Source organism: Rhodamnia argentea, chromosome 7 (genome assembly GCF_020921035.1).
Source record: "Rhodamnia argentea isolate NSW1041297 chromosome 7, ASM2092103v1, whole genome shotgun sequence".
In the NCBI taxonomy this organism is placed as follows: Eukaryota; Viridiplantae; Streptophyta; class Magnoliopsida; order Myrtales; family Myrtaceae; genus Rhodamnia; species Rhodamnia argentea.
Window position 1 is genome coordinate 21,779,111 of NC_063156.1, and position 56,483 is coordinate 21,835,593.

At 40.4% G+C, this 56,483-nt stretch overlaps 5 protein-coding genes across 8 annotated transcripts; all 5 read right to left on the reverse strand.

Annotated features, from left to right (window-relative positions):
* Positions 1 to 1,296: 1,296 nt before the first annotated feature.
* Positions 1,297 to 5,627, reverse strand: LOC115734678 (calmodulin-binding protein 60 A). Of its 3 annotated transcripts, XM_048282771.1 has the most exons (8): positions 5,088 to 5,625; positions 4,183 to 4,261; positions 3,634 to 3,686; positions 3,033 to 3,523; positions 2,671 to 2,831; positions 2,248 to 2,454; positions 1,490 to 2,144; positions 1,297 to 1,427 (listed from the first exon to the last, which is right to left on the reverse strand). In XM_048282771.1, the coding sequence occupies exons 1-7, from the start codon at positions 5,177 to 5,179 to the stop codon at positions 1,521 to 1,523; spliced, it is 1,707 nt and encodes a 568-aa protein (XP_048138728.1). In that variant the 5' UTR covers positions 5,180 to 5,625; the 3' UTR covers positions 1,297 to 1,427; positions 1,490 to 1,520. The 3 variants fall into 3 exon arrangements, with proteins under 3 accessions (XP_048138728.1, XP_048138729.1, XP_030521424.1); XM_048282772.1 differs by having other exon boundaries at positions 1,297 to 2,144; positions 3,033 to 3,520; positions 5,088 to 5,627; XM_030665564.2 differs by having other exon boundaries at positions 1,297 to 2,144; positions 5,088 to 5,624.
* Positions 5,628 to 9,348: 3,721 nt separating this feature from the next.
* Positions 9,349 to 13,815, reverse strand: LOC115734679 (putative DNA glycosylase At3g47830). Its single transcript, XM_030665566.2, has 5 exons — positions 13,359 to 13,815; positions 12,719 to 12,919; positions 12,297 to 12,353; positions 11,978 to 12,221; positions 9,349 to 9,766 (listed from the first exon to the last, which is right to left on the reverse strand). Exons 1-5 carry the CDS (start codon positions 13,773 to 13,775, stop codon positions 9,747 to 9,749), a joined length of 939 nt encoding a protein of 312 aa, XP_030521426.1. The 5' UTR covers positions 13,776 to 13,815; the 3' UTR covers positions 9,349 to 9,746.
* Positions 13,816 to 16,980: 3,165 nt separating this feature from the next.
* LOC115734676 (U-box domain-containing protein 38-like) lies at positions 16,981 to 19,410 on the reverse strand. Its single transcript, XM_030665562.2, has one exon. It carries the CDS (start codon positions 19,194 to 19,196, stop codon positions 17,586 to 17,588), a length of 1,611 nt encoding a protein of 536 aa, XP_030521422.1. The 5' UTR covers positions 19,197 to 19,410; the 3' UTR covers positions 16,981 to 17,585.
* A 1,936-nt stretch (positions 19,411 to 21,346) lies between these two features.
* On the reverse strand, positions 21,347 to 26,465 carry LOC115734677. 2 transcript variants are annotated; one of them, XM_030665563.2, is made up of 8 exons: positions 26,337 to 26,465; positions 26,154 to 26,296; positions 25,523 to 25,656; positions 24,539 to 24,573; positions 23,872 to 24,401; positions 23,110 to 23,190; positions 22,284 to 22,346; positions 21,347 to 21,822 (listed from the first exon to the last, which is right to left on the reverse strand). In XM_030665563.2, the coding sequence occupies exons 2-8, from the start codon at positions 26,196 to 26,198 to the stop codon at positions 21,769 to 21,771; spliced, it is 942 nt and encodes a 313-aa protein (XP_030521423.1). In that variant the 5' UTR covers positions 26,199 to 26,296; positions 26,337 to 26,465; the 3' UTR covers positions 21,347 to 21,768. The 2 variants fall into 2 exon arrangements, with proteins under 2 accessions (XP_030521423.1, XP_048137642.1); XM_048281685.1 differs by lacking the exons at positions 26,154 to 26,296; positions 26,337 to 26,465 and having other exon boundaries at positions 23,872 to 24,450; positions 25,523 to 25,629.
* A 9,854-nt stretch (positions 26,466 to 36,319) lies between these two features.
* LOC115734808 (protein JINGUBANG-like) lies at positions 36,320 to 38,412 on the reverse strand. The gene is made up of 2 exons (XM_030665745.2): positions 37,512 to 38,412; positions 36,320 to 36,834 (listed from the first exon to the last, which is right to left on the reverse strand). Exons 1-2 carry the CDS (start codon positions 38,283 to 38,285, stop codon positions 36,382 to 36,384), a joined length of 1,227 nt encoding a protein of 408 aa, XP_030521605.1. The 5' UTR covers positions 38,286 to 38,412; the 3' UTR covers positions 36,320 to 36,381.
* Positions 38,413 to 56,483: the final 18,071 nt, after the last annotated feature.

The following is a 56,483-nucleotide window of genomic DNA, read 5'->3' on the forward strand; positions in this document are numbered from 1 at the left end:
ACCTTTTTCAAGAACCGGAACCGGCCACCTCTACCCGCCTTACCCACACTCTCTTTTCTTTCTTCTCCTTCGTCTTCGTCTTCTCCTTCTTTTTCCTTCCGTTGCTCACGACCACCCCCTCCATCTTCGGATGCCGGCCATGCGTCCACCTCAACCCACCTGCAGCCGCGCCGCTCGACCGTCGGTCCGACCCTCTCACCGCCGCCACCTGCGTTCCGAGCCCCCGCACCCGACGCCGAGAGACCCACGAACCCATGAGCTCGATGAGGTCCGACCCTTATCTCCTTCTCTGCTCACCGTCGCCAACCACCCACTCAACCACCGACTCCACCTCGCGCCACAAGCCATTTGTTCGATCGCCGGCCCGCCCTCCTGTCGCCGCCAGATCCAAGCCCGAGAAGCTCGGATCTGCACCCGACCCGGTGCCTTGAGCCGTCGTGCCACCAGAGGACCGCCACTGCCTTCTACGAGACTCGACACCACCCTTAGCCTTCTTAGTCGCGACCCACCGCCGCCCCGAGGCCGTGCTCTTGCTCGAGCGACCCCTGCCTTGATCCGGGCGACGACCCGCGGCCCCCGATCCGGGCGTGGGCCGCCGATCCCACACAGATCCGGGAGAGGGCCCGACCTTCTCTCAATGACCCTCACTTTTGGCTAGTGACCCGCCGGCCTTCGTCGCTCTCGCCGAGCCCACATCAACGATGGGTAGGCGGCCACACTGGCGGGAGGGGCGGCCCTCCCGTTTGTGTGGCTTTTTTTTTTCCTTTTTTTTTTTAATTTACAAATAAAAAGAAGGAAAAAAAAGATGAAAATGAACAAAAAAAAAATAAAATGTGAAAGGACGAAAACACCCTTCAGGCCGGACTCTTTTTTGAAATGTTATGGCGACTTCTGACTCTTAATTGAAACACATTTTGTCATTTTGAATCCTTATTTGAAATAGAATTCACTTTGAGCTTTTATTTGAAAAAATAATAGGATTTCAGGCCCTTTTTTAGATTTTTTTCACTCACATTTCGTGCAAAGACAAATCAATTAATTTGCTAAATCGGTTTACAATACACGTGACCGAATTGCAGAAGCAAACCAGGTAAGTGATGCTTCTTTAGGGCATCCAAAGTTGATTTCTTTTGATTGTAAAACAGTCAGTTCCAACTGATTCTTTGCCCTAAAAGAATTGTTGCGAAAATGGAAGTCCAAAATATGAAGAAACTTGTCATTTACGGGATCAAACCACTGCAAGCAAAATTGCATAAGTCTTCTATGATAATACCTACATACTTGTACAATATAACCAGATATAAGACGCAGTCTTGATTCAAGAAAAATAGAAGCTATCCACTCGGCCATTAGCTGTACAGCTAATCAACAGACCTAACTTCCCACTACCTAAAAATGCGCACAAAAATTGATTTGAAACTCCAACATTTAGGGAAAAAAAATGCGAACAAAAATTTAGCGGGGCAACACTAGTGCCGCAACATCTTGAAACATGACCAATCCTCCCTTCACTAAGACTTTTAACATCTCTGAATTTCACGTTGACGAGTTCTTCTCATGATGACAATCTTTCTAACCCAGAACCACTTCAACACGCTAAATAATTTCTTCCATCTCTTCTGAGCATTGGCTATGGCAACAGCTGACGGCTTCAGCAGAAACCCATTCACAGCGCATTGCAGATCAGCTTGTGATTCGAAATTCGTGCTCTGAGATGGAAGGGGACAATCAGAGTCGAAGAATTGCAGATGATCCTCATCAAAGAAATCTTGGCTCATCGACCTCGCATCACAAATCATGGAGGTGGCAACTTGACTGGGGAAACTCAGGGTTTGATTGTATCTAAGACCCATGTCGTCTATACCGTGCAATGTATAGTCGTCTAAGCCACTAACATCTCCCGTGGAGTAGATGGATGACATAATATCTGGGGAAGATGCATTTGGCGGGGCATAGTCAAATCCACTTATCCTTTCACAAGACAAGAACCTGCAAGCGTTCAAACCCTCGGTCTTTGGTGAGCTCGAGTTGCATGGAGCGCTTGATACATTTGAAGAGCCAGCGATGAGACATGCTTCTTCGTCAAAAGAAACTACCTCTTCCCAGTGCTGGAAGGCAGAAATAACCAAGTTGTGGGCATCCACCTGGAAAAAAAAATACACTTCCATTAACTCAGAAAAGCAGTTGAAAAAAGGATAACAGGTATGATGAACAAACAGATCCAAGGTGAAAAGTAGGGGGGTTTACCATCTCAGTTTCAGAGAGCTTTTCAATAGGAACATACTGACAATCTGAAAGTAATCCCATCACTTGTCCCACAAGATTGAAGACGACACCAGTTTTTAGCTGTGAGGTAGGAGGGCAGTATAGATACACCCTTTTATCAATCACACAAGTATGCGCATGCTCCACGGTAACTTCCCACATCTTGGCTGACATACCAGTGCCAAGAATCTGGACATACATGATCAAAACCAATAAGAAGTTTCCAGAGAGGAAAGGTGATGCTTGCTTAACTATAATTATTGTACCCATGTATGTCAATATATGTGCACTAAAGCTTAAATCATCACATTTGCAAACTAGAGAACATCATGCATGTTTTGAAGATGAATTTTGATCGAAAGAATTCCAAGTCAAAACTTAAATCAGGAGAGATCAATTAATTACGTGTCGGAGCCTTGAAGGGTCAATGTGCAGCAGTGTCAGAAAATCCTTCACAGTGTGGATGTTTTCCCGACTGAGGCGTTTGTGGAAAGCTCCATCTTTCCCAATCTTTTCCAATCTCCATACTTCATCAAGCAAGGAGGGAGGGTGGTGCTTCTTGTACACTGCAAGCAGAACCAGACACAGAAAGATTTCCATTGATCTCTTCGCTTTGATAATTCGGTATCAAAAATTGCATGACATAAAACCAAAAGAAAACATGCATAGAAGCGATTACTTTCTAATCCACAGAAATGGTGTATTAGGATATTCTGTGATTTGGTACTCTACAAATCATACAAATATGTCATACTATATGCACTTACGTTCTCCACGGTGATCCCTGACAATGAAGGATTCTGTCTTTGCTTCCTTTATTCTAATCCCATCAAAGTTATCTATAACTCGTGCCCCTATTCGGAATCTACGGCTCCTAGTCCAGCTTGAATTATCAGTGAAAGCAATCTCAACCAAATAACAGACACCATCTTTAAGATTGAGAATTGCTTCTCCTGTAAGAAGAGGCTTCTTTCCTTCCCTTTCTCTGACAATATTGTTCTTGAATTCTTCAACAGTCCAATTATCGGTCTCATCGCTGTCAAAGTCGCCCTCCAGAACTACAATTTCAACCTTGGCTGATGACTCAGGCCCAGAATCAACGATCTGTCCACTAAGAGCATCAACTAGAGCTATTTTAACAGCAGAACATTCTTCCCCCTCAATTCTGGCTCCAGTAAAGACAGGTAGAGAGAGACCGCTCATAAACTGCAATTGTAAGCTTCTTGTTTCGGAATGAGGTACATCTTTCTCAAAACTCCTGGACAGAAATCGAAAGGTGATTAAACTGATGAATAATGGCCTGGAAAAGCAGTTGTTTTAACCCCAGGTGAGACAACTCCTGGATTAAATGGATTCGATTATGCTTACCTTTTCATGGAGTTCATGTACTTTTTCAAGGCAATATCGACTTCCTCTTTAACCTGAATTCAACAAAGTCAACTCTAATTGATGTTAATTACCCAAACAACCACATTATTTGTGTACGAAGAACTTGAAGCATCATGCATTGTTCTAGGTTAACAGGATGGAAAGTTTCCTTCGAGTACAAAAGCATTTAAAAGAACCACAATCACCAAAACTAGAATCAATAGCTTTTCATGTAGGTACTAACCATCGTTTCAAAAGACCCATGATACTGAAGCTTAAAACTCGTATTGATAAGAAAAACAATACCGAAGCAACTAAACACCTCCTAAAGCAAAATGGACAGATGCTTAACATGGTTAGATAAAGATCCCACTAAAGAACACAAGTAAAGTTAAGCATGAACTGTTGTAGTTGGAAAAACAAATTAAGAGTTATCAGCATGTTCCATCATCATTAAGTTGAAGCAAGGTCAAATGCCAATTAAATCAGACAATTACCTCGAAATGACTAACAAATGCTGTTGGTTACTTTCCAAAAAAATGAACTTACCACTTTTCGAATTAAAGGCTCTAGAATTGGCTCCAGCAGATGCTGAACAGGTTGCATCTTCATCACTTCAAGTACCACACTAGACAAAGCAAATATATATGTTAATTCCCAAGACAAGTAAGAATAGAGTACCATCCAGCAAGCCTCAGAAAACAATATTTAATCCTTCCACAACATATAAGGACAAAAGGTGGACAAAAACTACATCCTGTAAACATTAGAGGAAGAGAAGAATTCATTGGCTCCTCCATTTTTCTGACTCCTCAAAAGGAGTAACATATTTGAAGATTATCAAAATAGCAAAGAAAAAGTTCAACACTTGTAAGTTGAAAAAGCCGGGATGGGAAAATTGCCCAAGTAGCAGCTAATCATAATTCATAAATGGGGAAGCAACAAATTAGCTTTTGCTTGGTCAGCCAAATATTTCTCGCTCAAGAACATGCTGAGCTAAAATAATGGCGTGTTTGCACCCAAATGTCTCTCATCCACAGATAGGCGCTATAGACAAAGAGCATGTCCCGCATGACACATTTCGAACTACACATGTTCTTCTTTCCCAACTCGTTCAAATTCAAGACATAGAAACCTGTCTAGAAAGCCAAACTATACAAAACTCGACGCGCTTATGAATACCCCGCAGTGAAACATAATTTCATACTCAGCATAGCCATGGACAATTCAGGCCTGCGATTTCCAGTTCAAACAAAAGTGATTCCTTACGTTCCTCTATGGAACTCCCACCATCAAATGTCACTCGGATAGGAAATTAAAGAACTACCAACGACACGCAAGCAAATATTTCATCATCAAGACTGACACTTTAGACATAAAAAAGGCCTAAAAACACAGTCAACAGCCAAAAAAAAAAAAAGAACTTTCCAATAAATCTCAAATATTCCACTCACTTCTTCAAGGTGGGTATTCGTCTTCGCTTATCATCGGGAAAATTCCCATCCGATCGAGCCTTGCCATCCTCTTGCTGCCTCTTCTGCGACATGATCGAGAAACCCCAGTTCGAGAAACTCGCGGTGGATCACAAACTCGACTACAGAAATCATCTAAAGAGCCCAACATGCGTCGCAAGCGCGCAGATAAAGAGCAAATAATAGGAAAAAAAGATGGGAGTCTTTGAGGCCTATATATACAGAAAATCAATAAATGGCAATGAATGGCAAGGCTCCAAAAAAACAGAAAACAACGGGCCCGTGTCTCCTTCTTCCTCCTCTACTACCAGCCGTAATCTGAGTTTGGCCGGGTGCGGGATGCTTCGTAACGGAAGAAAAAGAGGCCTCTCTATCATCACTCCCGAGACAGGCACCGAGTTGGCACGGTGACTCTCTCGAGCCACGTATCGGATTGTTACAGAGAAAAGATGTTGGGGGTGGGAAGTGGGGACCTCGAGAAGAACCGGGTGGGGAGAACAAGGTGACGAAGAAGAGGAAATGCCATTTCGGTTTCGTCGCTTGGCGCATTACGCGACCGTGTCCTGTCCTTGGAGATTCGTACTGCGTCCGGAATCCCGCATACGTCAAACTTCATTTGTAGGTCTCCTCGAAGATTTTCAACTGAAAGGACGTTTTAACGCGCCCATTAAACATAAATAACATGTGATTATGTTTTTCGAAACCCTTGTTGAGTACAGTTATTAAAAAAAAATTAATTCGATTTTTTCAAGATAATGACTGCTATATAACATAAAAGCAATCATCGCATGAAAAGCTGCATAACTTCTTAATTTTATGGTGTGTTTGTCCCGACGAAAGTGTTTTTCAGGAATTAATTTTTCGTACTTTCACATGATTGGTTCGCCGAAAATGACTCAGTCGGTGGAATCGTGTTTGGTAAGTGTCAAATAATTTTACATGTTTCGAGTGATTATGTTTCCGACTTTTTTGTTTTTTTTTGCAAATTTTATGCACTACGCGCTTTGGCGCAAAGCTCGTGAAATCATTTCGAACACTTTAAAATACATCCTAAGTTGAGTGTTGGGCTAATCTCAAGACCGTGTAAACCGGAAACTTTTGTTGTTCAATTTGAACGTATAAATACTCTCTCTCTCTCTCTTTTTGTTTATCGGCTTTTAAGTAGAAAGTTATTTCACCGAAATTCGTTTTCGTCTTTAGAGAATTTAATTTACGCTCGCAACTTCTACCGTTGATTAACATTCCCGTGAAATGTCGCTAATACAAAAGTGGAAGATTCTCTTTTATCAAATGAAGCCGGTATGCCAACCTTAATTTTGGTGTTATCTTATAATATAGGCGTTGGGTCAATTAGCGTGATCTAATCACAGATTAATCAACGACAAAGCGAATTAAAAACATGACTGCTCTTTCCCGTAAGCTGTCAAGTTCGACTACGGCGCAGGCTTTATTTGCTAATCAGGACCAACCTTTCTATGACTTCATATTTCTTGACCGCCCGCTGTTGATCTAATCGCCTAGATTAGGTAGGAAATCTCCGTTGATGGATTGGTTTAGAGAGGTATTAGTTCGTAACTGGCCCCACCTTTGTCTTTCTACGAAATATATTCTTATAGAAGGTGAACTAATGCCCCGTCGAGACCCAAAAATTAGCCATGTTTGAAGATTGAAATTGCACATTCGTTTTATTTAAATCTCAAGAATCTACGGAAATAATTCTCGAAATTCACCGATCCGGACGTAAGCTAGTTATATTTTTCACCAAGCTTAGAAGGTAATAGATGGTACAGTTGGTGGTAGGAAAAATTACCATAAAAGTTTTAAGGGTTAATACTACGAAAAATCCTAAATTGGTATACTTATGACAAATTTACCCCAAACTATTTTTTTGGCAACAAAAAACTCAAAACCGATACACTTGTGACAAATTTACTCTCTATTAATTTTAGTTAAATCTAACCATCAAATTCTTGAGTTGGATGACACGTGATAATTAATGGGTATACCAATTTAAGGTTTTTACCCTATGTTTGTCACGGGTGCATCAATTTGAGATTTTTCGTGGTATTAAACCAATTTTGCGAAAATTAAATTTATCATAGACATACCGGTTTGGGGTTTTTCGTGGTTAAAAAAATTATTTTATGGTAAATTTGTCACATATATAACAGTTTACAGTTTTTGTGGTCAAAAAATAGTTTGTGGTAAATTTATTACACATGTACCAATTTGAAATTTTTTGTGGTCAAAAAAATAATTTGAGGTAAATTTGTCACAAATATTTACCAATTTAGGGTTTTATCACAATCGTAAGAGGTTGGTAACCCAACTTGCAAAAAAAAAAAAAAAGGCGTAAGACTGAATCAACATAATTATAAAATTTGAGATTTTTTTTTTATAATTCTCCCTAATTTTTATGCACTTTCACAAGTTGAAAAGAATCTCATTATAGTCATATCAACATATTATCATTAATTAATGTTGGTAGCTAGCAAGTTATTATTACAACCGGTACTTTTCGTGTCCGGTGTGGACATTTGAGCAGGAAAATTGCCAGCAGTTGTCTGAATTTGATGGTTGGCTACGGGCTCCATTAAAATCTACGTTTGCAAGGTCCATTAAAAGTCTGTACTTTTAGTGAGTACCGTCCAGCTCTTCGACAGGGAAACACCACGATACGATATGGAAATTTTTGCACCGCTCACGTTCAGCCACACAGGACATTAGTGTCCGAGGATGTTTCATGAGGTAGGAGGAATCTTGAAACCTTAGCATAGCCACACAAAATGCATGAACGTAGGTCACAAGGAGCAATGCCATGATATTATTAGAGCCACATGATCGTATTTTCGCATCAATCAATCCTTGACTAGACGAAACGACATTAAAGAACACAGACATTACTTTTTTTTTTTCCGAGTGATTTTCGCGCACTCGAGAGTTCTGGTGAAGGGTTTTCGAATGAGACCCTAGTAGGTGCTCAACATCGTCGGTCCTACAATAATCGATGCAATTAGCAATTTCTCATCATTGAGGTAGGACCCCAGAAAAATCAATCACAGGGCATTGTACATTTGTCACGAACAAATTGGTGAAAATTTGATAAGCCGCCATTGATTTAGACAAATGTTTATGTTGCCTAATTAATTAGTTGAAGATTGCAATTAGTCACTATCTAAAATTGGTAGGAAAGAGACGCATAAGGTCACATTCAGCAAGTGCACCCTCTTGCCACATTAGTTTCCGCGAATCTTCCTCTGTCGAACCGCCAAACCAAATCCACAGCCGAAGCTCGACTTACTAAAAGCCAAAAAAAAAACAAGTATACTTCCAAAGTAGTCCTACCCACCATCTGTTTTCTATGTTATGATCTAAATCTGGGTTTCAACCTTAGATTCTTAGGCGTCATGAATGTACATTTCCGTCTAATTAATGGAATCACAATTCAAAGCACGGTATGAATCGGCAAAATATGAAAAAGGTTTAGAATTAAATCAACAAAAGTACAATAGATTTATGATTTTTTACAATTTTCCCGTCAGAACAACTATGACCATCAAATCAATATTGCATACACCTTCCACCTTCTGAATGTTATCTTCGGGTGTGTTTGTTGCATGAAAAATTTCATGTGGAAGGAAATGATTTTACCTGAAATTCATTTTCAAGGAAGGCGATTGATTTCTTTGAGGGGAAAATGATTTCCCCTTTCATGGAGAGGGAATTCATTTTCCAAAGTCTTAGCATGCTAAACTTGACCAACGAAAAACACTTTCTATCGACCGATTCATGTTCTAATGAGCCATGTCGGCTCACATAATAATAAAAAATGAGTCCACGTTGGATTTCCACCTAGCCACATTAGTGCAGATCGGAATTGGCACTCAAGTAAGCATTAAAAAAAAAAAACAACAATTAAGTCATCGTTTTGAAAGTTTTAGCATTAAAATGAGCATCATACATAACTTATGACACTTCTAATGTACTTTACCCAAAAAAGATTATATTCCAAACAGGCGCACAACTTCAAATTTAAAAATCTCTCATTTACCTTGATTTAAGTTTAATTTCTTCAAAGAAACTCAGAATTTCTTCTTTCGATTTTTCTTTTTCGCGAAGCAACCGTGTTAGTGACCACACAAGCATCCGTGATCCGACTGAAAGAAACCGTACAAGCTGTGTGGTTCACGTTGATGATGCTTTGAGGACATAAAGAGGGAAGGGCAGAGATGTCAGCTCAATAGATTCGAAGGAATCTTTTATTGCTCGTTTCATGACCACATCTTTAACACTTTGCTTTAAAAAGTAGGCAACCTCCGACCGCGACCGCACATGATTGAAACCTCAGGCATTTCAAACCACAACAATACCCGTTACCAAAGGTGTCCCTCATCACGTTACCTTAGAATTCAATCAATCTCCAAATGTCATGTAGCTTTTTTCGCATTCGTACAGAACATGGACCCCCTGTGTTTCCATTAACCGCATGGCGCGCTTCACGTTCTTTAAGCTCCGACAGTCCAGCACCATCATCACCCAGTCGGCGAAGTTCGTGTTGTGGCGCGGTCGTCAAGGTGCATGCATCGCAACCGCAAGTACACAAGTGCGAATTGCGACACGATTAAGGTCCACAAAACATGTTTAAGAGGAGCGTGCGTCGCCTGAGGAAAGAGAGAGATTTCACGCTGTTATGCAAGGGATTATCTGAATATTTTCCAAGCAGTCGCGAATGCATAAAGATCAAGACAACAGATCATTTATCAGTCGGTTTTGATAAATCACAGAGTTTAAAACAGGCAGAGTACCTTCTAGCATAAACCATGACATTGCATTGTAGCCTACTAGGAGGAAAACAAACCCTTCTTCTTTAGGGTAAAACAAGAGAAATGAACTTCAAGCTAGGTTCATGCTGTGATCACATCTATTCGTTTCACTGGTGACAAGGTAAGTTGAGATTGGAAATTCTCGAGGGCCGCGTGAAGTTCTCTAGTTAGCAAATGTGATAATTCTGTTGAAAGGTATTTTAAATTGGGATTTTCTTTTATTTAGTTTCTCAACATATGCTCTAACAACCCTCAAACGAAATCCATTTCCAGAAGTTCTTTAGTTCGCAAAGGAGATATGATTTTAACCCTTGCTTAGCTTTCTATGCAAGTTGATGATTTGCACTGAATATAGAACATCGAACATGGCCCGGATCAATCCAAATCTATTGAGAAGCAATAAAAAAAGGATAATTCCCCACAGGGATGTGAATCAATTTAAGCTTTGAGATATTCTGAAGCACCCGAACAAAAATGTCAGGTGTGAATGACTAATTTCTCTCGGGAGTTTGTCAACAAAGTGATCTCGGGATATTTGTTAAGCAGTCCAAATAAGCTTTATATACGTTGTGATATTTACCGACTATGTAGAATGGTAGATATTAAACCAACAATCCTTTCCCAATTGAGTATTAGATGCAAGGGCTTCATTGCTAGAAACCAAACACTTCTCTCTCAGTAAAATAAATATCCGTTACAAAAACGATTAATCTATTTTTAAATTCTACATTCTCCAAAATTAACTATGATCAACAACATGTAGTACACCTAGTGCTAAGATCTTTCTCCTAGAACGCACCAACACTTTTAGAATAGAATAGGGCTGCATGGACCCGTTCATGGACAAGATCAGATCGGATTTGCCTTTGTTAGAAAGTGCAACCCAAAAACTTAAGCTAATAGATGGAGGGAGACTACATGAATATAAAGAGGATTTAATACTCGTTGTTAAGCAATGTGGAGCAACACTTCATCACCCCCTCTCACATGCAAGTCGGATTATGAGTGGCACGTGAAATTTTGGACTATGCACATTCACATGGAATTTTACCATGCACATTCGTGAAAGGGTTAGCACCGACTACGATACCATATTAGAAAATCCAATCCAAAAGCTTAAGCTAATAGGTGGAGGGAGACTATATCAATATAAAGAGCATTTAGGATCCCTTGTTAAGCAATGTGGGACAATACTTCAACAGCCTTTATAGGCCCATCCTTCAAAACGAGCCAAGGTCATAGTTGGCGCCTATATGCACAATGGTCCAAGTCTATGTTAGGATGCACGTGTGAAGAGAAGTTTCACATCGGATAATTGATGTGGTGTGAAGTGATTAATATATCTTAATCGGCACATTACTCGTTGACTTAAGCTTTTGAATGAAGGTGGGTCTAATTAGATATGTTAACGGGACTCGAACTTGGGCTTCCTCTTATTGATCTCTCCGGGCGAAAGTATTGGACTTCTGCCGTGCACTCCCAACAGTTTGGCCCCGTCGTAAAGCTAAGGAGGTGAGGTTATACCAAAAATTGACCCCGCAAAATGTTGATGATTATCTACGACTCAATCCATAAATTTTGTGATGGGTGTAGGACCCTTGTAGTAAGGCCAGAGGGGTCTGCAGCATCAGTCACCACTCCACATCCTTTTTCCTATAAAAAGAAAAAAAAAAGGTGACGGGTGTTTAGCTTAACCAATTTAAAGGGTCCAAAATCACAGCCACCCGATTAGCCAAGGTGTTTTTTTTCTTTCTTTCCACTCTCATCCACTAGTGGTATCTACTTCTCGGTGAAGTCTTCATCTAAAAAATCCTGGAGATTTGCAAAAGACGCATGCTTATGCTTGTGAAAATTAAGCAATCTTGAAAACTACCTAAACCAGGTAACAAACAGCACCAAGTTGCCCTAAAACATGCTTTGACAGAAAGAAGAACAAAGACGAAACCAAAAGAGCCATTGCCAATGAAGAGGAACATATGAGGTATAGGGGTTGAAAGATTGAAAACCATGATTGCCATTTGCAAAGTGGCTTGTGCTATGAATTCTTACAGTAGTTCAGTAGAGGACAATCTTTGCCCAGGGATTCCTTCCTTTGCTGGCTATCCTTCCCCTTGCCACATTGCTGGTTATCCTTTCTTTTGCCGCATCTGTGGCACATCTTACCATGAGTGAACAAAAGGCAATTCAAATCAAATTTAAGATCGCTTGGAATCCGTCGGTTGAGATGGAGATACGCTTTGTTTCTGTCGGCTGTAGCTGGGATCCATCCAATAGTCTTTGCAATCTCGAAAACCTGCACGTGTGTGCCTAGCATTGAAATTCGTAGTGATGCTAAAACAGCGACTGCTTTGTAATGTAAAGGACTCACATGGGTATCGACTGGGAAATCATCTTGCTGAAGATGGAACATCAAGACACAAGCCACCTGTAATATAAATGGGATAATGAGGACATTGAGAATTTCGAAAGCAATAAGCTGCAGGAAACTGAAATGGGTAATTTTTATTAATCAAATCAAGAACCCAACAACGACAGCTGTCATCCTCAAACTCTGATATCATTTCCAGCGAGAGCCAAGAGAAAGGACGAGCTACAACCACTTTTATTGGAATAGGATAGTTGAACAATTCACGACAGAGGAGAAATAAAGATATCTTAAAACACCGAAAATGGCATATTCATGTCCTTGAAGTTTAATGTCTATGGCATCCTATGATGGGCCGACCAAAAAGTTTTCATGCTTATGAGTTCAATGGCATTATCATGAGAAGCTAAAGAATGGACATTTACCGTCTTTGGACCAATTCCTTTGAAAAGGGATAGCTCGGCCTTAACTTCACCGACCGAGAGATCCCGCAAGTATTCCAAGCATAGTTTGCCCCTTTTGTCAAGCAAGCAAGTCAAAATGTTCTTAATGCAAGCTGCTTTTGTTGGGGCTAGACCTCCGCATCTTATGGCATCCTCTATACATGTTGATTCAGCAGCAAGAACCTTGGAAAATACACAAGTAAATTCATGGGAAACTGATGGAATCATATGGAACATTAGCGATTTTCTTCTTGAACGAATTGCCATGACTACCAAGTTCCAGAGAGAAACTAATCAATCCAAATACTCCGCATTCCTTAAAGAAAATGCTCGCTTTTCTGAAACATGACTCAGAAGCAATCTAAAAATGCATGTACTAAAATCAGGACAAATTGGCACCCTCGAACATGAATCTAGGTCACTGTCCAAATTCAAGCCCATTTAAAGCTCGTGCCCAAGAACACTTGAGTGAGCAGTCTGGTCGCTGGATCAAAACAATGACGGATCAAATCCTCCTAAATGTCGGAACTTTACATGCACACGTGAAGCCAAAAACACCAATTAGACAACTCCAACACGAATTACTGCAAAGAAAGGTCCAAAGAAAACCAGAAGAGCTCACATCTTCCCAGGAGGGAAAAGCAGACTTGAGAGAAGCGAAAGCCCTCTGAGAGTTAACGTCGGTCGTGTTCTGCGACAGCACGGTCTTCACCAGACCATCCAAGACGCTCTCCTCCTCTTCCTCTTCCTCTTCATCGACAAGCACCGTCTTCACCTCTCTCTGTTCGTGACTATCGCCTTCTTCCTTAACGACGAGACCCAGTTTTTGTTGCCTCTGCTTTCGGTACTTGGCGAATTCTTCCGGGAAGCCATGAAGGGCTAAGAGATCGTCCCGAACCGCCCGGCATTCCTCGGGCGTGGGTCGATGGTGGGTTTGGTACGGATCGTCTTGGATAGATTTAGAGGATTGGAGTGGAGACTTGCTTGGGAGGGTTGAGTGTGGGCGGTCTCGGAGCTTTCTCTTTCGCTGTGTCTGCATTTTTTTTGCCGCGAAGCGCTGCAGGAGAACGATGCGCGACGGACCATCTCGCAAAACGCCCGACTTTGTTGTGGGCCTTGCGGGTCGGATTTATGGGCTTTTCCCAAATGGGCCGTAACAATGCCTACTACGGGCCTACACTTTTGGAATCATCCGCGAGTTTTTGTGACATAAAAACAAGAGTTAATACCATAGAAAACCCCAAACCGATACACATGTGACAAATTTATCCCGAACTATTTTTTTATCTCCAAAAACCCCAAACTGGTACACTGTGACAAATTTACCCCAAACCGGTACACTATGACAAATTTATCCTCCGTTAGTTTTCGTTAAATTTAACTGTCAAATTACTAAGTTGATGACACGTGGCGGTTGATGGGTATATTAATTTGGGGTTTTTACCATTTGTTTGTCACAGGTTTATCAAATTAGGATTTTTCTTGATATCAACTCAATTTAACAAAAGGTAAATTTGTCACAAATGTATCGGTTTAAGATTTTTTGTGGTCAAAAAAATGGTTTGGGGTAAATTTGTCATAGGTGTACTAATTTGGGATTTTTAGTGATCAAAAAAATAATTTGGGGTAAATTTATCACAGATATACTAGTTTAGAGTTTTTTATGGTATTAAACCTAAAAAAAAAACCACGCGATTTCAACACGATCTTACATTAACTTTTCAATGAAACGCTCTTTCGGTACCGCTTTTACGAAAAAAAAGACTTGAATTGGCTACTTAAGGTTCAAAAGGTGTAATTATCTTTTGGGTTTTTTTCTTTCGTTTAATGAATGCTATTACATTATGAAAATGCAGCAAGAATGCGAATGACAATGCGAATTATTCTAAATGACATAATTATATCGCACACGTGAATATGCAAGACAGAGAATATAAAGTCATGAAATACTAACCTATATGCAAAATTAGCCACTAACAACCCTACCCCTTAAGTATACTCACTGTGACACTAATACTTTAAGAAAAGTTGGTGTTACCGAAATACTCAAACTTATATCAGTGTGACAAAAAATTACCTTATGGTTAACTCTGCTCACCGTGACATCAATATCTCAAACTTATATCGATACGACAAAAAAAAAAAAAAAACTTTCTCCTACCAAAAAAAAAAAAAATCCTAAATTTTACCAACTTATAATAATACCTTGAAACTTTTTTCATGTTGCCAATATCCGAAGCTTGTACGAGTGACGAGAGGATTTTTTAGAGTTGAAGTTCAAGATTTTAGGTGGAAAAGAGAGGGTATTTTTTCACACTAATATGAGCCTAAGGTTTTAGGGACAGACAAAAAAAAAATCGGATATTAGCGCTACGGAGAGCACAATCTAGGGTTTTTCGAGACAAAAAAGGAAAATAAAATCGAGATATTAGTGTCACGGCGATAATAATTTAAGACTTTTTTTTTATGGTATCCGCTCAAAAGAAAAAAAAGATAAAAACAAAATTTTATGATGATTTTAGATTTTAGATCCATCGAGGCAATGATTCATGTTGTCGTCAAGTGAGCGTTCGAATCGTGTCGAATTTGAATTATTTTTTTTTTCCCTCCCCGGAGGTTGTTTATCACGTTGGTGATAAAAAGTGTCCAAAGTGGTGATCTTTTTTACCTCTCAAGACTCAATCATGATTCTGAATAAAATCGAAGACTTAGGCAAGAAGAAAGGAAGGAATAAAAAGGGTTAGAAGAATCCAAGAAGAAAAGGTTGGCACATGATTGGACAACTGACATTTTATCTCTCGTCCGTCCGTGCCTTTTGGCTTTGGTCAGCATGTTAAAAATCATATTGTGAAAAGTGAAAACTGCTGGTGATTTCACTTTTCCTTCCTCCCTCTCTCTCTCTCTCTCTCTCTCTGCTTTCTGAAAATTTCAGGGATTTGTCAGGATAGCACGTAAAGTTCCATTTCTTTGGAAAAGCTGAAAAGTTGGGGATTTTTACCTTATTGAATCGAAAAAAGGAGAAACACAGCGCCCAAAAGCATTTTCATGAGCACCATCAGTAGGACGAACTAGAAGCCAATCTCCTCCTCTGTTCTGCCCTTTCTTTTTTTTCTAATGAAGGACGATTGGAGGTCGAGAGCTTTACGTACTAATAAAACGGCTTAGTCTGCTAAATTGCATTTGGGGTCAACATCAACGCCCACAGCCAATTGGAAAAAAAAAAAAAATTCGTCCACAAAGTCTCAAAGTTATCGCACTTTTACCAACGCTGTCCTGAATCTTTTAATTTTGTCAATTCAGCTTTAAACTTTTTTACGTTTTGCCAATTGAGTCAATTAAGCTAATTTCGGCCATGTGACACGGCCAGAGTAGATGTGAATAATTCTTAACAAAAATTTAATTTTTTTTATTTTTTTTTATTCATTTTTCATAATTTTCCTTTTTATTTTATACTTTATAACTTTTATTTTCCTTTTTCCCTTTGCTAGCCTTGCCTGGGTGGGCGTGGGCAGCCCTTGCTCAATCTTACGAAGGGCTTGCCATCCCCAGGGGCCGGCAAGGGCGAGTCTCGCCTGAGGCTAAGGGAAAAAAATAAAAACAAAAAAAAGTAATTCGAAAGAATATTAAAATGTTGTTAAAATTTGTTCACGTTAGCGCCGATTGTGCCACGCAAGACAGTTGGCATCATTATCAATTATTTCAAGTCAAAATTAGCCAAATAGGTTCAATTGATAAAATGTGAAAAAATGTTTAGAACTGAATTGTCAAAAGTGCAATAACCTTAGGACTTTTTGGATAAATTTCCCCACGACTATGCCACAAAAATGCCAAAAGCTTAACACAACATCTAGTCCAAGTTGAACAAACCAGGGCATATACCTAACTTGCTCGGCAGAAGCCAAGAAAAAAAAAAAAAGAATTGTCGGGAAATTGCAATTGAAGCAAAGCTTTCAAGGCGCATCTGGATCAGGTCCGGGAAGTAGGTAGAGAGAGCAAAAGCGGGCAAGAATAGAGTCACACTCCATGCCAACATTAATCACAGAAGGGCACCTGACTAAAATAATAGCTTTGCAGTTTTGAGTGTCCCACAACATTTAATGACAGTCCAACCCCATCATCATCCGTTCACGCCACCATCTCCAGCTTGCAGGTCACAACCGAGTCTTGGGTCAACTAGGGACCATCAACAACTAAATCTGCGCTGGCATTTATAGAAGCAGCAAACCCATCATGCAAAACCTAAAACAGGGCCATGAAATGATAGAGTGACGAAAAGGTAAAGCTCAACAAGTTCTTCAAAATCACTCTTCCTTTCTATGTGCAACTACACAGACACAACACCATACACACAACAATGTGAGCAGATTATACATGGACATGACAAATGTGCAGAATATCGTTATGCATTTGGCCACTTTTGATAATTATGCCTTTTTCGTGTTAAATTACAAAGGAATATGCACTGCATTCTTCTTTGCCGGGATGTCGATATGGTGACTTTCCTTGCCTCCGACTCTAATATGAACAATCATCAAACTCACATTTTTTCCCTCAACCTACGAAGCTCGGCACTGGTTTCTCTCCGTCTGTAGCCCGAACCACCGATTGCACAAAGGAATGCCAGTTAAGATTGCCATAATATGGAATACGATGCTCGCGATGGGTAAAAAGTTGGCATTGTCTATGCCGCAGATAGGCCTGCTCATCACCATCATACCTTAACCTCATAACTTCAACATCGTTTTCTCAATCGCCACAGAATCTCCTCCCTCCTGCCTCCATTAACACCAGTCATTAGCATATCCACATCGCTAAAGCACAGAGATAACAAAGATCATAAGATGAAAAGTCAGAAATCTGATGACTTTGCACTGTAGACGTTCCTCCCACCAACACCGCCAGCTCTGCCGCTAGTCCCGCTAAGTTGAGCAGACTCCAGGAGCGCCTCCCAGTCCACATTCTCTTCCTCCCCATTTTCATCCCTCTCTCTCACCATCTCCAACAACCTCTTAGCCTTATCTCTCGCCCTCTCGCTTCCTCTCTTCTCAATCTCCCTCAGTACATCCTCTCCCCTCACTTCTTTCATCAACCCTCTAAACCTAAAATTCCCATGACTCAATGCATAAAGCGCGGCCACACAATTTTCCTTATCCAACTTGGACTTTGCCTCGTTCCCTCTCAAAAGCCCAACCAAAACTGTAACCGCATTACCATCGAGCATAGCTGACCTTCCCTCAACACAAGCAGCCAAATTGCAGAGAATAAGCAATACCAGGCTCAACAAATTTCCTGCTTTCACCATTTCCAGCAGCCTCGGCACGGGATTAAGCTTCACTAACTTCATCCTATTACTATTAACCAGAGTCAAATTATACAAAGCGAGAGCAGAATCATGCCTAGTTCGCTCGCTATCCGATCTCAAAGCATTGAACAATGCCGGCAAAGCACCTAAAGCCCCAATAGCCATCCTGTTATCTTCCTCTATGGCCAAGCTAAATAGAGCACCAGCAGCATGATCTTGGGCTTCGCTAAACCCACCGTTCAACACCTTAATCAAAAGAGGGACCACACCAGACCTCACAATTCTCACCTTGTTCGAATTCTCGAGCGATAAATTGACCAGTGTAGCAACAGCATTCACCTGTACATGGCAGTACTTCGAAACAAGAAGCGGCTTTAGGGCAGAGATCACTCTTGGAGTACAAAGAGCAGACCTCCTATGTTCTTGCGTTCTAGTGATCTTTCTCAGCGAAATAACCGCCTGTTCTTGCTCGAAGATGTCACTGCTCTTCAGCTTCAACACCAGTTCCTCTTCTTCACAGCTTAAAATAGGGCCTAGGGCTCGTGTAGGGTTTTCGATTTCTTGAAATTCCGAGGAAGACGATGAGGAGGAGGAGGAATAGCAACAGGGGCGAGTCAGAGGGGTCTCTGGGCTCGCCCCAATGACCACCGACTCTTCCGACGAGCTCGAGTAGAACCGCTCAACCGGGTGAGCCAACTCGCTCACCGCGTGCTCGTACGTCACCGGCGGGTTCCCCGCCACGTTCTTCAGTAGCTCCCTCTCCGAAACCCTAATAAGCCCTCCACAATCTCCTTCCTCCCGTTGCCGAGACGCCATCCTCGTACGGACAACCTTCTCTACGGATGCGTACTCCAGAGCGAGCGGGTGCTCGACGCCCGATTTCTCGCACCAGCGAAGGATCGCCGACTTGATGGCTAAGTTGGGGAAGATTGTTTCGAAGTCGGGCTTCGACCCATCTTCAAGAATCGGCGCAAAGCTCAAGTCTTTGCACACCTGGACGGAGACGCGGTCAAAGGTCTGACCCGAGGACACGACCACCGGGTCCGCCATCAGCGAGCCCGCGATCGAGCACAAGAACTCCTTCGGGGGTTCAGGCTTCGAAGGAGAAGCCGAGCGAGTGAACGAGAGCCGCCACTTGTATTTGCCATTGCCACCCATTTTCCAAAGCTCGAGCTGTAATAGCTTTCAACAAAGTGGGGGGTGGTCAAGTGTTTCAGTGAAGGCCGAACATGGATGGGGCTTTCAAAGGGTTTGGCGGATTGAGAGAGCCATCAACGTTGAAGACGCGAGAGGGAATGGCAGGTGCTGGGTTTTGGGTGGAGTTCAGTGGTTTTACGAGAGGGGAGGAAATGAATGAAGAGAGAGAGACAGAGAGAGACAGAGAGACAATGGCGGCTTATCCATCGTTTACATTTGACATTGTCGTGAGGATAAAAGATAATTACGGATGTGAAGTGGTAGTTATTGTTGTTCTTCGTTAGTTAACGCTCTTTTATCTTTTTGGTTTCTTTCGGGGGGCAGGTTGGGTTGGGGGCCGTTCGTAATTACCAGTCGGTCCTTTCATTTTGCTGGGCTTGTAGCGTTGACCTAGTCAACGTGAAATAATCAATCAACAAATACATAAAACGACGTAATTCACAAGATTCGAATATTTCAAAACAACCTGCCCCCTTTAGATAGAAGAAATAACAATTCATATGGCAAAGCGTATCTGATAAATCATAATGAGAGTCTAAGCATACTCTTTTAGCATTTTTATAAATAAGAGATCCGATCGATTAACGAAAGCCGAATAAAGGCGACGCTTTCTGCATCAATCATACAGAGGTTAACGAAAATCACACGACACACTCCGCAATTAGATAAGACGGAGGTGCAAGATAGCCCCCCTCCTTCAACCGCTTTCACAAGTGCCAATTTTCGTGATTTTGTAAGTAGTTTTCATGATTAGGATGTTAAACCAATGTCTCCTTGTCTTTTAACATTTGATGGGACACGACAAAGTCATCCTACGAAATAATGCAAGGACTGTTTTAGTGCTAAGACAAGGAATTAATTTGTCTTCCTCGCAACTATTGATTGATTCTATTTCCGTTCACATTCAACGACACTTACTCGTAATCGCCGGTCTTTCTCTACCAATAAGTATCATTATTCGTGGGAAACCGATACTGCCCATATTCAATTGCCGACAAAAGAAAAAAAATACCTTGTTACGTATATCTTTCCAACAAGGGCGTAAGGAACTTGTTTACACTCCTTTTTCTAGAATAATTTGACTCGTGCATGACACTTCTAAAATGATAACCTCCAGAAAAAAGATGATTGGAAAATAGTATTGGTCCGCATGCTTATAGAACCGGCTTTTCCACTCAGAAGGGAAATAGTATGCATATTGCGCGCATGCTTTTGACGGCATTCCATGTAAAATCAATCAATAGAAACGATTCATATCCCGGAATAAGATCTTAGGAAGGTCCGCGATGAAAGAATTGTCCTAAACTCAATTGGAGATAACACAACGACAATCCTCTCCACAAAGATCATCAGATCTTGTGGCTCCCATCCCATCATCCCAATGAACCAACCACGTTGATGATCTGTGGGACCAATAGCCAAAGCAACGTCCAGTGAGCAATGCCCCTTGCCCCTCCTCACGGCATCTTCCACAGCGTCAGTAAATCGATGTATATATTGACAAAGATCAAGCTCCAGTCCACAATTACCCACTTGTAAATTCAATTGGGTAGCACGAAATATCCTTTCCAACATAAATCGGAGACTCGCCCGGCTTGAGTAAACTACAAAAATCCACCATCGAGCCAATGAAGCTAAAGGCCTAAAGTCAACGTCTCTAATTAACCGCTTAGCATACAAAAATAACTATTTTTGAAAAAATATTATGCTAGTATCTAAGAGAAAGCATCTCCATCACATTTCTCTAAATTGGCTGAAATAAATTAAGTGAAAATAAAGATGCACACATAGGGAGACGACGGATATTTTTATCCTATTTATAGGGCTTATATGGTATTCTCACCAATGATGTAAATCCCTAAAAAAGGATGCCACCCTTTTTAGCTTCAAGGTCAAAAGCGATGGCACTTGCCATATTTTTCATGGTCCGCAAGCCCCACTCAGAGAGAGAGAGAGCCCAATAAGTGGAAGCGCTTTTTGTTGCTTCCACGACTCATCAGGCAGCCCTTACCTCGTGGCTTGGAAACAACCACCTCTCCATGTTTTCAAGGGATGAAGGGAAGTTGAAAGAAGACAATTCAAGGTAACACGATCATCATTTACACACCCAATTCAGCACAAGTGTCAATTCCATTATCTGCTTCAAATAGAAAATTTGAAGAGAGTGTTCACAACATGACACCGAACTTAAAAGGTACAACATACACGGACCGTCCAGCCACAAAAAAAAGGCATTAGAATTCATCCCAGACAAGTGTTGGCAGATTTAGGGGGGAGCATTACATTGTTCACAGAGCCTAATAGCCAGATCTATGTCCAGCATACATACAAGCTTATGGTACTTATTTTAATAGACAGAATTCGAATGGCATCCAAAAGATAACACAACAATGGATTACCTGCACCAACCATCACCTGGTCCTTCCTCTTCATGACACTGTCTCCCTCTCTCTCCGCCAGATAAGAAGGAAACGCAGGGGAAGAAGAAAATTATAAACAAAAAGATACCAATATAAGTAAAAGCCTCAAATTTCTATACGCGTCTTGAACGAGACAAGAGAGCAAGAAGGATCTTTCTCCTCGGTCCCTGCAAGTAAAAACACAAATTATGAGAACTGGGAGCTTATTAAGATGCAGAAGTCCATATGCAGTTTAACTCCCCATGCTCGACACAGACACCTGCCATTCATTCTAGAAGCACCACAAGCAGAAGATAAATATAGTTTAACTATGCGTTTTTTTCCCTAATTAATATCTGGCAGTTAAAAAGCCATGTCCAACCAAGTTACAACAGGAACAACTGGTTTTCAGCTCACTTGACCACCAGGACACCCAGCACCATGGCTTATATGCATGGATAATGCTGAGAAAAATATGACAACAGAGATGATTGTGAAACCTTCGCTTTTTAAACCCTTACTGTCGGCTTTTAGCCACCACCAACATGAGATAATATCACGATAACTTGCATTGCTAGGCCTTGCATTCCTGGGTCTGTGGATCTAAAAAGTTACATAACTAAGTTTCACAGTCTTAAGTCAAACATACCATCGGTATGCCCATCTCTTTGAGGTCATGGTCCCTCATCTGCTTCAGTACATCCATATCAACCTGCCATTCAGAACCACTTCTAGGATCAGGAGCGATCCAGCATAACAAGTACATCTCTCATTGTCCAGATTGCAAAATTTCAGCACAGGTTACAAAATTTCATTAGGTTGTGTGCCAATAGCATATCCAGTTCAGCTAAGGTAAGTAGACTTCACAAGGCACAACCTCTGGAACCAATTACATGAAAAGCTTTGTCTGCTGCTGTATTGACATTGAAGAAGCATAAAAACAGGAATAGACATCTCTTAACAGGACAAAAGGGATAGTATGTATGTGAAATGGATTCGTCTATGAGTGTCTAGTGGTGATCAAACCTCATTAACCAGGAAAATTAAATGTGACTATAACATATGGCTAGTGCAAATGCCCACCGTAGATTCACGTTTTAGGCTACAACATGCAGCCACATAAGGCTTGATTAATAGCTATTTCTAACTGCAGGAAAGATCTAAATAAGGAAAAAGAAGCTACACATCACATGAGGCCCCACTAGCAACAGATCATTTTCTACTTTTATCAGAAAAGGGTCCAGTTGTTACAATAGCTCAGGAGAAACAGGAAAACTTCTTCCCTACGATATTTACAAAATCAACTGAAAAATTTGGCCTTCGTTTTTTTTCCTGAGCATTAGGTTATTCAAGTCTGTAATAGCTTACACATCCACAATGGAAACATCTGTGCAACCAGCGGACCAGTGGAAAATGAATGGCATACTTGGACAAGTTTTCTTTAGTTTGTTGAACGCAAGATGCAAATTACTTACTTCCTCAGCCTGAAAATGAATGGCATACTTTCCCAAGCCAAGAGAATTTAAAAAAGCCCCAACAGTTAGTTGTCCCTGTACCTGCATGAAGCCAACAGAACAAATGATAAGTAAATATTGCTGAAAGGCATGATGCACCAAAGCGGGGAAAAAGGACTAGTGTTGAAGGGCATACTCCGACACAAGATACTTATAAGTCATAGCAAACATACACAAACTTAAAAGGCAGGTAAATCTAAAGACTGTCTCAAAGAAATGATGTTGATCAAGGACTTAATCTCAGCTCCTCCACCAAAAAAAAAAAAAAATATTTATTAGATAGTCGGATTAAAACAACTAGCTTCTGACAAATGAATCGGGGCTTTCAAGATGGTGAGACTTTAAAATATATCCCATCATCAAAGTCTTATCGGCTGTAGCAATTTGATAATGTAGGAGGCTTTCTTCTAGAAGTTCGGGTAGATTGCCACTTTTGGGTCTGGAAATTGTTTCAGTTCGACCATTGAGTTTGTAGTGGTTGTGTTTGTAATGCCTAGTTTGCAGATAGACATGTAGCTATATAAACTCCAAAGTCACGACTAAATGATGAAACCAATCTCAGCTGCTCTGATTTGCACATGCATGTATGTGCTTCATTAAAGAATCCCATCTACCATAATGTCGTCTCAGGGCTATGATAATAAATGCCTGAACACACTGAAGCGGAATATCACAGCCCTATGATGCGGAACAGACAACTCAAGCACGGACAATTAACCGTACCGCATATACACTTCTATGTGAGATGGCGCCTTGTGTATGTAATCGCGGCAGAGACCTTGCAGAATCCAGAGGCAAAGGTGTTCTTGTCACAAAATGCGAAGAGGAGCGTGGCCCTGCAACCGCATGATCATAAACATCTCTTATAACCTGTGTAGGAACTCTTGGCGCATCAATCGGCCTATATGCGAGCAATTCTCGCTGGCCATTGATTGGCCTCGGTGGAGAAAAGCCCCCTGAAACCCTGAATATTCTATCTGGCGATTCATGTTGTAGCCCATCATGAGTCCAAGAAGAATAAGGTTTTCGCATTGAATTCAGCTCGAATAAATCTTCAGCACTTCTTGTTGGTGGAATTCGCCTCAAAGGGCTATCAAGTTTCGGCTCAAGCGTATGTGTATATGAGCTCATGGGAGAATGGACAGTCCTAGGAATATTAACATGGGGATTTATGTGATCTTGCCTCCCAACATTGCCACTAGCCTGCCTTGTCTTGTTCCTTTGCATGAGCTTGATGCGAAGGTCTCCAGCACCTTTGGTGATAGTAGAGCTATGACAGTCAGTGGAAGAGATATATCTTCTCTATGAGGGAAAGAAAAGGAAGACAAATTCATAAAGTTAACCTTCCAATTATTTATCCAAATCAAGAATGAGCAATATTGAGGCCTACCATTCAAGCCCTTAATATCGCTCTCAGCCCTCCGTCTGCAACATATCAAAGACTTACTTCAGATTAATTCCCTGCTTAGCTTTCCCAAGGAAACTATATGTCCTAGTTCCAATTCACAATTTTCTGTGGGGATTGAGATCCTCTCCACAAAAATGACAATCATTGGTAGAGCAGATCTTTTCTCACATAAAAAAGTTTTTGACATGCAAACACGAAATGAAACTAGTTTCACCCAACTGGTAGGCAATACGCCTCAATAAAATAAAAAAGAGCAAAATGAAAGCAGCTTGTTTCATCACCCTCGCCTTTACTACTCATTTTTCCCTCATTGTTTTACCATTTAAGAAAGGGACAAGTGCACTAAAAGTCCTAAAACTTGTCATGTAAGTGCAAATGAGTCCTAAAACTTTCAAAAAGTTCAATCAAGTCCCAAAACTTGTAATGAAAGTACATTTGAATCCTAAAAGTTTCAAAAAGTGCAATGAAGTGCTAAAATTAATCACAGACAGTGCAATCGACTCCTAAAATTTTCAAAAAGTGCAATCAATGAAAGGACTTGATTGAACTAATACGACAAGTTTTAGGACTTGATTGTATTTTTTGAAAGTTTTAGGACTCTAATGAACTTTCGTGACAAGTTTTAGGATTTAATTGTACTTTTTAAAACTTTTAGGACTCGAATGCACTTTCTTGACAAGTTTTAAGACTTTCAATGCACTTTTCTCTTTAAGAAAATAACCCCGTCATGGTAACGCTTCAGTGAAGTACATCGAGGAGCTCTCTATTGGTTCTTTAATTAATCAATAGATATAGCTCTCTATCGACAATGCAATCAAATAAGGCCTTAGAAAAGGAAAATTTAACAGCCCCAACATTATTGCCAAATTTCTTATTAGTGAACCTAAGCTTCGGAATTGACCCAAAAACAAAAAACCTAAGCTTCGGAAAGCTAGGAAAGAGTTGATAGGTAGATAGAGAACTAACCTCTTGAAACTTCCATGCAAAAGATTATCAGCTTTCCCTCCAAGTCTCTCCTTTAAAGAGCGCTTACTACCAGATTTCGGAAGTGGAGGCGCCGCTCGAGAATCGTTCAATGAATTCCCAGCCCTCTTAACTACCTGACAAAAGGATCACACACATATATATTGGTTAGCCAATTGGCGCTAAACAATCCCTCAAGCTTCAAGTAACTACCAATTCAATGACCTGTCTTTGGAAAAAATGAAAACGTTGTCTATAGCCCAGTCATAGTTGGTTGAGAGCAAGTATTATCTCAATATCACTTCAGAAGAGGCACTTATGGCATGCTTAAAATGAAAAAATCAAGCTCAGCAATCTAACGGTAGAGCCTCCCTCGGGGTTCAATTGATCACTGAATCAATCATATTACTCCAGAAAAGCACGTCATCCCTTACGCCCAATCATGATCAATCCAACAAAACCACATTACCACAGTCGATATAGGTCCAAACAATGAAATTCTTAAGCTACGCAGAATCCGCGAACCAATGAGTCAAGAAGTCCAGCTGAAACAAAAATCAATCGATCCAAAGATCTCTTATGAAGACGCCAAAGACAAAATGCATCATATGCACGGAGCTAAAGCGACCAATACCTGACCAGAACGACCGAGAGTGATCGTGACCTGAGGCCTCGACATATCTCACGCCCTCGAGCCCGGAGCTCAAATCATCGGAGACACGGAGCTGCAAACCAATCGGACTACGCTGGATTCACCGATCGAAACCCTAATTCACGCAGTGAGAATGATGATCGAAGATCGAAGAGCTCGGAATCGGAGGTTTGGATAGGAGGAGAGTGAGCTTTTTTGCGAGCGCTGCTTGCATTGACTCGGTGTCGACGACTCCGCACGGGGGACGACCTGCCAACCTAAACAAGGCAAATTTAGTTATTCTTTGAGCACTCGTGAAGCAACGGTTCCATCACTGGCCGTGTTGATTGGGGCATTCACAGTCGAACCTGATGGGCCTTCGTTAAAGAGAACGTGGGCCTGAAAGCCCAAAAAAGATTATGTCGACTTTCATATGGGCCCATAAGCCCCCCGAGTTTTGCCATATTCAGTTCAGGCCCATAGCCTAATGCTCCCTCAGCTTCTTAATGCCCTACGTATGGTATAGCCGAAATACCGAAATATCAGCAACAACAATAATAACAGCAATTGAAAATGATGATTCCAATTTGAAGCACGGTGGAAAATCTCCCGCGTGACTACAAGATTCGAGGCATGAAGAATATGCGCGACGGGCACGCACCTGCTTTCGCGAACCGATTACGAGTTTTAGATTGAAAAGACATCCGTCTCTGACCCATTCAAGAGCAATTCCTAATTTCGTTGCCTACATCGAGAGCTATGATTGGTTGTCGTGAAGTCGAAATTCTATGTGCAGATCAAACAAGATGCAAATAATCGGTGGATTTATTTTATTTATTAATTAAAAAAAAATCCTCACATGGAAGCAAATGTATTGTGCCCGTAATTTTGGAAAACAACTTTTGAATTGCTTCGCGATATGTAAATGATGTATGATGCGAGACAACATATGCTCCAAAATAGTATGAATGTTGACTAGTTCATTTTAATTGGATGTAGATAATAATACTCGATCCTCGAAACGGCCCTCGTGATGGATAAGTTTGTTCAATATCTAAACAAATTCGATCGGGTTTTGTCTACGTACACGATTAGTGCAAAAAACAACAAAATTTTTTTTTTTTCGCAAGTGAAGTGAAGACGAGAAAGCACAGAGATATAAGTAAGGTTATTGACAGAAACTCAGTTGGAAAAGGGCCGATCTTTTAAATGACGAAACCGAGTTGTAACCCGCTTAACTCGTCCCATATATTCGATGTGGCGACTTCGATTCACTTCAAATCATAGGTGTATCATATATTAAGGTGCCAATTCCGTTTCCTTAATTTCTAATTCGTGGTTCCATGTTATTTGTTATTTTTTTTTTTTTGTGGGTAAGGCGAGTCATCTCTTGATACACTTTAAACTAAACAAGATGTAAGACTTTCAAAAATCACAAAAAAAAAAAAAATAATAATACTCAATTAAGATATGTTTTTTTTTTTGGGGGGGGGGTCGAAATTAAGGTATGTTACATGGCCCAAAATTAGATGAGAAGCATACGTTTGCTTTCCACAAAATGCAACTACCATCTAACCTAATCGATCTTTTCGAGTTTGCCATCTAACAAAAAAATTATTATGGGAGATGAAGTTGTGAAATATAAAGATAATCCTGTGCTCTGAGTTCTTAACTGTGGTGTAAGATTCCTAATTTTAGAAACTCCCTTTTGCTCAAGAAAGAGATTTTGATAATGATTATCGCACGATGATTGGTTTTGATGAGAGGTTAAATAATTTCGGAACCTAATATTTCACCAAGATTTCTTCTACTCAAATTTTTTTTTTTATTCTCGCAGCCCTTTTGGAAATCTATTAGCACAGGAATTTTTTTTTTTAGGGCTAACTAGTTCTCGAAGGGGGGAAATGGTGGGAACATAACTCAACGAAAATTGCTCTTCTAGTGATGAAACTGCTCGATATTAGGGCAAATTCTACCGAATAATCTCACAACCCCGTCCAGCGCCACTAGAAAAAAGGAAAAAAAACGCAATGTTCAGAAGCAAGTTTTTATTTTTATTTTTATTTTTATTTTTCTCGAAGTTCACAAGCAAGTTAGCATGTTGGGAAAACCACAAATCATGCATTTGCATATCTACAAATCCAACCGACTTGTCGGCGACGTACCCTTGGTTCACAGGCACTGCTCAAAGAGGGAAATGGTGGGAATATAACTCAACGGAAATTGCTCTTTCAGTGATGAAACTGTTCGATATTAGGGCAAATTCTGCTGAACAATTTCACAACCCGTTCCAGCTCCACTAGAAAAAAGAAAAAAAAAACGCAATGTTCACAAGCAAGTTTCTTTTTTTTTGGGTCGAAGTTCACAAGCAAGTTAGCATGTTGGAAAAAACCACAAATTATGCATTTGCATATCTACAAATCCTATACCACAATCTCTCAATAGATCAATGCTTGCACATGTCTTCTATACCTGTTAACGGTGGACGCAAATAAGAACTTGTCTTTTTCTGAAATCCCAGGGATTGATTGTGTCAAACGATGGGGACGCTCCCTGCACTTCTAGGAAAAATTACTTTTGACGTACACAACCGGAGTAAATCTCAATCCTCACTTTCCCATGGAATTGCAGGACTACGGTTTCGGACTCTTTCCGAGATAGTTCTTCATGTGTGTACAGATAAATCATTCTCATTACTTGTTTTCATAGGCATAGGCAGCTGCAGTCCAGTTATTCAAGAACATCTAAAGATCAGCAGCTAATATATCGTCCTCATGCTCTTTTGCGCATGCCAAGAGGAGCTACCGATCGCAGATCATCGGAAAATGAAGAATGGAACGCGATCATCATCGTCACATACTTGACTGCTTCATGCGGCCCAGAAATGTTAAAAAAGCTAACCCTAGTTCGATCTGTATCAAGATGCATGTGGGCAACTCATGGAGACAAAAAGCTCAAACCCGTCAAAACATTGGAAGCATGTTCGGCTGAATCTGACCGCACGCACGCACCGACATACACACACCAACACAGACAACGCAGATTCAACTGCTTACATGATCCACACAGTAGCCAAAAACCCAGAACAGAAAAAAGAAGAAGAAGAAGAAGAAGAAGAAGAAGAAGATGGTTTCTCCAAGAATAATAGAAATGAAGCAAACTGTTTGGCGTATACCAGAAATGGCGAAGAAAAGCTTCTGGGAGATTTCTATGAACTCTTCTGCTTAAACTTAACGAAAACAATCGGACCGACACGCTTGATTCCCCGAGAACATACTACAAATCAGAGAGCAGCTTGCTCCTTGACGATGGATCATCCTCTGAAGCAACAGATCTTTGGCATCACTTTCTAGGGTTTTCCACCAGAACAGCTAGCATCATCTTCTTCTTCTTCTTCTTCCTCCTCCTCTTCTTCTTCTTCTTCTTCTTGCTTCGTCTGCTTGATCTCTCCTGATTTAAGTTGAGGGCTGTGCTTCGGGTTTGATGATTGAGAAGGAGGTTGATGGATGTAATGATGGTGGTGGTGGAGAGTCAGAGGCATGGACGAGCGAGGCATGATGATGATTGCTTTGTTGGGGGTATTGCTGCTGTTGGTGTTGGGTTTCTCCTCTCTCTCTCTCTCTCTGAAAGCTTTGAGCAATAATAATTCAAGGTATTGCGTGCCCTAGCGAGAGAGATTATTAAATCATCACGAAAACCATGGTGGGTGGTAGCTTTTCCATGTGTTTTCAACTCTCTCTCTCTCTCTTCTTTAATAAACTTTTTTCTTGAGGACAAAAAGGAAGATGAACTCTCTTTTCTTGTTTCTACGAGACGGGAAAGGGATAATGATAGGAATGGTCCATGAATTTCGATTCAATATGTAATGTGGTCTCTGAATCGATCCTCGAACTTTAGCTCAATTTACAATGTGGTCCTTAAATTTTTAATTTAATCAATATAGTTTTTGAACTTTTGAAACATGTTCAACTTAGTCCCTATATTATAGGAAGATGTTTAATATATTCATTTTATTAATTCAAATTCGGGGACGACTTTAAATATTTTCTATAGTTTAGGGACTAAGTTGAATATGTTCCAAAAGTTCGGAGAATACATTGAACAAATTAAAAGTTCGGAGATCACATTGCATATTGGGCTAAATTTCATAGATCATATTGATCAAATTAAAAGTTTAGAGATCACATTATATGTTAGGCCATAGTGCAAGGACCACACGTGTCATTTTCCGAATGAGAAAAGAAGGAAAAGCCGAAATGGAGATAGTAATAGTACTTGCACGCTTGCTTCAACCACTTTCCATTGCTTTTCTAGGGTTATGTTTACTGCGGGGGTCCACTTTTTTCCATGGTTAAAAAGTCTAGGGAAACATGCGCATCCTTTCCTATCCACGCACAAAAGGACAGACCAATTTATATGTGCAGTCTTGCCCCGTCTGAACAGAGGAGAACTTGTAGGACTTAAATTTGAACTTGGTACGAATAATCAGTTGACATCGGTCCATCATGACGCCCGACATGATTATTCTGGACATCTAACATCATATCGGGTGTCCAATAATCATATCGGATGTCGCGATAAAGCGACATGAAAATTATTGCCATTTGAAAAAAAAGGAAAACAAAAAACACTTAACTAGGCGGGTCATTATTCTCTTGCAATGCATAACATAAACGGATGCGGTCTTCATAGATGTGCGACGTGCATATTTAAACATCAGTCGTATACTTGGTTTCTTGTAAATGCTCTCGTCCGATTGCAAAGCGAGCAAGATTTTTGTTTTCTTTGTCGGAGAACTCATTTCAGTAGGAACCATTTTGTTCATTTAGTACAGTAAAAGGCAGTTTGTGGCTATACCCGGTGAAGGATGAATATTGTATATAAAGCTTTATTGGGTTCAGTTAAAGAAGGGAACTTTGGCAGACCAAGGACGAGGGCAAAGGATATCAACTGAGCAAGATTAATATACTAAAATAACATAGGGGAATCATAGAACTCAGGAATGACAGTTGTTCGAGAGAGAGATTCCTTGAGGGACAAGAACAGCTTTGTCTCTCCGTTCCTAAAAATAATACAATGACCAGATGCTTTTCTTGCTGATAGATTAGCATTCTCTCTCTCTCTCTCTCTCTCTCTCTCTCTCTGTGAAAAAAGGAATTAGGGTAAATCTTCCGGAATACACGGATCCTGAGCTGGTTCTTGATCATGTCTGTTGCGAAGATCATCGTTATGCAGCTTGCATGCTATCACTTGCTCTTTCCACCTATGCATCAATGCCAAGAAGGATGTTTGTTTTTACAGCCATTTCGTCCTTCAAAACTGTTGCTGTCATTAGAAAAGGCTAAGAGTCTAGACCTTACCAAATGGTAAAAAAAAACATAGCTTGGTCGGGATTGTTGAGTAACTTGATGATGGATTCTTTCTTTTGTTAGCATGTTGTCAGATAAAAACTTAGGCGAGCATCAGGTGCCAACCTAATTTAATAAACGAGAACCTAAACAAGAAGCGCTCTTCGTCTTTCCCTCTTATTGACCGGCTTTCGTGCAGACAAACTAATATCGCCATGCACAAAAGGAGAGACCAAATACACTAAACATGAAAAACTATCTCTTATCATAACCTAGTTGTTCTCCATATGTAATCTCATTTATAACATCCTTGATGGGTTAATTTGCCTAAGCTACATATATTCTTTCTCTTCATTGCTCTTCACCGAGACACCAATTCATTCTCTTCTCTCTTTCTCTATACATATCTTTTTTTCCACTCTATAAATAGCTGTAAAACGAGGAATATACTGTGGATTTGTGACAAGATAATTGTCCTCTTTTGAGGCCAGAAAGGAATTAACCAAATGATCACGCATCAAGACCCCATTTGTCCAAGTGACTTTTAGGTTTGACCCTGATAAAAGCTGCATCATATGCATCCGCAAGCGCCAGCCTTTCTCTCTCTTTTTTCTCCACTTTCTCTCCCCGTCCTTCCTCGGTGAAAAAACTTTTTGTGCGGGCAAAAGGGGGCATGAAAAAAAGTGGGCGCCTCTTGACTTGCTAAAGAGAAAAAGGAGTTCAAATTTTCCGGAGATTCAAATCCTTTTTAGCACCAAAACATAGTTTCAACGCCAAATATCAAGAGTCTTTCTCACCATTCCTTTTTGTCGCTTTTTTGCTTCCCCCTTTTGATCCTTATGGGTTCCTTGCATGCGTGTATATGTATGAACGCATGCATCCGTTCTTCATTTCTCTCTCGGTTAATCATATTTATTAGGAAATTCACGGGTAGCGGATGTATTATATATGGAGATATTCACTTGAGATTAGAAAAAAAGGAAGCTGCTAGCTTGACAATCTTGTCACCGCCACCTTCTTGTCCGGATGAACCAAAACCGTCACTACCTCCATCACCGTCACCAAAGAAGTCAGTCACTTCTCCTTTCTACAAGCCAATCCAAAAATGGGTAAAGAAACATTCTTACCCTATTGAACTTCCTCAGCCATACACATGCGCTCCCAAACCAGAACCACCTCCGATATTACCCAGCATCTGCATGTTCCAGCCTGAAGACTTCCCTCCACTACGGTCTTCAAGCCCTAAACCCAGCCCCAAGACTTAACCCCGAGTATACATTCATTCGTCCCTTGTGATGGTCACCGGATCTTTGACACTAAGCATCTTGCGGGAAACAAAAATGTTCCCACACGATTTTTCAGTCAATGAGTACTTTATGTAAAACACGCGATGATGGTATGTGGATTTACGGTTGAGATTGTACCGTCCCCGATAATAATATTGTCGGAAAAAAATTTCCTCATAAAAAATTCTATCCGTCTACTTGGAATAATCGAAACCGCGTCTTTTATGAGTTTTGCAAATCATCTTTTGTCCATGCATGTCCCAATTAATTTAACGTGTATAATGCACTATGTAGATTAAGATCCCAAAATGTCAAAAGTCTAAACAGTTCGAATGGGTGGTATTTTGGACCTTTGGCAAAGACTGCCGTGCTTTTGTTTTTAAATTCCGCTTCAGCCGCTCTCTCCCCCTCTCCCGTGGTGTGACTACTATGAAATGACAGAGACCAGGTACTCGAAATATTCCATAAAACTGTGAGTCGTTTTGGCTCCCTCCATAACGTGCCTGTAATCATTACGAACGAGAAAGGAGATGCATTGAAACATGAAAAGTATCCAGCAAGCACACAAGTTAATGCGGGGGGCCTTGCTGCCTGTTCGTCGAATTGGGAAGAAGAGTTCATGGGAGTAGATTGGAGGGGGACAGAGAAGATCTCCGTGTCTCGAGTAACCTGTATGAATACTGATATTCTCGCCTAAAATGCGGTCATTTGATAGGATACTTAAAATATAAAATCACGCTTTCATTTAATAGCTAAAATTTTTAAAATAATCAACAGTGGTTTTACAAAATTTCATATGATATCAAAACGGGGATCTCAGTTTAAGTTTTTAAAATAGTCGGCGGCGACCCATAAAATAAAACAGGGTGAAAATGAACTTGAGATTTCCTTTCTAATAAATAGGGCCCCAGCCAAGTAATTACGACTGTGACATTGGCCTAACTAGTCGACTCAAGTAGAATTTAGTCTTCTGTGGTATACAAGCAAAGACAGTTCGATTGACCCTTTAAGTTTATTGACGGGATAATTGCCAAAAAAAAGTCCTTAATCTATTACAATTGTGCCAATTCAATCATAAAACCTTCTTTTATTAATTCCGTCATAAAATTTTTATATTTGTGCCAATTTTGTCATTACGGCCAATTTCGGTCGAAAATTGTTCACGTGGCATAACCAGTTCTAATGTGGCCATTTTTAATAATATTTAAATTTTTAAAATTATGTTTTTTCTTTTATTTCTCCTTTAGCTAGTCTTTGGACCTTGACGACCGGTGAGTGGCTAGGGCCGGCGAGGTTGAAGGGCCTCGCTGGCCACTAATGGCTGTGAGGTCGGCTCGCGGGCCATCGGCGACGGCGAGGTGGGCCTCACGTAGGGCGGCGATCAGCTGAAAGAAGCGGGGAAGAAAAAAAAGGAATAAATAACTAATAGAAAACTATTAAAATATTATTAGAGATTTTCATGTCGGCAATTTCCGGCACAAAATAGAAAGGTTTAAAACTGAATTGATCAGAAAAAAGTATTTAGAATTGAATTGGCATAATTATAATAATATATATTCTCTATACAATTATCTCGTTTGTCGACAAAATGACATGACATCTGCGGTTGAGGATTGCCGTGGGGATAGTGCGCGATGAGAGACGTTATGTATTATCCTCTGAAAAAAGGGGACGATGCCGGGGACGGGCAAAGGGCTTTTGCAGGAATCACGAGGCGAGGGGCAGCGATCTGGGTTCATTTGATTTGGGTCCATCTTCAGCTCCTTTCGTTGTGAAACCGGGTGAGTCCAGAGCCCATGAACAGAACCAGAGAAAGTAGGCCAATCATGGCCTGCACTGTGCTTTTTAGTCTGGTCCAAGAATCGCAAAAAAGCATTTGCTCCCGGGGGGCGGTCTCTTCCTCCTTCGGATTTGTCTCTTTCTCTTCCAGTTTTCTTAGAGATGCCCATGCACGGCACGGGTCGCCAACTTTTTCTCCCTGGGAAAAACACCAAGAGCCCCGCCGGAAACCGGCCCAACCGGTCGGGGAAAAAAGTGGGCGGAACCGGTTTGGTCGACGTAAGCCTAGCGACTGCGCACGAGTTTTGAGTCATTTTGCCATTTCGTCCACCCCGTCGGTGTACATGTACAAGCCCGTCGCCTCGGCCCCATCGACGCGTCACGAGTTAGGCTGCCTCCCCGTACGACGTAACAAACGATGCGCAAGTCGGCTTCATGGGGTTCACTTACGGGTCGAATCTAGGAAATGCCCTTGATACGGAAGGATCATGAGAAACTTTTGTTCGCCGGATGTTTTACGTCGTCGCGTGCGGAGTCTTTTTGTTAACGCACTGGGAGCACTTGCTAAGTCGAATTGAAGAATTTAACCTCGAGAATGACAGTAACTAGTAATAAGCACTTCCATTAGATGTCATTCTTTTGATTAAAGTTCCTTTCGTTGTTATAATTAATTTTTTTGCCCTCCTCCCTAACTTTTAAGTGTGGGATGTCATTGTTATGGCAGCAAAAGAGGGATGATGTCAAAAGCGAGGTGCGAGTGGAAAATAATTGTAATTTTTTATCAAAAGTTGGGCTTTTGGATTGAAGCATGACCTAGGAAAGCAGACGCACTTCGGGAAGTAGGGATGTAATAATATTGAGTTAGGTATAAACTATAGTCACTTGAAGATCGCTTTGCCCCTCTTGTCTCATGGAAAAGAGACAACTCAAGCTAGTCCCCGAGTAATCGATCACTGCTTTCTAGGATAATTTAATGGATTCCATCCACCAAAAGTCAAGTTAGTATTGCATCACAAGCTAGGAAAATAACTATTCACGCTTGTGAAGGGTTTGGCTTGTATCACACTCACCTAGTCTCCAAAGGGTTATCATACCTAAGGTCCCAACAAAAAAAAAAAAAAAAAAAGGGAACGAAAAATAGCCGGAGTGTCAATCTTGATCTTTTCGCTTGTTCTCGAGGAGGCCTTGAGATAGAACCATCGATTCCGAGGTGGCTAATCTCGTATTCTAATTACAGAATGTCCCGCTCAAAGTAAATTTGAGGATCACGTCCACCATTATGTGAGTGGAGTATTATCTTATGCGCAATGTATCGATGGAGAATATCTGAGTTAAAAGGTTCAAATACCGATGCCGTTAAAGTAGTAGAAAAACCTTAGGATCGGATTACAATTTTGAAGTCCCCCCACTGTTGAATCTCTCTTAACATTTAACACTCGGATTCGAGTCGACCCACCGTAAAATTGAACAAGCACAATGAAAGGTCGCATGTCACCAACTATATATATCACAACTCCGACAACCAAAGGTTCCAAAAAAGAGAAGACGGGTGTTAGGGAGCTCAGTACTTTTTATTTGGGGGAGATCATAAAGAGAGAACCCAAATCTAAGCCTGTTAAGGTATCCCATTGGACTCATATTCATTTCAAAAACTTAAGTCAATGAATAATTGACCAATTAAGATATATTAACTGCTCTATATCGCACCGATTTTTCGATAGGAGATTTGCCTAACGCAATTACACGTGCATCCTAACAAACTGGAGGACGAGGAGCTAAAGATATGGAAAGAAACTAAGCGGAAAATCGATTAGCTCTTCACAAAATGGGAAAAGCGACCTTCCACACCTTCAAGTCACAGTCCAAACTCCCACTGTAAACCACAAAACAAGCACTCGACGAGCTGCCACAATCAGCTGCTGCTGTCAGACACTTGACCGGTCCTCGGTGCCCGTTCAGAACCGATACACAAGCGTAGCTCTTCTCAGACCCTCTCCAGATTCTTATGGTTTTGTCCGCGGAGCCGCTGAGCACCAGATCGGAGACGACCTTTAAGCACAGTATGGACTTGGAGTGGCCCAAAAGCACGCACACGACCACCATCCGGTCGCCACCGTCTTCCTTCTCCCAAGCCATAATGGATCTGTCGCGACCACCGGAAAATAGGATCGACCCGTCCGAGTTCAGGGCCAGTGCGTTGACCCCGGAACCGTGTCCTTCCAACGTGGCGACGAGGGAGTGGTTCTTGTCTCCTTCGAGCTTCTGCCACACCTGAAGCCATCAAAGAGATTAGAGGTATAAACAGGAAAGAACACTTACCTAAATTAATTACACAAAAGATCGAGCGAGGTCATCTTCTTGGCGTCCCATTCATGTTTGGAATTTGAGAAGCTGTTATTGTAAAGTATAACAATGCAATCTTTTAGATTTCCAAGTAGTAAGAAATTTCCATTTCTGAAGTCTTGAACTTCCAAACATTTAGAGATCTCGGATGGGTCGATATCAATGGTGATCGGCAGTCCAGATATTTTTTTTACTACGATTGACTTTGAGGCATATATACTTTACCGTTTATTTGTAGAGTACAGACCCAGTTCAGGGGAATGGTTCTTTTGTTAATATAAGGACGAGGTTGTCTATGCTGGGGGTCCAAATTGGACCGCCTTTCCACTCCACTTAATGTTTTTTTAGGTGTGATTAGGCACAGTATGATTGAGTTGAGGCCACATCCTATCCAAGTTAGCGTTGGATTTTGGCGAGAACCTGGTTGACTCGTAAACTAGATTGAGACGTGTTTAGGAGAAAGATATTGTGTCAACTGATCATTCCACATATGGTTGCGCTGAACAAACTTACTAGTAGTGTGAAATACTTCGTAAATTCATCAATAGATAGCGTCCCGTTTACCGTTTGATTGGTGGGTGTCAGTCTAAAGAGTGAAGGCTCACCTTGATTTTCTTGTCAGCTGATCCAGTGTAGACCCGTCCATCTCCGGAAGATGCGACGGCGTTGATCGCGTCGTCATGCGCATCTCTGACCGACTCCAAGCACCTGAAGTCCGACGTATGCCATATCTTTATCGACCGGTCCCACGACACCGAGTAGAGGAGCGATGCATCCCTTGACAACGCGAGCCCGGAGACGACGTCGGCGTGGCTCGCCCACGCACACCTCCTGTGCCGCCGGAACTGGACCTGCTTTTCCGGCACCAGGAGCCCCAGCACCCGGTCGCCCAGAGTCGGCATCGTCGCCAAGCGGGAATACTTCAGGTGGTTCGGATGATTCTGGTTCAGGTCTTGAGCTCGGATCCTCCAGGCCCGAATCTTGTGGTCCTGGTGGGCGCTGAAGAGCTTGTCGGAGACAACCACCAGCGACTTCACCGTGCCTGCGCACTCGGCCACCACCCACAGCCCGCCGTCGCCACCGCTTCGCGTGTTGTCAGAGTTTGCTAAGGCTGTGCGTTCCCACGACAGGATGTCCCTGTCAGAGGAGCCGGCGAGGAGGAACTTCCCAGCCACCGCAAGGGAGGAGACGTAGGAGTTGGCGTATCGGCATCTGACGGTGGCGATGAGGCTGTGGTGGCAGTGGTCGTCGGGGTTTCTTGGGCATGATCGTGATAAAGATCGCCATGGTAATGGCTCTGTTTCGTCGTCTCTGCATGGTTTTGGATTGTTTCCGATTGAGTGGCGGCGGTCGTCATCATCATGTGGGAGCGACTGCATCTTTTGAGAGAGAGAGAGAGAGAAGGAGTGGCAATTGAAACGTTGGATTGGTGGCTACGAGAGAGAAGCCCAAGTTGCTTTTGTATTTATACGTGAATGTGAGTGGGGAGAAGAGAAGCTTCGGGAACGCAAAACGTTGGATTGGTGCGGCTTGGAGAGAGAGAGAGGCCAAGTTGCGTTTGTCGGTTGCCTCGTGAACCGGATTCTACGGCGGTCGCACACCAATGTTTTCAAACCGGCCGGTTCGATCAGAAATCGGAGCATGATCGGGAAAGGTGAAGAACCGGTGAAACCTGGGCGTTTGGACCAGACACCTATTTGACGAATCCCTTGAACTTTTTATCAAATGAATGTTGAATTTGCACCAGCAAGGATTCGAACCTTTGTTCACTTGAGAAGAACTTGGAGCTTTCACTTAGGACCGTCGAAGTGGGTCACAACCCCATATCTCAACTTGAATTTATGCAAGTTGATCGTAAATGAATCAATTTAAACTTGAAATATGGGTCGAAATGATTTTTTTTTTAAAGCCAAAAAGATGGGTTGCCCCACTTTTCAACCCAAACCGAGAGAGAAAATATTACGCACGCAAGTTGTCCACTAGTCCACTCATAGTGCGACACATGAGCGAAGGGTGAGTAAAGGGGAAGAAAGAGAAGATCTTAGCGTCGCGACACAGCTTCAGGTGACGCCACATCAGGCCTCGCCGGAGGAGGGGGAGGCTTGGATGGCGGTGCTTGTGTCCGGTGGCCGGGATTGGTGGTTGAGCGGCGACCATGCATATTGCGGCTACTGGTGGGAGGTGGTAGCGATGAGGATGAAGCTACAAGGGAGGCAGAGAGAAAAGCTGCAAGCACAGAGACGAAATTTAGCCGATAATTTAATTTGGATTTCAAATTAAGTGAATTGGATGAATCTTGTTTTGATTAGTTAAATCATTTTATTCAAATAAAGTGGCATGATATCATTGACGTTTCTATTATTCATTGCATGTAAAATTTAAGATTAGCAATGAGAGGTTTCAGGCTTTTTTGAGGTGTCACTTCTTGGAACCTATTCGTCGGAAGCGATTCCCTACTGTTTGGAACCCGAAACCTACTATGCATATCTTGAAATCTGGAACCTACCCCATCACAAGTTTCGGGGTCAACCCGGATTGCACATGTATTCTTACTTAAACCATTGCAGTAAATTATCACTTTTAATAACCAACATTTGCTGCTACAATCCACTGACCATAACTCATATTTGGACACACGAATAATATAAAATATTAACAAAATAAAAGTTTCAATCATGAATATCTTCGAAAATGGAAGTTCAAACTAGTGGTTATAAATTACACGCTCATCATCGGGCACCATAAAATATCGTGGGATCGAGCGAAGATGTAAAATAAGAAAAACATAAAAACTTGTTTCAAGTTTCGGGCTCCAATCCTGGAATCTGCCTATCGAAATCGATTCTCTAATTTTTTATATCCGAAATCTACCATGCATATCCCGAAACCAGAATTCTACCCCGTTTCCATCGATTCGATTCTTCAGTTGTCGATTCTACTCTAAAATTATGCTCACCTCTAATAAAGATCCCCTAGCCCTAGTCTTGATCTAGCCAAAGCTCCCAATCCGACAACTAGAGATCCAAATCGGGCGCGCATCCGGGTCTCGGCTCTTGGCTATTATGATAGCCTAGGGTTGTGCTAGAGCCTGGAGGTCTTCTTTTCTTTTTTCAAGATTGAAATGGTCGACAATAACATCCTAGTTTTTAGAAGCAAATGATTTTTTGAAAGGTAGGCGTACATTTTGTTAATTATGAAAATATTTGATGTCGACTCATTTCCTCGGAACAAGAATAAAAAAAAACATTGCATTTCTGTTTTAATGATAATAAAAAGAGATAAAAGAAGAGAAGAGGAACACCCAATAGTTAACGTGGTTCGGATGACTAAGAGAAAAAGAATCTCTTGGAAACTTATGTCCACGGTGGTAAATCCCCAATTCATCTTATTTTCTTTGGGGAGGATTTATTATCCTTTAATAGAGAACAATTCGATGCGTTACAATCATGAATTTGGTAACTATGGATATCGCACAATTCAGTCATATTTCCTACTATATTAGAATTAGGAAGACCTTCAATCTTTATCGTTTCAACACTCCCCCTCCAAGCTAGAGCGAAAATGTCCTTGGAGGTCAGCTTGGATACCATATTCTAGAAAGCACCTTTAACAAGAGCCTTGGTGAATATATCTACAAGTTGCTCATCACTACGAATATAAGGATTTTCAATTGTCTTGTCTTGAACTTTCTCACGAACAAAGTCACAATCGACTTCTATATGTTTCGTTCGTTTATGGACAACTAGATTTGAAGCAATATGGATTGCGGCTTGATTATCACAAAAAAACTTCATAGGAGACTTAGGAGTTCCAAATCCCAATTCTTGCACAAGCAAACGAAGCCAAACAATTTCACTTGTAGTTGAGGCCATGGCTCCGTATTCAGCCTCTGCACTAGATCTTGCCACAACTGTTTATTTTTTTTACTTTTCCAATTGACTAAGTTGCCACCTACAAAAGTGCAGAAACCTGTAGTTGATTTTCCATCCATAGGGCTCTCAGCCCAATCCGCATTAGTATATCCTACAATACCGGTATGACCATGTTTCTTCATCAAAATACCCCAATCTAGACTAGATTTTAAGTATCGAAGTATGCGATCCACAAGCACCATATGTCCTTCAGTAGGAGCATGCATGAATTGACTTACATAACCGACGACATATGCAATATCTGGCCAAGTAATGGTTAAGTAGATCAACCGTCCAACCAACCTTTGAAATTGACCAATGTCGGGTAATGGGACGATGTTGTCATCAAACTTACTGTTATAATCTATGGGAGACTCAGCAGGAGTAGCTCCAAGTTTCCCAGTCTCTTTTAACAAGTCAAGAGCATATCTTCTTTGAGAGATGAATAATCCTTTACTAGAGTAACCCACCTCTACACCAAGAAAATAATGTAAGTGTCTCAAATCCTTGATGTCAAAATGTACATTCAAGTGCCGCTTGAGAGCCTCAATTTCATGAATATTATCACTAGTAATAACTATATCATCCACGTAGACAAGAACAACCACTTTTCCTTTGGCATTTTGCTTCGCAAACAAGGAGAAATCCAAAGCACACTTTTTGAAACCCACACTTTCAAGAGCCAAACTTAATTTCCCTTACCAAGCACGTGGCAACTGTTTGAGACCATAGATAGCTTTATTAAGCTTACATACTGCATTGGGTTGATTTTCTGAAGGATGTCCAGGAGGAATGTTCGTATAAACTTCTTCTTCCAGTTCACCTTGTAAGAACGAGTTTTTAATATCTATTTGAAAGAATGGCCAATCACAATTTACTGCTATGAACATCAGTACTCTCACCGTGTTCATTTTTGCTACGAGAGTAAATGTTTCTTTGTAATCTTCACCATATGTTTGTGTGTAGCTCTTGGCAACAAGTCTTGCTTTGTGACGCTCTATGGAACCATCTTTCTTGTATTTAATTTTATATACCCATTTGCAGCCAATAGAACACTTTCCTTCATGTAAGGTGACAATATCCCAAGTGTGATTTTTATCTAGTGCTTCTAGCTCTTCTTTCATAGCATCTCGCCACACTTGAGAACTTCTAGCTTCAAGAAAAGAAGCAGGTTCTTTCTGAGCATCTACAGGTGACAAAAAAGCATGGAAGGGAGGAGAAACTTTACCACATCAAATATTATCCTATATAGGAAATCGAGCAGAATGATAAGTAGTGAAGTCACGAAGTCTGGTAGATGGTTATGAAACTCGAGTGGTCCTACGATGAGGAGTAGGCGCAGCGGGAACTAGTGTGGGCTCTTCAATCTCAACAATTTCATCCACTTGCTCTGAAGCGAGATCAAAATCACTAATATTACCACTCACGTAATCACTCACAATTGGAAAGGGAGCAACTTCAACATCAAACTCACTATAGTCTAATTCGGTACCACTATTCTCCCCCCGAAGTTGATCATTGCTAAAAAAAACATGTGATTCTCATCAAAGACGCTAGCACGTGAGATAAAAACCTTATTAGTAGGTGGTAGGGGTGATTGGTTCCAAGATGGATGGTTTTTACCCTAAAACCCCATGGTAGGGACCGGTTTCGCAAAATGTGAACCATGAACTATCTGCTTGTTTTATGGATCCACTCAAAAATTGAACCACGGGTCCGGTCGGGTTTCTGGTTGGATTTCGGTTATGGTCCTACCAAGCACCAACATCAATTAAACAAAGAAAAAGGAACCAATTTCTAGCGGTTGAAGGAGGAAAAATTTCAATAATGCAAGATAACAATGTGGACAACAATTTAGTATCATTGCCACATGAAAAAATTTCAATATGCAAGATAACAAGCATTGTAATATTTGCAAAAGTTATTTCAAAAGAATATATATTTGTATTATATAAAAGGACCGGTCCGGTTGGGCGGGTTAGATGGTTTTCACTCAAAACGGAGAACCGAACTGGTACCCGCCGATTCCATAAAATTGGAACCGAAATCCAGATCGTATCCGCCGGTTACCATCCAAAATCGACCAGTTGAGTACTGTTCGGTCCGGCTTAGATGGATCATGATTTTTTTGCTCACCCCCTATTAGATGGATCGAAATATTTATACCCCTTCTTAACTGAAAAGTAACCAATAAAAACACACTTGTGAGCATGAGGATCAAGTTTTCCTCCCGAAGAGTGAACAAAACAAATACTCCCAAATATTCAAAGATGTGAAATATACACAGTTCGGCCAATAAGCACCTCCATTGGAGATTTGTAGCGTAAGATCTTACTGAGGAGATGATTAATCAAGCAACAACTTATGAGCACCATATCTAACCAATATGTCTTGGGAAAATTACCATGAAATAATAGAGCTCTTGTCACGTCAAGTAGGTGACGATTTTTCTATTCGGCTACGCCATTTTGTTGAGGGGTGCCGACACCGGAAGTTTGAGGAATAATTCCCAAAGACTTTAAAAATGATTCAAAAAGATGATTTGTATATTCGGTTCCATTATCGGTTCGAAGATCTTGATGTGGCGACCATATTGAGTGTGAACCATATTACAAAATTCTTAGAATACTTTCAACACTTCACTCTTAGAGGTCAACAAATAAAGCCAAGTGGTACGAGACTTATCATCAATAAATGTAAAAAAATATTTGAAGCCATCACGCGAATCCATAGGAGCATTACCCCAAACGTCAGAGTGTACTGATTCGAACACTACTTGTGAAACATGTGAGCTAAAAGTAAAAGGCAGTTTATGCTGCTTAGAATAACGACAAGTTTCACAATGACATGAATCAAGAGAAAATTCAAAATTCAAATTATGCAACACATTATCCGAAGGGTGGCCCATACATAAATGCTAGAGTTGCAAAATAACCTCCTTACTCTTCCTTGCAACCAAAGTCGTGGTCGGAAAATCAACCACATAGAGACCTTGCTGACAACGGCCTTCACCAATCATCCTCCGTGTTAGTCTGTCTTGGAACACTACCTTTTGATGGGAAAAAATAACATTGCAGTCCAATTTTTCAATAAGTTTATTGACAGATAATAAATTCGAAGATAAAGCTGGCACAAATAATACATCGCAAGTAGAAGAAAATAAATTGATGTTGCCCTGTCCTTTAACCGGAACTTGAGTTCCATTAGCCGCGATGAATCGGATGCGAGAACCCTCGTCAACGACACAAAAATCAAATAATCCATAAGAAGTGCTGCACCTATAGTCGGTAGTACCCGAATCAACAATAAAAGAATTTTTTGTAGACAGAGTCATAGGAGCCAGAGAATTACTAGATTGAGCTAGATTGCTAGAATCGGAGATAGAAGATGTTACGCCATCAGCCTGCATAAGATGTTGCAATTGAAGAGCAATTTTATTCGGAGAGGCTGGAACGTCGGATGTTGAGCCTTGAGTATGAGCTGCAACCTTGGCATCCCCCACTTTATCCTTATTAAGCCGAAGATGAGAATAAAGCTCCCAACAATGGTCCTTAGAGTGACCATCCTTATCACAATGATCATAATTAAATTTATTTTTGCATATTTTGCCTTTGCCTTTACCAAAATTAGAGTGATTACTTTTATAGCAGGGGAAAAGTATACTAGAAGTGTCATAACTTTTGTACGGCGTTCACTTGAGTGCCATAACTTTCAAAACGTTCACTTAAATGCCATAACTTTAAAAAATCGTTCACTTGAATGCCATATTGACGTGGACGCCGAAAAAGCCGACGTGGAACGCCGGAAAGGCGACATGGCAAGTGCGGAAAAGTTATTGTAGCACTCAAGTGAACGATTTTACTCCGACGTAGCACTCAAGTGAACGATTTTTGAAAGTTATGGTACTTAAGTGAATGTTTTGAAAGTTATGGCACTCAAGTGAACGCCGTACGCAAGTTATGACACTTCTAGTGTATTTTTCCCCTTTTAGCAGTATGGGCAGAATTCTCAACCAAATCTCCCCCTTTCTTAGAATCGGGAGTCATTACATGACGCCGAGTTTCCTCCCTTTGAATAATAACACAAATGGTAGCAAAATTGGGAAGAGTAGAACTTATTAGGATTTGTCTCTTAAGATCTTCATATTCGGGCCTAAGAATAGCCAAAAGTTGAAAAATCCTGTCTTGCTCTTCATGCTGGGCATAAATCTTAACGATCTGGGCAAGTGGTTGATATTGTCACAATTCATCCCACTTCTTGTTGATACTACCAAGATGTTCAGTGAATGTTTGATTAGATACTTGCTCGGTATGAGCAAGCTCATGTTGCAACTCAAAGACACGGGATGCATTATCAACATTTCCATAGATATCCTTCAAAGCATCCCATAGGGACTTATCGGTCTTCGAATAAGCAAATATCTCATAAATTTGAAATTCCATTGAACTAAACAACTAAGACATGACCATATTATCATTTGCCTACCATTTAGCAAATTTCACATCCGTGGCTGCAGATGCTACGATAAGACCATTCACATAACCTAACTTTGATCTACCCTCAAGAGCTATAGAGATAACTCTAGACCAAGGCAAATAATTATGCCCATTTAACATAATAGTCGTAAGTTTATTTGACATCTCGGAAACAGATTTACTATTATCAACCATTGTGCTAAAAATAAAGATAGCACGAAATTCAGTAAACTTATTTAGGAACAATCGAATCCAATGAAGGTGTGATGAAGAAGATCGCCCTCTACACAAACCAAAAATCGGCACAACAAAATAAACTCGGATTCTCCATCACTAACAGACAAGCGGAAGTATTGACAAAGGAGCCGACCGTAGGATCGAACCTTGCTCTGATACCATGTTTTAATGATAATAAAAAGAGATAAAAGAAGAGAAGAAGAAGACTCAATAGTTAACGTGGTTCGGATGACCAAGAGAAAAAGAATCTCTTGGAAGCTTACGTGCACGGTAGTAAATCTCCAATTCATCTTATTTTCTTTGGCGAGAATTTATTATCCTTTAATGGATAACAATGCGACGTGTTACAATCACGAATTTGATAACTATGTATATCACACAACTCAATCATATTTCCTACTATATTGGAATTAGGACGATCTTCAATATTTATCGTTCCAACAATTTCAAAAGTTTTTTTTTCAAAACAAATGAGTCCTCAATTAATTCCATTGAAAATTTATCGGTACTACTCGCGTCATATATAACTCAATTAAAGTTAGGGGTGAGCAAGATAGATCGACCGAGTCGAGAATCGCTCGAAGCGGCCGGTTGCTTCGGTTCGGTTCCAGAGGACTTTGTTCCGGTTCTTGGTTCTTAAGATTGGAATCGGTGTCCAAGTGGTTTAGTTCCCGGTTTCAAGGGGGTCGGATCAAAATTTTGTTATTTGATTTTTAAAATTTCTTAAACGTAAACTTAACACAATTCTTCTTTCCTAGCCTCTTTTTTCCCTCTCCACTCTTATGGCTCTCGCTCTCTTTCACATAATCACACCGTGGCGGTGTTCATGAGGTTGGTGGTATGATCTCTTTTTGACCAATTTCCAGCCTGCGAGATTTACTTGGTATAGTATGGATTTTTCTTTTGGAAAGTTTTCGTTTGGGCTGCCAGAAGTATATGGTCTTCTTGGTAATTACAAAGTAGCAAACCCCATGGTTTTTCCTTTCTAGTTTTTGGGAAGCATCGATTTCTCTTGTGTTCAATGAGTGGCAATTTTTCCCTTACGTTCTTAGAGGTGGCTGCTAGATTTTGAACGGTCATAATCGGAGGGTAGTATAAAGGGAGAATGAGGCTCACAATGATCATCTTTAGATCTCATGTGAGAGTTGCACGTTCGAATTTCCACGAAACCACGTTGTTGAAAGAGCTAGTGGTACAATTTTACTTATTTCAATATGCATTTCTTGTCTTGTCATATAAAAAAAAATTGGGGATAGTCATATAAATGGCTTCTAAACTTTGATCTAATGTGCAATGTAATTAGTGAATTTTAGTCCAATGTGTAACGTGGCACATAAACTTTTTAATTGACTAATATGGCTCCTGAATTTTTCAAACATGTTCAACTTAGTTTCCGAATTATAGGAAAATGTTCAATGTAGTGTTTCCACTAATTCAAGTTTAGGGACGATTTTGAATATTTTCTTATAGTTCAAGGACTAAGTTGAACGTATTTCAAAAATTTGGGGACCATACTGAACAAATTGAAAATTCATCGATCACATTGCACATTGAACTAAAGTTCAAGAACTATGTTGGTCAAATTAAAAGTTCGGGAATCACATTGCAGATTGAGCCAAAGTTCAGGGACAATTTGTGTTATTTTCTCAACAAAAAAAAAAAAATGTGATTGATCCAACGATTGGATTGCCCGAGAACCGGACTGGATCGGGAATTGATTGCCTCTAATTAAAAAAGTCATGTTGTAATATCCAATTTCCACACCTATGGAAGATACAACAATGATGTCGGGAACTGAAGTATGAGTGGAAATCTGATTTTTGAAATCGTTGCTTTAACATTGATTTTGGGAGTCCTGTTAAGGCGTCCAAGGTGTACTTGATCCCAAATGCCCACAGCAATGTCAAATTCTTGCATATTCTAAAAGGCATAGGAATACCTTTACCCCTCTACTAGGGTTTCCTATCCCTTTCCCCTTTTCTTGGAAAGACAGCTGCCAACTTGCATTTGAGGGAGAGGGAGGGGTCTTTCTTTCTCTCTCTCTCTCTCTCCCTCCCTCCTTCCCAACTTTCCTTTTTGGTTTTCCTCTATCTTTTGAAAGCTTTTATTTTGTTTGCATGAATAAATTTCTGCAGCTAATCTTGTGTGAGCGTGAAGATTAGCTCGGTTATCCGTCCAATCGACAGCTGCCAAGGAGAATGTTCATGACGTGGCTTCACAATCTCTCCAAGATTGGGCCACTCTTCTGTCCCGATTTAGATTTAGATCAAGTTTTGGGGATTTTACTCTCTCAAGCTAAATCTATATATAGATTTGGGAGTTTTCTACAAGTATTAGATCCGTGTTCCTTCAATATATCGATGTTGGTGTCTTTGCATGATGACGGTAATGAGGAGGTCGAACCTAGATGCGCCTTGGAATGGAAGATCTCGATGTGTCCTTATCATTGAATCTTGTGATCAGCCACCGAAGTTTAACAAGGACAAACTTGTTCTAGAGGGATGATAGTGTGCTTGTAGCTGCAGATTGTACTTTGTTATATGCTTTTGAATTTCTGTTTTAATTTACTAGACTTAAAAGATGTATCTCTCGAACAATTGTTATGATATGAATGGCATCTTTCTTTCAACAAAAAAAAAAGCATAGGATTCTGAGAAAAGTATTTGTCGATACATTAAGGCTACATTTGTTTCTTAGAAAGTCAATGATTAGTAAAATATTTTCTTAAAAATGACCGTTTGTATTGATTATAAAAATGAATGAACAAAAAATATTTTTATCGTTCATGAAAATATTTAGACAAATTATTGTCAATAATGGAAATATTTTCCATTGGTAATTATTGTAAGTGATACAAGTAAGCATTTTTAGGAAAATATTTTCCAAATCATTTATTTTTCGTAAAACAAACGGAGCCTAAGACCTATCCATATACTTAGTTTACCCACCAATATTGAGATGGTAGTATTTATGAAAATGCGCATGATTTAGATACTTAACAAAAGCCTATTAGATCACTCTACAATGAAAAATATAACTTGGTACGACTCAATTTTTGTCTCATGAAAAGAGAATTAGGGTGCATATGTTTCATTGAAAATGTTTTTGGCAATTGATTTTTCGGACTTTCACTCGTTTGATTCCTCGAAAAAGACTAAGTCAATCGAAAGTTCATGTATAAAATTAGGAAAGTGAATTCCTAAATCTAAAGGGATAAAACACTTTCACAAAATAGTTCATTTCAATTTTTTTGCTATTTTATATATTTTATATTCTTTATGTTTTATATTTTATATTTTATATATTTATTTTAATTTTTTGGCTTCCTTCTATTTTTCTTCTTTGTCCGCCTGTCGTCGAGCCTTGGCGGCGGCCAGCGAACCACTACAAACGTGGGCCGACGAGCTCGAGGCTCGCCAGCAATCGGCAACATTTAGGTCGCCTATGGCCTCCGTTGACCGGTCAAGATAGAGGGAGAAAGAAAAAGGAAAAAACATAAAAAAAAATATTTTAAATTTTTTTTAGTATGAGATAAATTCATAAGATTGAACTTATTTTTCAAATGATATTCAAACATAAAATGTTTTCTATCACGTGTCATCAAATAAAGTAAAACTATTGAAACATGCATTTAATGAAGGCCCAATTGAATCCCCGATGTTCATGTGGAGGGGCAGGTGCCTTAGCTAGAATTGTACAATCACGTACGCACCATTGGACCTATGAAAATAGAACGTGATGACGTTCTCCAGGATGTAACGCGGAGTTAGGCCTTGAATCTATGAAGCTCGAGTCCCAACCAACTTACTGGAGGATAAATGCTTATATTGCAGAAAATGTTTAGACTCCCCGACTTCTTAATCAATGAGTAGGTGTAATTAATAAGACGGCCAAACTTTAAGAAGAAATAATACAAATGTCCTCGAACTTTCGTTTTATATGCAATGTACTCCTTACACTAATAATTTATTTTATGTGATTTTTAAACTTTAGCTCGGTGGGAAATATTATCCTTGAACTACTACTTTTTTTTAATATGGTTTCTGAACTTTTGATTCGTGTTCTATTTAGTCGCTAGATTATATGAAATTGTTCAATATTGCCCCTGATCTTGAATTAGTAGAAGGACATTATTGAAGGTTTTCATTTAATTTAAGAACTATATGGTTTGACCTCTATGAGCGTAAAGGACAACATCGAACATGTACCTAAAATCCGAGGACCACATTGAATGAAGAGAAAATTTCAAATAAAAGCTTGAAGTGCCTTCACCTTCTCATATGAGGGCCTAAAGTGGACCCTGTTTCAAATAAGAGCATGAAACGGCCAAATTGTCTCGGATAACGACTTTTGGCCGACCGGCGAGTATGTAACTATGTCGACCATCGAAGAATTTAGTTAAAAAAAAATCTAAGATTTGTTTTAGTTTTTTCACTTTTCTTTTCTTTTCTTTTTGAAAATTTTGCCTCTTCCCTCCCCCAGACTGCGTCGAGCATCATCGATGGTTCACGGAGGGAAGAGGGAAAAAGAAAAATGGGAAAAAAATTAAAAAAAATGACGAAAATGCCCTTTGACCGGCGAGGTTAAGCTCTTCTTTGAGACTAATATGGTTACTTCATGCGAAATAAGGTCCACTTGAGATTGCATGGACAGCTGCCACCTCTTCTCTTAACTTTCCTTCTGTTCAAACAAGCACAGGTAGTCTAAACAGCCTTTATTTGCAGTTTTTCCTTGAATAAATTAAAATGTCACGGACCATATTGTGTATTTGGACTAAAATTTGGAGACCACATAGAATAAATTAAAAGCTTAAAGACCACATTATACATTGGGTCAAAGTTGAGAGACTATTTGTATTATTGTCCCCTACTTTTAAGTACAGTTAAAGCACATAAGGTCACGAGTTGGATTTCAATTTGATATAACTCATGGGAATCATATCAATACATAGTTTGGCATGCCCGAAGTTGACCCTCAATAGGACTTGAATAGCAATAGAGAAATAACACAGAGCTCGTCCATTTTCTCATAGCGACGACCAAGATCCTTCTATGAGAACGGTGCCTTGATAGAACTCGTCGCCGCCCAGAACAAGACGGAATCACGAATTGAATGGATGTCGATATAATACTACTGGCCATGCAACTAGTTCTCTATGATCGAATGAACCTCATCAGAAAAGAGAAGGGGAGGCACATGAATTAAGATAATTGGACCCGACAAGGTTCACGAGCTTCGCCAAGCTTGTCCCCGTCCTGATGATTAAGCTTACTACCATACGAGGGCATCGCTACATGCGTCAAGCAATTAAGCTTATATGTCGGTGTCGTATGCCGACCATTCCACATTGTCGATACTTTCTTTACTTGACCATCGGCAACAGTCAACGTTTGAGATGCCGACATGCTTCAAAAACACCGGGTTCTTATGTCAACAACGTTTTATGGGTCTCTATGCCTATCAAGGTTCGGGGTCAATTTTGATTGTCTGACATATGTACGAGTACTCAACCGCGAAACCAACATCTTCTCTTGTCATAGAAGGGGAGACACAGGAAGCCACAGAGGAAAAAATTGGACAAGTTAACTTCGAAGGGTATCAAATGTGAGGAAGAGTTGCTTTCCCGGAGATCAAAACATGGGAAAGTTAGAGGGATAAGTACACTATCGGTATCATAATTTTTGTACGGCATTTACTTAAATGCTATAATTTTTAAAAATCGTTCACTTGAGTGCCATCATTAACGTGGACATCGAAAGGCTGACGTGCCAAACCGGAAAGGCGATGTGGCACTTTGGAAAGCCGACGTGGCATCCCGAAAAATTGACGTGGCACTTCGAAAAGTTGATGTGGCACACCGAAAAGCTGACATGGCACTTCGAAAAAGCCGACATGAAAGCCGGAAAAGTTGACGTAGCACTTAAGTGAACGATTTTTGAAAGTTATAGCATTCAAGTAAATGATTTTTGAAAGTTATGACACTTAAGTTAACGTTTTGAAAGTTATAATACTCAAATGAATGTTGTACATAAGTTATAATATTCACGGTATACTTATCCCGAACTATGGATAAGCCTTGGACTTCAGCGACAAGACTACCGGTGAAAAGTGGGATGCTTTTGGCAGGCCAAAAGCATACGATCAATTATAGAAAGAAGACAAGACAAAAGGCAAAAAAAAAAAAAACACTCCATATTTTCACTTTCTAATGAAGTCGGGACCAGACCGAGGTGTGGTGTGGGCCCACCTCGAGGATAATGTTTATTGCATTTGAATATGATGTGAATGTTCTCATGAAGATGAAGATAGGACGTGGCATCATGCCAATTTCCAGGAAAGTTCCGACGGTGATCGGTGATTTGCACTCGGAAATCCTGCTTCATGGTCCGTCTCTACAGCGGCGCCATCGCCTCACTCAAAAATCAACTTTTGACGCAACCTTATCAGGCAGAAAGGGTAGATACCATAAAAAATTTCAAATCGATATATTAATAATAGATTCATTCAATATTAATTTATTGACCGTAAATTTTTTTTCAAATTAATGTATTTACGGTAAAGTTACCTCAAAATAATTTTTTGACTATAAAAAATTTCAAACTGGTATACCCGTAATAAATTTATAAATTTACCTTCCGTCAATTTTCGTTAATTTTGACCATTAAATTGTTAAGATAGATGACACGTGGCGGTTGAGAGATATATCGGTTTAGAGTTTTTACTATCTGTTTATCACATGTGTACCGATTTGTGATCTTTTGTAATATTAATTCAATTTAACGAAAACTAATATAGTGTGTACAATTGTCATAAGTATACCAGTTTGGGGCTTTTTATGATTAAAAAAATTAGTTAAGGGTAACTTTATCACAAATGTTGTAGTATTGAATTTTTTTATTAAAAAATTAATTTTGGATAAATTTATTATATGTATATCAATCTAGTATTTTTCGCTATATTAATCCTATCAAAAATCAATCCCCTTCTTCCTCTCTCTCATACCAAGTTTTGGCCAGACCTCTTATATTTCTTTGCTAGCTTCAACATGTTAAATCAAAATGATCGATGAGAGTAGGGGTGATCGGTTCCTAGTCCGAGTCGATTCCCCTCAAGAATTGAGAACCGGATTGGTGGTCCCGGTTCTCAATTTTACGGAACCGGGAACTAGACCATCGGTCCGGTTCCCTGGCGGTTCCATTGGATTGGACATATGCCAAAAAAAAAAAGCACCATTCTTGGATGGTCCCGGCTTAGCAAATATAGAGGCTGGACATAAAAAAATTTCGAGTTCATTTCCCGAAACGGATCTTTCAAGGCAAAGTTGAGAACTTTTTGCAAGATTGTTTCTATCATGCACATGGGATTCAAGCAGAAACAATCTCCCTTCGGGTAAAAAATGACCAAGGAACTAGCCGAGGCAAGATCGAGATGGGGATTTCGATTGGGGACTAAAAAGGCAAGATCGAGAAAACTCCATACGCATGGAGTTTTCTTGATAAAAAAAAAAGTTCGATCCATCCGGTGCGAGCGGTCCGATCCTAGCGGACCCTAGAACCGGGAACCGGACCGCTCCCTCTAGAACCGGGAACCAGATCTCCGGTCCAAGTTCAGTCCGGGCGGTCCTGATTCGGGTGGTCCGATTTACTCACCCTTAAGCGAGAGGTTGAATTTTGGCGGTGGAGTTAATCTGCTAATAAATTAGCTGGAACCATCCGAAATCGGATTGAACTAGAAGAAGAAGAAGAAGAAGCAAAAGAAGGGTGCTATCGAAAGCGGGACTGATGCTCGATCGAGTCGATTGAATCGGCACTGTTTTCAAACTGTCGAGAAATAATAGAGCTCGCGCCGAACCCCACCAAAGGAAAGCCCTCATTGGTCCCGCCTCAACGTTTGAGGTGGTAGAGGAGTTTCACAAGCATTCTACCTAAAAATGTGAGTATCTTTATTCGTCACATGATAGAGATCCACGGCATCATTCTAGTACCTGAAGACTGAAGGGGTAACCGGCACCGAAAGCTTGGGCTACGCAGGACCGGTAGATTAGGTAGAATCCGAGGGGCCCACGTAGGGTTTAGGCCTCCATTTTAACTAACCGTGTCTCCCTTGTAATTGCACCACAATTTCATTTTAAAATCACTCCAAAATAAAAATCCTGATCATATTGTAATTGTATCAATCGACCGTAAAATCCTTTTATTTTTTTACAATTCTATTGTAAATATTTTGCATTTGTATCAAGTAGTCTATTTGATCAATTTTGACTAGAAATAGCCGACGTGGCGTTGCCGGCAGGAGCTGAAGTGAATAATTTTTAACGATATTTTAATTTTTTATTTACTTTTTTTTCTTTCTCTTTCTTTTTTGTTCCTCGGAGACCAGCCAAAGGCGAGGGCCGGTGAGGCCGAAGAAAAAACAAGAAAAGGAAAGAAATAAAAAAAATTATAAAATATTAAAATAATATTAAAAATTATCATCGTCGATGTCATTTGTATCACTCTGCAATTTTCTGCCAAAACTGAACGGATAAATTGAAATGACACAAATGCAAAATTTTTAGGACTAAATTAGCACAATTATAATAAATTCGAGATTTTTATAGTAATTCTCCCAATTTTTAAATTTGATAGAGCTTTTTGAGAGACATGCGACCATATTGTAATGGAGATTTTCATTCGGTAATAATGGCATGATCCCCACGTTTTCACATTCTAATGCTTTCACATGCAAGTGGAGGTTGGAGATCGGAGAATCCCCTCAAGTTCATTCACCAAACACTCTGATACCGATAAACTATAGTGAAAAACCCTACTTCTCTCGCTATGAGCTCAGTATATACCAGTGTTATGTTCGTGAAACAACTCAAATCTCGTCTCATTACTTGCTTTAACTATTCATGCTATGAATGTGGGCGCATCAACTCCATTCCCGTGAGATCCTGAGGGGCGAGATAAATTGTTGGAATTATATGAAAGAGTCTCGAACGATAAGACGAGTGTCGGTTTCATCTGACCAAGTGGATGGCACAGTATTTGCCTCTTGGCTTATGTCGAGTTATTGATTCATTCATGCTCATATCGATGGAAAAACTCTGTCTGTCTCTCTCTCTCTCTCCATGCCAAGTCGTGCATAAATTTAATGAGTTTTCTTTGGAGGGATAGAGAAAGGAAAGCGAAAAGAGATGGGACAAACGCTCTGATTTGTCATCGCGAGCGATCCAATCCATATTCTCGTCCACAAAATTCCTCTTCCGGCGAAGATGCATTGCTCGAGGGATCAGGCAAATTGCACCTTATCCGATCAAAAAGTGCACTTGGATTGGTCTCCCACTGTTGCTGACAATGGCAATCGAATCAGCTTTGTGGCTTTTCTACGTCAGGTCTGATCTTTGGCGGACACGATCATGATGTATAGGTTGAAGAAACTAGTCATTCCAATTCAGTCGATGAAGCGAAGACAAAACAGAAAAATATAACCAAAGGCACAGTCAAGATTATGTTTGGGGAATGGCTATTCCACCAAAATAAGGGTCTCGATTGCATTCCGTGACTCGAAATTGAAAAAAGAGAGGAAAGAGGCATATCTTTTCATCAAACCGAATCAACGGACGACAAATCTAGCTCAAGCTATTATCGACGGTGTATCCCCTTTGCGAAATTCTCAAATAACTCTCTCATTTCAAGTTGTTTTTAGCTAAGAAGACCGATACCGATACATCAACGTGTCATTTCTTAATAAATAAAAAATTTTGATATATTGGGACATGTTACATACTAAATGTATATTTTTATATATTTTGTCACGTAGATATATAAAAATATCAATCACAAGCTGTTTCTTCTTCTTCTTCTTCTTCTTCTTCTTCTTCTTCTATTAAGGATTCACGATTTTTTTTTTTTGTTGGCTGGATATATTAATTTTGGGGATGGCTGAATATATTACTTTTTTTTTTCACTTGAGTAATATATTTAGGATAAATATATATTTTGACCCATAATTTATTAAAAATGCTTAAAACCGACCCTGCAGGTGTCGAAATAGTGTATTGCATGCTGAACTCATGTGTCATTGACATGTTTGGAGCACTGATCACGTGTCGCTCGCACGTTAGAGAGTGTTGGAGATGACGTGCAGGCTCTCGGAGAGTATCGATACTTCATAGGCTTTTGGTTGGCCTATTCATGTGGGGCTTACACTCGAGCGGTTGGAAGCCCCACAAAGTAACGGTCGAAGCAACCTGGTAACTCTTGTCCTAAAAAAGTCTTGGCTCATGGGTTCATCGTGCCACAACATAGGATAACATTGTTCTTTTTTCACTAGCATCGTGATGAGTTATTGGCACGCTAAGAATGAGCAGCATTTTATGACTCGAACCGAACATTCTGTCATTAGCACGGAACTCCTAAATAAAGCCCCCGAGTTGTCGTCGACGCTTCTCACCCTTTTTCGCTTATCAAAAAATAGTTTTCGAACGAGTGTGAGCGCAGTCGACTTTATGAGTAGACTTGAATGGATTTATGGAAGTGGAAGTAGGCCTTGTGGCCGAGGGCCCCAAAAGATGAATTTATCAGAGCCCTTTTATATGCATTTTACGTTACATCTACGAGTTTCACATAGCCCATGAATTCTGCATCCAGAGCCCAAAGGCTTACGCTCGCCCAGATTGAAGTCCCCGCGTTATCCAGTCACCCATCACAATAGAAGAAGTCCCCCAAATTTAGTACCAAAACTTTTCGACAGATTACTTCAGTGCCACTTTATTAAAGAAATGATCGTTTAAATGCCAACTCCAATCGGATCCTGAAAATCCGATATTTTTTTTTCGCCGAGGGAAGCTAGAGAGAGAGAGATTGTGAGTCCATGGAAGCGGCAAGGAGATCACTTGCAATTTTCATGAAGAGAAGTATAAAATAATTTGACTTCTTTTCCACGTGGACTATCTTTTTCTTTTCTTTTT

Bases quoted from the DNA above. Each gene is read 5' to 3' on its own strand.
- LOC115734678 (XM_048282771.1), bottom strand. From the start codon at position 5,179: ATGTCGCAGAAGAGGCAGCAAGAGGATGGCAAGGCTCGATCGGATGGG. The intron at 4,262-5,087 runs GTGAGTGGAATA...TGCTTTGTCTAG, and splicing joins CGAATACCCACCTTGAAGAA to TGTGGTACTTGAAGTGATGA. The intron at 2,832-3,032 runs GTAAGTGCATAT...TTCTGCTTGCAG, and splicing joins CAGGGATCACCGTGGAGAAC to TGTACAAGAAGCACCACCCT.
- LOC115734679 (XM_030665566.2), bottom strand. From the start codon at position 13,775: ATGCAGACACAGCGAAAGAGAAAGCTCCGAGACCGCCCACACTCAACC. The intron at 12,920-13,358 runs GTGAGCTCTTCT...GTATTTTCCAAG, and splicing joins CTTTTCCCTCCTGGGAAGAT to GTTCTTGCTGCTGAATCAAC. The intron at 12,222-12,296 runs GTGAGTCCTTTA...ACACACGTGCAG, and splicing joins ATTTCCCAGTCGATACCCAT to GTTTTCGAGATTGCAAAGAC.
- LOC115734676 (XM_030665562.2), bottom strand. From the start codon at position 19,196: ATGGGTGGCAATGGCAAATACAAGTGGCGGCTCTCGTTCACTCGCTCG.
- LOC115734677 (XM_030665563.2), bottom strand. From the start codon at position 26,198: ATGTCGAGGCCTCAGGTCACGATCACTCTCGGTCGTTCTGGTCAG. The intron at 25,657-26,153 runs GTATTGGTCGCT...TCCTTTTGTCAG, and splicing joins CTCTCGGTCGTTCTGGTCAG to GTAGTTAAGAGGGCTGGGAA. The intron at 24,574-25,522 runs GTTAGTTCTCTA...GATATGTTGCAG, and splicing joins TTGCATGGAAGTTTCAAGAG to ACGGAGGGCTGAGAGCGATA.
- LOC115734808 (XM_030665745.2), bottom strand. From the start codon at position 38,285: ATGCAGTCGCTCCCACATGATGATGACGACCGCCGCCACTCAATCGGA. The intron at 36,835-37,511 runs GTGAGCCTTCAC...TGATGGCTTCAG, and splicing joins CAGCTGACAAGAAAATCAAG to GTGTGGCAGAAGCTCGAAGG.